This window comes from Phascolarctos cinereus, unplaced genomic scaffold, assembly GCF_003287225.1.
Source record: "Phascolarctos cinereus isolate Bilbo 61053 unplaced genomic scaffold, phaCin_HiC Scaffold_1;HRSCAF=81, whole genome shotgun sequence".
NCBI lineage: Eukaryota > Metazoa > Chordata > Mammalia > Diprotodontia > Phascolarctidae > Phascolarctos > Phascolarctos cinereus.
In genome coordinates this window covers 193556675-193627257 of record NW_027555514.1, presented here as the reverse complement: position 1 = coordinate 193627257, position 70583 = coordinate 193556675, and the positions used below count along the sequence as shown (strand labels likewise).

Genomic DNA, 70583 nt, shown 5'->3' with positions numbered 1-70583 from the left:
GTCTTCTTGATTCCAGGCTCAGCAATCTGTCCACTGTACCACTTAGCTGCCCCAATGAATTTTTTCAGCTCATTTTCCTTTTTAATTTTCATTGGGTTCAGAAAGGAAAAGGTCCAGCAGAGGTGGAGAACCTTCAGCCTGGAGGCCACATGTGCCCTTCTAGGTCCTTGTGTGTGGCCTTTTAACTGAGTCCAAGCGTTACCGAACAAATCCTTTTATTAAGGGGATTTGCTCTACGAAGTTTGGATTCAGTCAAAGAGCTGCACTTGAGAACCCAGAGTGCCACATGTGGCCTCAAGGCTGGTCCCGGGAGTATGATCTAAATACAGGAACTCTGAAACATCACTATTAATTATAAATGCTTCCTCTCCTTTATTAGCTCTGCTCTCAACCAGCCTGCCTGAGTTTTGCCTTCTTGTCAATCCCACTGCAAGCATTCATGGTCAGACAAAGTCACATTAGATGAGAGACAAACAGAGACTGAGAGACAGAGACAGAGACACAGAGAGAGACAGAGAAAGTGTGTGTTTTTAAATAACAGCTTCAAATAGCATAGAAACAAGAATAAGCAATTTAAAAAAACTCCTAACGTAGGTTGCTTTGCTTGCTACAGAGAAGGGACAAAGGGCTTTCTTCCCTCCATATACCTCCTTCTACCAAGTTGGAAGGAAACAAGAAGTAAATGGTTGAACAGGTAAAAGGGGATGGCCTTTTGCTGCTGTAGGAACAGAAGAGGAAAGAAGGTGTCCTGGGCCAGGTTTGTGTGCCTGCCCTAAGGTGTACTGGTTCTACCCATTCTCACTGGTACCCATCCTTCAAGGTCAAGGCCTAGGCCAGAAGGATTTGGGGTGCTCTGGATAATGCCTGTTCACCTGCCTAAGGGCAGACCCTTCCAACCCACCAAATCTACATGGTAATTACTTAGCTATGTGCTTGGAAACTAAAGCTAAACTACTTAATTGACCAGAAATATTTTGAGGCTTAATGAAAGAATGTATTTCAAAACTTTTTTAATATCTTAATGAACCGTATGAGGGAAATTAAACCACTACAATATTGAACAGGGTGGGCATGTTTTGCCCCAAGGGATGAACATGAATTTATGAGCTTTAAATGTTCTGTGTAGGGGGCAGCGAGGTGGCACAGTGGATAGTTCTCTGGCCTTGGGGTCAGGAGGACCTGAGTTCAAATGTGGCCTCAGACACATAACACTCACTTGCCGTGTGACCCTGGGCATCGCATAACCCCATTGCCCCATTAAAAAACAAACAAAAAAAATGTTCTGTGTTAATAGCTATATGTTGGATAAGCCTTGAGGGTCTTAGCCAAGGAATATAGTCACAAACATAATTTGAACCTTAGGTTCAAATTTATCCATCTCAGGTCTGTATATTTAACCATCCCCTTACACAAATACTACATGTGCAATGGTACATAGAGATGGAATGTCATGGGTGAAGAAATAGCAGGTAAGTTGGTTTGACTGGAATTGTAGGGATCGAAGGAGTTGAAGGTAGGCTGAAGCCAGACCAGGGGTGGGGAACCTCCAAACTTCCCAAAACAAATCTCTTTAATAAAAGGATTTGTTCTGTAAAACTTGGACTCAAAGGGCTGCACTTGAGGACCTAGAGGGACATGTGGCCTCAAGGCTTCAGGTTCCCCACCTCTGAGTCAGACTATTGAGCCAGGGCATCTGCTGAATGAATGACCTCAGAGAATTTTGTTTTGCACCTCCCTCATCCCTGAATATATGTTTACACATCATCGTCCTACTTAAGCTTCTAAGCTCCATGAGGGCAATAATGATGTTATTATTATTTTAATTAATATATCACAATAAATATATTAATACTACTATTTAACTTTTTTTTTTGCTTTCTCCAGCTTCTAATATGGTATTCTTGTAATTTTTTTGGGGGGGGGAAGCGTTGTAGGTGGACCTATGATTTCATTAGTAGAAGAAACTCCCTTAGAATTAGTTATATAAAGTCTCAATCTTCTGAGGTTAAGTGACTTGCAGACAGCTCTTCTTAATTCCAAAGATAATCTCTGTATATTAGCAACTAATATGTCTGCTGATAAGTTATTTGTAAGTTATATATTATATTGTATATTATTACATAATATTCTGCACATCCTGTGGAGTCAATAAACATTTACGAACTTAAAAAAAAAATCCTTTTCCCCCTTCACTTCCCTCTTCACTAAAACACAGAACATATTTTTGGTGTGTTTAAATCCTTTCTGCTTTTGGTGGTGGTGCTTGCATTAAGCCGGGAGGCCAGATCCTTTATGTTCTGAAAGTTGCACTCTATTGTACCCATTTAGTAGTAGCACGTAGGTCCGAAGGGACTGTTTGAGCTCTATTCCAGGTATTTTGGGAAAACTGATTTGGAGGCAGCTCTAGATAGATTGACCGGGGGGAGGGGGCATTCTTTCCTTTCCCGAAAACTATGTACCTGAGCATGTCAGCCACGAGCTCCTATATTCCCCTTACTTATTTATTTTCACTATGAAAGGAAGGAAGGAAGGAAGGGTAGAAGAGAGACAGAGACAGAGAAAGAAGGAAAGCTGCTCTGGGTGTATCTTTCCAAGCAGCACCAACTAGCTCCCGAGCCCGAGATAGAGAACAGGGAAGGGGCAGGAGGAGGACAGGACCAGCTCCCCGCCGGCTGCTCCCCTATCTCCATCATCCACATCCTTAGAGCCTGTTTCAAGCACAGCACAAAACGAACTGGCCAAAGGACGGGTTTTAAATGAGCTAGCGAAGGATCTAGACTCATCGAGAAGGATCTGGAAGAGTCCGTTTAAGCCCGGAGAAGCGCGGGGAGGGGGGGGATGGGAGACAGGGTGTCCAGGGAGAGGGCGTTGGGTCGAGTCCAGAAGACCGAGGGGGGGGGCGAATCGACCCTCCCTCGGATTAGGTTTGGGGGAGGTCTGGATAGATTAATGCATACTGCGTCGGCCGCAGGAGCCCAAACCGGCTCAGCGGACGCTGCCTCTGGAAACTTCTCCCCTTCGCCCAAGCTCCCTCTGCCCTCCCCCGGCTCCTCCCAGCCCCTCCCCCGGCGGCGGCGGCGGGGTGGGACCAACCTCTCCCAGCAGCCGCACCGTCCGCACTCGTAGCTGCGCTGCTCCAGCCGCCTGCTCTGTGGGCTCCGCTCAGCTCCGCGCCGCCTCGCGTCGCACCGGGCCTGGCCCTCGCCGCCTCTTCCTTTCCTTGGGAAAAGGGAGTTTCCAGAAAAAGCAAGTGAGCCGCGCGCTGCCCCGGCCCCAACCTCACTCCCACCGCCCTACGCCGTGCTCGCAGCCACCGGGCCCAGGCAGACGGGGAGCGGCTTGGCTCGGCTCCCGGGCCCCAGCTTCACGAGTAAAAAAAGGCTCTTTGAACGGCGATGACTGCGGAGGAGATGAAGGCGGCGGAGAGCAACGCGCAGTCGGCCCCGTTGCCCTTGGAGGGGGTGGACATTAGCCCCAAACAAGATGAAGGCGTGCTGAAGGTACCTGCGGGTTGCCTGGGGTGGCCGAAGGCAGCTTTAGGTCGGGTCCGGGCACGGGAAGCAGATGGGCCTGCCGCACATGTTCAGGCCTTTAGCGCGGGGCACGGGCTTCAGCCCATGCGGGCATTCCCCTGGACCCGGGACCTTGGGGGCGGGCTGCCACTGCAGCCTCCCGGCCGTACACCGTGCAGATCTTGCCCTGGAGGAGCCCGCATTCCCCTCCCACTCACAGACTGGGCCGATCAGGGGTGGGAAGGGGGCGCTACAAGCCGGGGTGGGGAGTGGGTTACTATTTCCCCACGGCGGGTGGACCGGTGCGCTCCTCTGAGGCTGGCCCGGCCCCCCCAGCGTGGATCTGGGAAAGGGGAGGTGGGGCCGGGATGGTGACGGAAACTCCGGAGTGCATGGTGGATGGAGAGAGGCGCAGCCCACGGGCTGCAAACTGGGGGCGCAAGGCTGCATCAAAGCCTGTGCACATGAAGCGCCTCCGGCAGGGTCTGGCTAGGGTCGAGACTTGACCTCCACTTGAACCCCATTTCCACGGAGGACGTTTCTGGAGCTTAGACGTTGGTAGCCCATTATTGGTTGATAAGGCAGCAGGAGCTTGCCAGGTCAGTTAAACATTAGCTGAGCTGTTGGGGCAGTTGAGGACAGCAGTTATCAGGTCCTGCTGCCTCTTGGGATTTAAGTGGACTGAACTGGAGATGAGGGTGGGTACGTCACAGCAAGATTCTCCACCTTAGAGCCCGGGATCCTGCTGCTGCTGACCCCTCCCCTCAGCAGTGTACGCCGGGATCAAGTTACCCTCCCTTTCCTCTGTCACCACTACCCCCCCACCCCACGAAGGGAAGGGCCAGGGAGGTGTGGATTCTGCTGTAGTTTACTGGATAAGGTGGAAGAACAAATAGTAATTGTGGGGACCAGTGTTCTAGTGGTTGAGCATCTTGACCTGGGTCGGAAGCAGCCCAAGGGTGATTCGGCACAGGCTTTAAGAGAGCATTGGCCCGCATCCAGAATAGCATGAAAAACAATCTTTAGTTTCCCTCTCCTTTTCTCCCCTCTCCTCCCCCCACCCAGGCTCCCCATTCTTTACCTGGTTTTCTCACCAGTCAACTAACAGTTTGAGCTAGTGTCCCAGAGTTGGGGACCTGACCTAAATTGTAGGATTTAGAGGTTCATAAACTGGACTTTGTTCGCTATCTCTTTCTGGGAGCCAAATGGAGGACACCCCCCCCCCACACACACACACACACACTGAGAGATAGGCCCTTTATCTTTCCTAAAAGGACCTTTTTAGGAAGGATTATTCTTCCTTGTTTCCCCATTTGTTCTCTCCCTTAAGTCTCCTATCTAAAGAAACTAAGATTAGTTCTGTTCAGGTCTGATTATTCTACAGGGTAGAGTAGAAAACCCCTGGAGAGAACAATTAGAGTATTTGCCTGTTGGCTCATAAGGAAGCCTATCTTTTTAGAAGTTCTGGAAAGGAAATAGCAGCGTCCTGAGTCCCTGGAAATAGTGCCCATTCTACAGCTTGGAGGTCACTCCCCCCAAGTTATTTAATCTTGTCTGGGTTTTGAGGTTCTACCTCTTCGTGGACAGATTGGCTCTCATCTTCCCTTCCAGTGTCCCAGAAATTGCTCAGACCTCTAAAACCTTTCCATTTCTGTATGTGAGCTGAGATAGAGGGAGATAGGATTCTTGGAATGAGCCCAGAGAGGTACCTGTTTATAATTAGTTGTTGGTGAGATTCCCAAAGATAGAGTGGCAAAATCTAAGACTTATACGTGGTCATTCAAAATTCAGAACAGCAGAAAGACATGGGCTGGGATAGAAATGCCCCAGAAAAAGTTGAGGGTCGTTGGCTCCAAGGCTATGTACGAGTTGTGTTTGGTGCTTGCATCACAGTTTCATTGGCAATTCCTCTGTTTCCCCTCTCTTTCCACAATCCAGAGTTTGGTTTTGTTTTTCCCCTTTCTGCTCTCTCTAGACCCTTGTCATTTTCACCTTAGGTTTGCCCCTCTCAGTTCTAGTTCCTATCCCCTTTTCCTTCCTTCCAAATCAGTCTTGTTTTTTTTTGACCAGAAGAGTTCATAAGAGGCAGTATGATGTAGTGGATAGATGCTGGGCCTAAAGACCGGGAGACTTGGGATTCTTACCAAGTGGATAAGAGAACACTGGTCCTGATCAAGAAGAGAACCAAGTTCAAATCCAGCTTCAGGCACTTAATCATCTTAGTGTGACCCTGGGCAAGTCATTTAACATATCAATTTCATCTATAAAATGGGGATAATCAGTAAACATTTATTAAGCACCTATCTTGTGCCAGGCACTGGGGATACAAAATAGTTAAAAGACAGTCCCTGCCTTATATGAGCATACAGTCTATCAGGGGAGCAACATGCAGACAAATGTATATCAAGGAAACTATATACAGGATAACTAGGAAATAATTAACAGAGAGAAGGCACTGGAATTGAGGGTTTGGGAAGGCTTCCTGTAAAAAGTGAGGTTTTGGTTGGGACTTAAAGGAAGCCAGGGAGGTCAGTAGTCAGAGCAGAGGAGGGGGGAGCATTTTGGGGATGCAGGACAGCCAGAGAAAATGCCAGGAGCAGAGTTGGAGTGTCTTGTTTGTGGAACCACTAAGAGGGCTGTGTCACTGAGTCGAAGAGTAGGTATCTGTCAGGGGGTAAGGTGTAAATAAATACTAGCATCCAACCTCCAGAGGTATTGTGGGGAACAAATGAGATAAACTTTATAAAGCACTTTGCAAACCTTAAAGTGCTACGTAAAGGCTGGTGGTTAATATTGTTATTGCTCTTAATGTTAATGTTATTGCCGTTGTTAGTGCTGGAACCAGCCGTAAAGATTATTTAGTTCATTTTATTTAGTATCATTTAATGTCATTTTATAGATAAAGAAACTGAGACCCAGGTAGATGATGTAATTTGTCCAAAGTCACACAAATAATAAGTAGGAAAGCTGAAATTTTAACCCAATCCTTTGGTTCTGGTTCTAGTATTCTTTCCATTATATTTTATCAGGGAAGGGGAGGTCTTACTATGCATACAACCTTGCCCCGTGAGGAGGAAGAGGTTAATTTGGGGCCTTAGTTAAGATGCTGATATTAGAGCCCTGGCTAGGAGCTTTCTTCTCCCCACAAGGGTATATGACTCATAGCCTCTAACGGGAGGGGTTGATGATGAAGATGTGGATGTACCTCAAATTCCCTAGGTGATCAAGCGAGAGGGGACAGGTACGGAAACTCCCATGATCGGCGACAAGGTCACCGTACACTATACCGGCTGGCTGCTGGATGGTACCAAATTTGACTCCAGCTTGGATCGAAAGGACAAGTTCTCCTTTGACTTGGGCAAAGGTAAACTTGATGGCTAAGGAGAGGCCTGTGGTGTGAGAGGGAGAGGGAGCTGTGGTGGGCAGCCTAGTGGTAACATTCCAGTGTCCCACTTAAAAGGCCTGGCTAGACACAGGACAGGATTGCTTGTTACAGACTAGAGGACAGAAGAGGACCTTTTTGTCCTCCTTGTATTTCCCTTTTTTTACTCTCCCCTTCTCCATCTTTCTCCACTGAATTCTTCCCTCCATTTATCCACATCTATAATTATTTCTACCTTAGTCTTCTGGCCTTTGGAGGCAGTAGAATATAGTTCTCCGTTGGCTATCTTCTTAGAAGATTGGGATAAATACAAGGGTAAAAAAGACAACAGCTTTTGCCCCATTTGGACATGTGGGAATTAATAACACTGGGGGGAGGGATGGGACCTCCCATTTTCCTGGTCCCGTCTTAAAGAGGGGGGGGTCTGGTTTTTGGTTTGTTAGGTACCTCTCAGGACAACCTCCCGACTTTTGGTGAAACCTCAGCTAAGGTGGCAGGGGAACCTAATGTATTTTGTGTCTACAGGGGAGGTAATCAAAGCCTGGGACATCGCTGTGGCCACCATGAAAATTGGAGAAGTCTGCCACATCACTTGCAAAGCAGAATATGCCTATGGTGCATCTGGCAGCCCTCCCATGATCCCCCCCAATGCTACCCTGGTGTTTGAGGTGAGCGGCAGGCCACAAAACAGAAAGAATTCGAGCCAGGCCTTATCTCAGTCTCACAGGCTGGCTGCCCTCCAGCCCCTCTGACTTGGAAACATTGTGGCTAAGGCTAAGGGCCTGGCCTAGTGGGAGGACACGGGGTGAGCTTCCTCTTCCAAGATGGGGAAGAATTCTAGCTGTGCTACCACCTTTATCAGCCTGGACATTATAGTGCTAACCCCTAGAAGTGAGGAGAGCGCTCAACACACAGGTTTCTGTGTCCTTTCCCTGCCTGCTCCAAATCAACCTGCTTCCTTGGGAACATCCTACCCCAAGCATGCAACAACTTGGAGAAAGAAAAGACCACTCCTTCCCTCCCTGCTGACACCTGGTGACTTAAAACATACACAGAGAAAAGGGAGAAATCATTCAAGGTAGCACATTTGAGCACAGTGTCCAGAAAGCCATTAGATAGATTCTGGTTGGGTAAGGGATTGATATGCAAATAAATAGATGATAGACATATACTCCTCATCACAGCGGAAGTGATCCTGCTCCTCAAATATGATGCTAATAGAGGACAAATCCTGCCATATTCAAGTATGAGCACAGTGATGGACCTCTTACCTTAAAGCTAGCGCTAAACTTGGACAGGTTCCTTACCAGGTTGGCTTTAGGGATGAATTTTTCAGCCATTGCATCCCACAAGGACCACTACCATTTGAAGGGTTGTAAAGGCATCACCCACCCTGTTGACGTCAGTGATCTTTAGATTAGATCGATGTTTTCTTCTTACAAACTAGATGGCCAGAGACCAATACTTGATGTTAACTGAAATAAGAGACAAACTTTCTTTTGCTTTTACTAAAAGCTAGATGGATACTGACCCAGGTTGAGGAAATAATGTATCCTCATGACCTCCCAAGTACACTTCCCATCTTCCCATGAGGAGCTGGCATGGAATTGCAGAGGCTTATTAGCCTTTTGCTAGACCAGAAGGAAAATGTTAGTGAGGAGTAAAGGGGTTACATGAGAAGGGGAGGAAAAAGGACAAATTAGAGGATCTGAGTTCAGATCTTGCCTCTGACACTGACTCCCTGGGCAAGTGACTGATCTCCCTAAGACTCAGGTTCCTAATCTATAAAATGGGAACATTGGACTAGAAGGCCTGGGGTACCTTCTTCCAACCCTAGACTTATGGCTGTGATCTCTCCTGTAGGTGGAACTATTTGATTTTAAGGGAGAAGATCTTACTGAGGAGGAGGATGGTGGAATCATCCGCAGGATACGGAGTCGAGGCGAGGGCTACTCCAGGCCGAATGAGGGTGCTAGAGTGGAAGGTGAGGCAAAGCAGCGTTGTGAAACAGAAGGAACAATAAACTTGGGGATACCTTTCCTGTCCCAGCCACTTACCCATGTCATTTGGGGCAAGTTTTATCTCTGAGAGGGTTTATGAAATGAAAGGACCAGACTACATGGTCTCTTAAGGTTATATCCAGTCATGAGAAGTAAAGGGCTAGAAGACAGAAGGAATCTTCCCTTCTGTGTTCTGTCTGCTGTAGCTCCTGATTCTGACTTCTCCCTCTCCCCTGCCTCCAAATATCTCCCTACAGAGAGGGCATCTTCCCATCAGCACTGGGGGAGGTAAGGGGTAGCAGGCTCTCTCCTCCACCACTCACTGCCTGTCTCCAATTACTCCAGTTGTGCTAGAGGGTCACCATAAAGGCCGGGTCTTTGACCAGCGAGAGTTAAGCTTTGAGATTGGAGAGGGTGAGAACTATGATCTTCCCCCTGGACTAGAAAAGGCGATTCAGCGAATGGAGAAGGGAGAGAACTCTATTGTCCACCTTAAGCCCAGGTGAGAGTGTGGCCAGAGGTAGGCAGAGTTGGGCACTCCAAGGGGGAGGGGAGAAAGATGAGCATTTGTGAGGCTTCTTATTCCCAGCTGTGTGCAGTGCTTTACAAATGTTATATCATTTGGGCACACAAACACACCACCTTTGAGCCCAGAGGTACCTGCCAACTTCGTTGGAGTCAGTGCCATTATTTGCCTCTCTCTCATAGCTATGGTTTTGGGAGTGCTGGGAAGGAGAAGTTTCAAATCCCAGGGGATGCTGAGCTACAGTATGAAGTGACACTCAAGAGCTTTGAAAAGGTAAGATTGGAGGGGGTACTTCTACCTTTCCTTGTCTAATGTTCCCTTGGGCCTCAGCCACTGAGCTTCCTCAGGGTCACTTGCTGAGAAAGCTAAAGGTACCCTTTCTTCCCTGGGGGTTGGGTAGGCCAAGGAGTCTTGGGAGATGAATGCAGAGGAGAAGCTTGAGCAGAGTGCCATAGTGAAAGAACGGGGTACAGTGTACTTCAAGGTAAGTCAAGAGCCCGTTGCCCTATAGGTGTTTTTCTTTTTCCCTACCTCCCGTTGTCTGTCTAGAGCCGTAATCTGTACCTCTTGACCTATCGAAAGTGGGCTAACTGGTTATGTGTCTGCCAGGAAGGGGAAAAAAAAAGTCTCCATATTGTTGGGTTGTTACAGAACTATGGCTTACCCATACCTTTGGATATGCTGTCTTGGATTTAATATTGCCTGTTTACCTGATGCTTCCTGGGTGCCCAGCAGTGAGTTGGGTGGCCTGGTATATTTTCCCAGCTTTATTGTTGGGTGTCTGGGAGAAAGACAACCTGATAACCCTGCCTCTCTCATTCCAGGAAGGCAAGTATAAGCAAGCCATGCTTCAGTACAAGAAGATTGTGTCCTGGCTAGAATACAAGCTGGACTTCTCTGAAGAGGAAGGACAGCAAGCCCAGGCTCGGGCACTGAGACTGGCTTCACACCTTAACTTGGCCATGTGTCACCTCAAACTGCAGTTGTTTTCTGCTGCCGTGGAGAGCTGCAATAAGGTTAGAGCTCACTAGAGGGTAAAGCACAGTGTCTGAAGCTGGAGAAACAGTAGGGATTTGGGGCTGCTGAGTCTCTTGAGCAGCATCTAGAGTTTGGTAGTAGGTCAAATAAGAGTATGGGGCCATCCAGGGCTCTTTTCCAAAATTTCCATCTCCTTCATTTTTTACTCGATTTTTTGGAAGGAGTTTTTTTTTTTTTAATCCAGTTCTGTTTGCGGGAAACCATTTAAATGGTTATATATCCAGTCTGAGATTTTGGAGCTGAGGACTCACTCCCAAATTTCTGATCCCTCTGCTACTCTCTAGGCCCTAGAGCTGGACGACAACAATGAGAAAGGCCTTTTTCGTCGGGGGGAGGCCTATCTGGCTATGAATGACTTTGAGCTGGCGAGGGATGATTTTCAGAAGGTCCTCAAACTCTACCCCAGCAACAAGGCTGCCAGAACCCAACTGACTGTCTGCCAACAGCGGATCCGTGAACAGCATGCCAGGGAGAAGAAGCTTTATGCTAACATGTTCCAGAGATTGGCTGAGAAAGAGAACAAGGTAAGGGCTGGAGAATCAGGAAAGTATCTTTGTAGTCTTAATGCCCCATGACTAGGTAGGACCAGAGGTACCCCTTTTCATTTCAGTAAAATGGGACAGCATCTACTTTCTCTGTTTCTGACCCTGGCCCACCTCCCTCCTGGCTCAACTGTGGTACTAAATTAGGTCCCTGTAGACAGGGCTTTTGATGTTGCAGGCTTCCCTCAATCTTTGCTCCCTCCTCTGCCTGGAATCTTATGCTTCTGGCCAGGCAGGTAAGCAGCCTGAGGGTGATGATGGGTCAGTTGGCCTCCCCTTGAGTAGTATTTGTGTAGGGGTTGGGATCAGTGTTTGTGGGTGTTGTGAATGGTGTTTTGCCCATGGGGTTTATGTGTGCAGAGGTTAGATAAATGCAGGTGTGTGTGGGTGGGTGTGTTGGATAGGAGCTGGCCTATGTGGGTGTCTGTTTCCTTATAGGTATATTTATGGTGGGGCTGGTGGCTTACAGAAAGGCTCTATGCCTGAAGAGTGGGTACCTTTGGTTTTGAGAAGAAATGGGATTATTGTGATCTATCTTTACTTGACTTTAGGGGTTTACTTTGTAGAAAGTTTTAATCCTTTTCATCTTCCTTCCTCTTTTAGCCTGAGGCAGAACCAGCTGGGGGAGACTTTCCATCTGATGCAGAGATGAAGGATGACCAGCAGAATGGTGTGGAAGTGAGCAAGTCTCAAGTGGAGGCAGAAGCATAGCCAGCCCTCCAACCCCACTCCCACGGCTGCCTACCTCCCATGCCCTAACCTTCCCTACTCCACCCTGTTAGTTTTGTAAAAAACAAACAAACAAACAAACAGAAAAAGACAAAAAAAACCTGAAGAATTTTGAGTGAATTAGACCTTTATTTTTCTATCTGGTTGAAAGGTGACTTTAGGGAAGAGGAAAGGAACAGGTTTGTTGGGGTTGGGTAGGGGATGTTTTTGGAAAGGTAATCCTTTCTACTCCCCCCCAAAAATGTTAATTTATTTTGCTCCTTCCACAGCCTGATCCATTTTTACATTGGGAGGGGATCTAGTCTTGAAGCTGGGGTGTAAAGGGAGAAATACAGAACACCCCCCCCTTCTCCTCTGGTGGTGCAGGGGAGTATAACAAAAACAAAACAAAAGCCACTGCTGTTTCCCTGGCTTCCATTTGTTCCTTTTCTAGTCCCAGACTTTGTGGCAGTTGGTCCTTTCTGGTATCATGGTGACCACGTTCATGTTTGCTCCCATTTTTTCTTAATGATAGCTATGTCTTCTCAAGCCCTTGCCTGTTCTGTGTTGTACCCATCCCTGTTCCTTTGGCCTATTACCTGCACGACATTGAAGATCCAGGCTCTCAAGTTCCATACTTGAGCAATAAAATGGAAACAACCAAAGTTTAGGAGTCAGGCTGTGTTTCCTGTCCTGCCCAAGAGGGAAGGGGTGGTGAGAAGACCTCTAGGTGGGAGCAGTCTAGTATAATAGGCAAAGGTTAGAAAGTACCTCTCTGAGACAAATAGCTTTATACTTTGACTTGTCCAGTGAGATTGGCCAATGTGTTCTTTGAACCGATTTAGCCAATTGGTGCAATTATAAGCAACAATTGAGGCCAAACCCATGGGAATATGTACCATCTACCAAAGGTATATAAGATGGTAGCTGATAACAGGATGCTGAGAAGAGCAACTCCCAAGTGATGATAGAACTGAGCAAGGAGAAACAGAGATGGATATACGAATGAAAAAAACTACAGATGAAGGTTGTAGCTAGGGCAGCATTCAATAGGATCCAGCCTAGGACCCTAATCACACTCTTAAAAGGGAGAGAATTGACCCTTCAAGGTCCCTTCACACTCTAGGTTAATAGAATTGACTTCAAGTAATGAGACTGTCATGGTGGCTCCTGGTTATCTTCTAATTTTTTTTAGGAGATTGTAAGCTCCTGGAGGGCAGGGACCATATCTGTTTTGAATTTGGTTTGTATGGCAATGCATAGCTTGGTGCTTAATAAAATACTGTTAAATGCTGAGAGCATTCCCCGATGCATATCTGAGTTGCAAATTCCCACTTCAAATGATGCAAGGTGAGATTGTACAATGCAAAAAACACCAGACTTGGTTCTAATTTTGGCTTTGAAACGTTATAGCCATGTAACTGAACCTTAGTTTCCTCATCTGTCAAAATAGGATACCTATGATACCTTCTAGGGGTATTAAGATGTAAGAGCTATGAGGGGCCTCTAGGTTGTGCAGTGGATAGAGCTATGGCTTTGGAATCAGGAGGATGTGACTTCAAATATGGCCTGAGACCCAGAACGCTAGCTGTGTGACCCTGGGAAGGTCACTTTGCCCCACTGCCTAACAAAAACAAAAGAAGAAATTAAACAAAATAAAGCTGGGGGGGGGGGGTGCAGCTTGGTGGTGCAGTGGGTAGAGCACTGGCCCTGGAGTCCAGAGGACCTGAGTTCGAATGCGGATTCAGACACATAACACTAGCTATGTGACTGGGCAAGTCACTTAACCCCATTGCCTAGCAAAATACGAAAAAAAGCTGTCTGCAACACTTTCTTAGGGCATTATTAAGCTTTGCCCCATAGAAAATTTGTCTCATGGAAGTTGGTGATTGAGTTTCATTATAGGGCAGGGAATTTGAGATTCACAGTACAGGTAACTAGAAGCCCTAGGTTGACTAACCATGTAGTCCTAGTCACCTGAAATCCTCAATTTCTTCTAAAAGGTATAAGACTATGAAGCTCAAATGAGATCAAGGATGTCTGCAAGAGCTTCTTAAGCTGTAAAGCACCGTATACGTATCATTCCAATTTACAATGAAAGGTTACTATGCTTCTCTGTTGTGGTTCCTTAAATTTAAACAAAAAAAAAACAGGGTTGTGACGAAAGCTCTTGGCAAACTAAAACCCTCACAGGTTAATTATTAACCATCATGACTAAAGCCAAGCATTTCTACAGTGAAAATAGACAAAAATCTTTGGCCTTCAGGTGACCAAGGACTTCATATTTGCTTTTAGGAATAATTTATGCCAACTCACCCTTAGGTCAGAAAGTGCTATCTCTTAGAAGTAAATAGAGAAGAGCACTCCAAGGTACACAACATGTCTGGCAAAGCCATAGTCAGAACCCAGGTGTGTCTCTGTTTCACATCCTACTGCTATTAACAAGCTAGAATTTTATCAACTGTCCTCACCATTGTTAATGTCATGGTAGAAGCATTTAGGTACCCAGTCTTTGGATATTCCTTAAACACTGGATGTTCCTTAAACTAACTTTGTTCTAGTTTATCCCCATTTTGTAGATGAAGAAACAGGCAAAGAGGTTAGGGGACTTTCCCAGGGTCACAGAGCAAGTGTCTGAGGTTGGATGTGAATTCAGGTTTTCCTGACGTCAGGTCAAGGGTCTGTCCATGTGTGGCTCGACCTCCCTGTCCACCATTTCCTTTGCACTGCCTTACTGACTTGGAAGTCTATCTTCTCAGGAGGTTTTGTCACTTTCCAGTTCAAATCATAGCCACCAGCACCTTATGGAAGACCTGCCCTGTCCAGTCTGTCCTTCCTCACCTCAAATCCTTATTCTTGCCCCCTTCTGTTAGTCATGACTGAAACTAAACAAGGTTGAGAAGACTTTGGCTCTATTAGCCACACTGGGCATGCTCAGTAGCCAAGAACAGGTTTGCGTTTTCACAGATGACCAGAATCCAGGTTAGAAATTTAGGGATATATAGGGATTCTTACTCACAAATTAAGTGGTGGTTATATGGTTTTCTCACATTCTATGGGACTGAAGAGGTCTAGGTATGATCACTCACACTTCCTTACTAATACTGGGTAGGCTGCAATGACCGGGACCTTGGAAGGGGCAGCTTCCTGGGTCACCAGTATCAAAACAATTCAATTTATAATCTTGACCAGGAGGTTCATCACCTGAGAGCCTTTTCAAAAATTCAGGTTCAAGAAGGAATTGATTTTTCTTCGGGTAAGGAGACACACATTACAGGTTATATATTTCTGTCTTAGGAATACAAGCTAACTGAGTCACTGAGCAGTACAATCTGCTTGAGACTCCAAATACATGAAAATTGCTGCACTGCTAAACACTTTGGAGTCTCACTATAATGCACTAACAGAATTCTATGTCAAAGTATGGAAGGAATTTTCCATATTTCTTAGTCCAGCAGTTCTCAAACTTTTTGGTCTCAGAACCCCTTTACAAACTTAAAAATTATTGAAGACCCCAATAAGCTTGTATTTGGGTTACATCTATAAATATTTTAAATTTCAGAAATGAAATGGATATTTTTTAAACATTTTAAAACAATAAATTACATATTAACATAATACATTTTAATGAAAATATGTATTCCAAAAACAAAAAGGTTTTTGAGAGAAAAGTGGCATTGTTTTACATGCTTTTACAAATCTGGCTTAAATCCGGTTTAAAGTCTGGCTTAAGAGAAGACAGGTCTCGTAGATGCTTCTACATATCACAATATGTTGTTGTGGTTGAAGTATACGAAGAGAATCCAACCTCCCAGAAAGGTGGATAGAAAGAAGGAATATTTCAATGGGTAAATAATGTCTAAGTATTATTATTTAAATAGTTTTAACCTCATGGACCCTCTAAAAAGATCTAAGGGGCCCGCAGAAGTCTACAGACCATAATCTGAGAAGCACAGATCTAGTCCATTCCCTTCATTTTACAGAAGAGGTAAAGTGACTTACCTAATGTGCAGCTAGCTATTAGTGGTGTTATAGAATCCAGATTTTCTGACTACGGTTTTCTTCCAACTTTGGCATACTGTCATGGGTTCTCTGGGCCTATGCTGTAACACTACTTCTTATTTCAGTAGGTCTTCTCATTAACTTTCTTGATCATTATTGTGTTTCGCATGAACTTCTAGGTTTTGCAGGAGTGGTCTGCAGAAGTTGGGCAGTCTGCCTCCAGTTTCTTAATATAACAATAGGTACTAGTACAGCAGGTAAGTTCTCTGTATGTTGTCCCTTAATCTCACTACATGACTGATCTAGATCCCTTTTTGGTTTGACATCTTTTTGATGGCATGTTTTTTGACACCTATTCTTTTGTCTGAAATTTAGTTTTTCATTATGAAATTAACAATCATCAATAAATACAAACATTGAAATAAAAAGAACAAAAAGTGGTATATATGAACCCAATAATATTTTAAATATATTGTTTGTTTTAAAATATATTTTAAATTCAATCAGGTAGTTAAAAACATATTCCTAACAAGCAAACAAAAAAAATATCCCTTCTGCTCTACTTTTTTTTCTTTTTTTAAATATTTTTTTTCTTTTTGGTAAATAGTATTTTATTTTTTCCAATTACATATATAGTTTTCAACATTCATTTTTTATAAGATTTTGAGTTTCAAATTTTTTTTCCCTCCTTTCCTCCCAGTATCTCTCCTGAAGATGGCAAGCAATATGATACAGGTTATGCATGTGCAATCATGTAAACATTTCCACACTAGTCATGTTGTGAAAGAAAAAACAGAATAGGGAAAAGTCACAAAAAAAGTGAAAACAGTATGCTTTGATCTGCATTTAGACGCCATAGTTCTTTCTCTGGATGTGGATAGTATTTTCCATCATAAGCCTTTTGGAATTGTCTTGGATCATTGTATTACTGAGAAGACCTAAGTCAATGATAGTTGATCAGTGCACAATGTTGCTGTTGCTATGTACAATGTTCTCCTGGTTCTGCTCACTTCACTCAGCATCAGTTCATGTAAGCCTTTCCAGGTTTTCTGAAATCTGCTTGTTCATCATTTCTTATAGCATAACAGTATTCCTAATATTCATATACCACAACTTGTTCTGCCATTCCCCAATTGATGGGCATTCCCTCAATTTCCAATTCTTTGCCACCACAAAAAGAGCTGCTATAAATATTTTTGTACATGTGGGTCCTTTTCCCATTTGTTTGATCTCTTTGGGATATAGCCCTAGAAGTGCTATTGCTGGATCAAAGGGCATGCACATTTTTACAGCCCTTTGGGCATAGTTACAAATTGCTCTTCAGAATGGTTGGATCAGTTTACATGCATTAGTGTCCCAATTTTCCCACATCTTCTCCAACATTTATCATTTTCCTTTCCCTGTCATATTAGTCAATCTGTTACATGTGAGGTGGCACCTCAGAATTGTTTTAATTTGCATTTTCATATGACTATAGATAGCTGTAATTTCTTCATCTGAAAACTCCCTGTTCATATTCTTTGACCATTTATCAATTGGGGAGTGACTTGTATTCTTATAAGTTTGACTCGGTTCCCTATATATTTTAGAAATGAGGCCTTTATCCGAAACACTGGCTGTAAAAGTTGTTTCCCATCTTTCTATTTTCCTTCTAATCTTAGTTGTGTTTTTGATGGCATATTTTACACCACTTACTGTGTTTCAGTCATCAGTAATAATATGCCTCACTCACTATGTCTCTATTGCCTTTTGAGTGACCCATCATTTTGATATTTTCAGAGACTGATATTCCATGATTCAAAGTCATATGCCGTATATGGAAAAATACATTATAAAAAAGGTAAGTTTTTGTTTGAGAGATGTTTGTCGCTATAAGATTTCCCAAATTCAATCCAGTCTAGCCCACTCCCTATATATTTCTTGATCCAGTTCACTGTCCATATGTAATGTCTGCCTAGATGTATGTACTATATGTATAACTGTTTTACCATCCAACTGTGTGTGCAATGCTTGGTTTTTCCTCTGTGGATTGTCAGGCTCAATTTTTAAGCAGAATTACTTCAGGAGAATCTGCAGTGTTTTGGGTCTTGATCAAATCAGCATGATGTCATCTGCAACAGGAGCATCTTCAGGACCTCATCATCTATATGGAATCACCCTATTTGGACTCTGATAGATATTTTCAATAACAGTGGCAAACACTTTTGATGTGTAACTGTTCCTATTCTATGCCCTGCTTAATATTAACGATCAGAGGATTGTCAAACATTTCCATTCTTGCCTCTAATAAGGAATGTTATGTAATTTTAACATGCATGGAAAACTCTTTGCTGGAAGTATTTAAAACTGCAATTTGATTTAATAAATCAAATTTTTTTTTATGGTCCACCAAAAACAAGCATAGCGGGGTCTTACATTCTCTGCACTGTTCAGAGTTCTGATCTGCCGTAGCCAGCTTGTTTCCTTGTGCTGTTTTCATCAAATATGCCTGTGATAACTGTGCAAATTATTCTCCGAGATTTTGTAAATACGAGCAAGCAAGCATATGAAATAATATTTTATATGCTCCTTTTTTTTTAAGTGATTCCATATGTAATTTCCCCCTAGTTATCTGGTATCTTTTCTTTTTTCACAATTTTACAAATCCTACATAGGGTACAAATCCCACCTAAGTCACAATAAAATAATTAAGTTTAATTGTATCTGAAAGTGATTATATCTGAATACATGACCTTACTCTATAGTGTGTTTGCTTAAATCCGTACCAACGTTGTACACTGAGATTTTTGTTGCACTTTCTTTAACAGCCAGACAAACAGGTTTTGGGATTTCAAATTGCATGCCTTATCTTCTCAGGTTTATCCTACTTTAATATTTTGATCCTCACCCTATGATCTCTAATTTCTATCATCTAACTGTAAACAATACTATTTAAGAGATGGCTTCCACATCAATCCTCAGACATTTCCTGTCCGTTAAGATAAGACCCAATTGCAAAAGTTAGTTTTGGACAGTTTTTGAGTTTAAGATGTCCATGGGAGTTTAATGAATGCTAGCAAACAAGAGTGATGGTGATGCACATTAAACACTTCAAAAACATTCCAGTGCTATATGAATGTCAATTACTGTTTGTTGGAAAGGGCCGTGGGAGGTGAGGTGACTAGTCCCGAGTCCCGCAGCCAATGAAGCCGAGGAGCCAGGCCTCAGACCAGCCTTGTGACTCCGATCCACAGCAAGCCAACTCCTCGCTGCAGCAGCCATAGAGCTGGGAGGCCCCGATTGCCTAGAGCTCCTCCTTCTCTTTGGTTGACGAAGACAGCGGAGGATGAGGGGATAACGTAATCACCCCCCCCGTGTTCCCCCCCACCCCGCCCCCCCACCTGACGACTTCCGCTCGGCTGGAAGGTGGAAGGAGAGTGCGAGGACTAGGAGGAGGATACCTAGAGCCCTCGGCCCCAGATAGCGCAATGCGATCGGTTAGTTACGTGCAGCGAGTAACCCTGGAGTTCAGCGGGAGCCTCTTTCCGCATGCGATTTGTCTCGGCGACGTTGACAACGATGCGGTACGTCATGGCGCGTGCGCGCACTGAAGGAAGCAGATGGACTTGTGACGTATGCAGTGGGGCAGAGCGGGAGGGGAAAAGGGAAGCCCGAGGCTTAGGAGCGAGCTAGAAAACTAGCTGTGCGCTTGCGCTTTGCCCCTGGCGGCTCATTACAGGCCGGAAGTGGCTGAATCGAGCGAGCAGCCACCCTCCCCCCACTTCCCAACTGCGTGTTTTTGTGGGGTGCTTTGGTAGGACCCTAACATATGTTCTTTACAAGTTCTCTAGACGAGATAGGGCATCCACTTCCAGGTGAGGAGAACAGTAAAATGATACACAATGTAATGACAGTACGTTAATATGTAATTATAATACGTATTATAATACGTAATATAGTACGTAAATAGATTATAACACGTAAATCTAATATGTAATACTTTATGTAAGATATGTAATACAAATACGTAAATACATAATATACAAATAATATAAACATAATAATAGGCAATAGAGCATGAAGCCAAGTGCACGTGACCTCTCAAGGAGTGTGGAGAATCCAAGGTTTTCTGGAAGAAGTAGCATTTAATTTGGGCTTTAAAGGATGGGTCGAAATTGAGCAGGTCCAGAGGAGGGTGGAGGCCTGAATAAGAGCCCTGGAACACCAGGTGATCAAATCCACTTAAAGATACTCCCTAGCTTTATGACCCGAGGCAAGTCACTTTTTAGCCTCAGTTTCCTTATTTGAAAAAATGAAGATAATAATAGCACCTGCCTCACAAGGTTATTGTAAGGATTTCAGTTCCATTCAGTAAACTTTTATTAAACACCTACTGTGTGCTAGGCACTCTGCTAAGTACTGGGGATACAAAAAGAGTGGAAAGACAGTCCCTGTCCTCAAGAAGCTTACAATCTAATGCAATAATATTATGAAGAGCTTTGTAAACCTTAAAGTAGGTAGATAGATAGACAGATACGCACATACATACATACAAGCTGTTATTATTCATTGCCTCATAGGATTTGGGAGGTATCTATTGTAGTGGAAGAAGTCCTGCGTTTAAATTCTGGCTCAGCTTCTTATTACCTGTGACATTAGGCAAGTCACTTCCCTGTGGCCCTCAGTTTTCTCATTTGTAAAATGAGGAAGAGATTGGACTCTAAGGTCCCATCCAGCCCCATCATTTTATAGATGAAGTGAAATGACTTGCACAAAGTAACTCAGCTAGTAAACAGCAGAATCAGGACTCAAACCCAGGTTCTCAGACACCAAATCTAGCATGCTGCGTTTCTATTACACTATACTAGGAGTGGCAGCTAGGTGGTATAGTGGATAGAGTGCCAGACCTAGAGTCAGGAAGAACTCATCTTTCTGAGTTCAAATCTGGCCTCAGACACTTACTAGCTGTTTGGCCCTGGGCAAGGCACTTAACTCTGTTTGCCTCACTTTCCTCATCTGTAAAATGAGCTGGAGAAGGAAATGGCAAACCATTCCAATATCTTTGGTAAGAAAACCCCAAATGGGGTCACAGAGTCAGACACAACTGAAAATGACTGAACAACTAGAAAAGGATGAATTATCCCTCTTCTCCCTCCCTTAGCCTGCTGGCTTCCTTCAAGACTCAGATGAAATCTTTCTTTCTACAAGAGGGCTTTCCAGTCCCTTCTCCCACTACCTGCCATTATTGCCTTTCCTTTGAAATTGCATCTATGCTATATTAAACTATACACACGTAGTTGTTTGCATGTTATCTTTCTATTTTAGAATATGAGCTTCTCAGGGGAGGGCAGATGTTTTTAACCTATCTTTGTGTCCTCACCTAAGAACATTGTCTGACGTATAGTAAGTAAGTGTTGAATAAATGTCTGTTGACTAACTGTGAGCAAAGAGAGAGGCACCCAGTTTGGGCTGGATCATAGAATATGCTAGGTGTTCAACCTTCCAGTTAGGAAGCCAGGAATAGGACTTTGTACTCTCTAGCTGGGTCTGCCCCCAAAAGCTATACAACATTGGAGAAGAGGAAAGCTTTGAAAACAGGGATGGGGAGGGGGAATCTCAAAAGGACCTCTTCAGTATTGCTAGTTTGTTTTCCTTTTGAGGTTACTTCAAGTGCTGTCGATTTTTAAAAATAATTCTTAATAAACCACAGCTTATGTTTATAGTAATACATTATTTTAAACTTATTTATATTTTGATAAATCATATTAAATTATATTAATATTAGAGTTGAATTCTTAGAGAAACTCACAGGTGTTGGGTACAGTTGTGTGAGGGGACAAATGATGAAGGCATTCATCTAAAGAAATCAGAAAAGACTTTGAACCCACTTTGCATTTGCCATCATCACTGGCACAAGAGACCAGTGAAAGGCTGCTTCCCGAGATTCACTGCGAATTTGGGCACAGCATAGGAAGATTAGTAGAGCGAACCACTTGGGAGCCTGTCACCACTTGAGGGCGCCAGACACACAACTCAGGGAATTAGAACACAAACTATGGCTTCTTCCCTGCATCCCTTCACCTACTGTCTGTACACACACACACACTCTCTCTCTCTCTCTCTCTCTCTCTCTCTCTCTCTCTGTCTCTCTCTCTCTCTCTCTCTAATGATCTATGTTGAAGCCATACTATGGATAGGCTTTATTTTTTTATTCTGAACTAAACAAACACCAAATCAAATGAGCATTCCATATATATGTTGCATAACAGGAGATAACTGCATATGAAACCATGAGTCTATTATGTAAAGCTTGCTTGCTTTTCTTTAAAAGTCTATAATAAATTCAATATGTAATTTTCAAACTTGTCCTACTAATATATGATTCCCTTAGACCTTTCTCATGTTCTTTTCTCATTTGGGGAAGGAGCACCTTTCTCCCTGTGACCTTCTCCCTTCCCCATAGTTGAGAAGAAAAATCCTTGTAAAGTAATCAAACAGAACCAATTCCCATGTTGCTCATATCCACAAATGTATATCTCATTCTGCTTTGTCTTACACCTTTCAAAGTTGTATGTTTTTACATTGTCATAGTTGTATAAATCGTTCCCCTGGTTCTGCTCACTTCATTTGTATCAGTTGCTTCAAGTCTTTCCCCCAGGTTTCTCTGAAACTTCGTCTTTTCTTACAGCATAGCAATAATATTCCATCATTTTCATGTGCCATAGTTTGTTCAGACATTCCCCAATTCATAGGCACTTCTTTAGTTTCCAATTTTTTGCCACCACAAAAAGAGCTGCTATAAACAATTTTAAGCATATAGGTCGTTTCCCTGTTTTAAAAAAAATCTCATTAATATATAGACCTTGTAGTGGTTTCAATGGGTCTAAGGATATGTATGCAGTTTAGTAACTTTTTGGACATAGTTTGAAAATGCTTTCCAGAATAGCTGAAACAAATCCAGCTCTAACAACAGAGCATTAATTTACATATCTGTTTTTCCATATTCCTTCCAACATTTCTCATTTTCCTTTTTTGTCATCTTTGCCAGTCTGATGGGCGTGAGATGGAACCTCAGAGTCACTTTAATTTGTATTTCACTGAATTATTAGTGATTTAAAACATTTTTAATATGGCCGATGATTCTCAGAACTACTTATCCAGTTTTAACCTTCAGACTCACAAGCTGTGTGAAAGCAGATGTCCCATAGTCATCTTATCCTCAATGTAACAAAAACTGAACTAATATAATTATCTTTCTCCCCAAACCCTTCCCTCTTGCTGTCTTTTCTATTACTGTGGAGGGCCCACCATCCTCTCAGTCACCCAGACTCACAACCTAGGAGTTACCCTCCACTCCTCACTCTCCTGTGACCAAATGTGGCCAAATCATGCAAATTTGACCTTTTGTAACATCTCCGGTAAATGTATGTATGGTTCCTCCCTCCATTCCCCCCTTCCTCCACCTCTCCTCTGACACTCCCTGGAACAGGCTGTGATTAACTCACGCCTGGACTTTGCAGTAACCTGCTGCTTGATCTCTCTTGTTTCAGGTCTCTCCCCATTCCCACTCAGCTGCCAAAGTGATTTTCCTAAAGCACATATTCAACCATATCATCCCCCGATTTGGTAAACTCCAGTGGCTTTCTATCACCTCCGGGATCAAATATAAAATCTCTTTGGTGGTCAAAGCCCTTCATAATACGCCCAGCCCCTTCTTACTTTTTCAGTCTTCTGACACCGTTCGTTGTCAGTCATTTTCAGTAGTGTCCATCTCTGTGTGATCCCTTTTGGATTGTTTTTGGTTTTGGGTTTTTTGTTGTTTTTTTTTGACAAAGATACTGCAATATTTTCCATTTCCACCTTCAGTTTATTTTACAGATGAGGAAACTGAAGCGAACAGGATTAAGTGACTTTCCCAGGGTCACAAAACTAGTAATTGCCTGAGGCCATACTTGAACTCAGGAAGATGAGTCTTCCTGACTCCAGGCCTGGCACTTTATCCACTGAGTCACCTACCTGCCGCATATTACACCTTATCCCCCACAAAGTACTTTGTAATCCATTGACACTGGCCTCCTGGCTGTTCCCCAAACAAGACTCTTCATATTCCAACTTTGGGTATTTTTACTCGCTGTCCCCCATACCTGAAATGCTCTCCCTTGTCTTTGCTTCCTGACTTTCCAGGCTTCCTTCGAGTGCCAGATAAAATCCCACCTTCTCCAAGAAGCTTTTCCCAACCCCCCTTAATACTAGTGCTTTCCTTCAATTTATTATCTCCAACTCATCCTACATAACTTTGTGCTTTTTTTTTTTTACATATTGTCTTCCCTATTAGACTGTGAGCTCCTTGAGGGTAAGAACTGTTTTGGGTTTTGTTTTGGTTTTCTTTGGGGGGGGGAGTGTTGGTCTTTCTTTGTATCCCCAGTGCTTAGCATAGTGCCTGGCATGTAGTAGCATTTAATTAATGCTTGTTGACTTGACCATTCAGGTTTTTTTCTTACACCTTCAAAATTTCTAATAGTGTCTCTTCCTTTCTGTGTCCCAGAGAGCCATTTGAATTGACTTTTTATAGTTAACTAATGTATCCATTTGTAGCTTATTGCATTATATGTTGTGAAGTGTTGCTGTAACCTTACTATCTGCTAGCCAGCTTTCCAGCTTTCCCAACAGTTTTTGTTGACTAAGAAGTATTTAACTCAGTAGCTGAGGTTTTTGGTTTTATAGAACACTAAGTTACTAGATTCATTTGTTTCTGTATATTATATACCTAAATATGTTCCACTGATTGACTTATCTGTGTTCACCAGAACTAAATCCCTTTGTTGATTGTGATTTTGTAGTATACTTTGAGATCTGGTATAACCAGTTCTCTTTTCTTACTTTTTTCATTATTCTCCTTGAGATTCTTTACCATTTATTTTGCCAGATACGTTTTGCTATTACTTTTTTTAATTTTAATTAAATAAACTTTTAATAGTTTGGTTGGCATGGCACTAAATAAGCAAATTAATTTGGGTAATATTGTCATTTTTATTGGCTCAACCTAACTATGAACAGTGGAGATTTCTTCAATTATTTAGTTCTGAGGTCTTTATTTCTGTGAAGTGTGTTTTGTAGACTTCCAAATATTACATACATTCTGCAATTATTTTGAATGAAATTTCTCTTTCCATTTATTCCTGCTAGGTTTTGTTTGTAATACAAATAATTTTTGATGATATATGTGGATTTATTTATATCTAGTTTTGCTAAAGTTATGGTTTCATTTAACTTTTAATTGACTCTGTAGAGTTCTCTAAGTTAAACATTACATCTGTGAAAGTTGATAATTTCTCTTTGCCTATTTTTAGTCCTTCAATTTTTTTCATGTCTTATTGCTATATTTATCATTTCTAGTACTATGTCAAGTAATAGTGCTAATAATAAATATCCTTGCTTTGACCCTGATCTTATTGGAAAGGCCTCTAGTATGTATTTTTATATAATATTGTCTTTTGGTTTTATATAGTTACTGTTTAACATATTAAGGGAAGGTCCACTTATTCCTGTTCTTTCCAGTGTTTTTAATAGAAACAGTTGTTGAATTTTGTCAAAAGGGTGTTTTTTGCACTTATTGATATATGATTTTTACTGTTCTTGTTATTAACAAAGTCAGTTATATTTATGGTTTTCTTAACATTAAACCAACCCTGAATTCTGGGTATAATAGCATGTAATCTTTATGACATATTGCTGCAGCTTCTTTGTTAATATTTTTATTTAAAATTTGTGTGTCAGTATTCATTATGCTCTATAGCAGGGGTCCACCGTGATTTCATAGATTTAAGGGCATCAGTGAATTTGATTTTGAAAATATATTACATATTTATTTTACTGGCCCCTAACTAAAGTTTAAAAATGCTTTCAGTTACAAGTTTAGGCAACAAATATTATTTTGTGAAGGGGTCCATAGACTTCATCAGACTGCCAAAGGAGTCCATGACACAAAAAAAGTTAAGAGCCCCTGTGATGGTTTTCTTTCTCTGTTTTCCTTGGTTTAGGTATCAAAACCATGTTTATATCATACAATGAATTTAATAGGATCCCTTCTGTTCCTGTCTTGGCAATAAAGTTATATAACATTGGAATTAATTATTCTTTGAACATTTGATAAAATTCACTTGTAAATCCATCAGGTCTTGGGATCTTTTTTTTGAGAAGTCATATATGACTTGTTTACTTTCTTTTCTTTTTTTCTGAAATTAGACTATTCAAGGTCTCTGTTTCTTGTTCTTTTAATCTGGGCATTTTATTATTATTATTATTATTTTGAATGTACTCATTTATTTCACTTAACTTGTCAGTTTTATTGGAATATAGTTGGGTAAAATATTTTAATAAGTTTTTTTATTTCTTCCCCATTTGTTGTGAACTTTTTTCATTTTTGATACTAGTAATGAAGGACAAACAACAACTTAGTTTTCCTCTTTATTATTTTTAATGCTTTTTACTTTTCCCCTGATTAGAATGTAAATACTTAATCCTTATATAGTCCTTTCTAATTGCTCTTTACCTTTTAATGTTTCTCTTGACTCATGTCTTTGCATTTCAGTACTCCTCTCTGGTCTTTTTTTATCACACATATTTGAAAACTCTCTAGTTCATTAAAGGTCCTTTTTCCCTCCATAGAATTAAACTCAGTTTTCCTGGGCAAGTTATTCTTTATTTTTGCCTATATTTTTTGCCTTTTGGAATATTGTATTCCAAATACTCCTTTGTTGTATAGAGATATCTGCCAGATCTCATGTAATCATACTTGTAGCTCCTCAGTACTTGAACTCTTTCTTTCTGGATGCTTTGTTATTTTTCCTTTGATCTCCTAAAGTTTGTCTTGTGACTGTGATGCTGCTGGAAGTTTTCATGTAGGAGTTTCTTTCAGTAAATGACCAGAGGAGTCTTACTATTTCACTTTGCTCTCTGATTTTACTAGGTCTAGAGAGTTTTAATTCATGATTTTTTGAAATCTAGGCTCTTTTTTGTTGTTTTTGGTCCAATTATTAGAAATATTTCTCTTCTTGACCTTTTTCAGGTCAGGTCTTTTTTATATGAGGTACCACATATTTGCTTTTTTTTTAACTCTTTTTAAAAAATATATTCTTTATTTCCAAATTCGTTCCCTCCATCCATCCATACCATATATTTTCTTATTTTTTTTAAGTCTCTCAGTTTTTAGTAGAGTCATTAACTTATGTTTGCTCCATTCTGATTTTCAGAATCTGTTACTAGGATAAAGTTTTGTACCTATTGTATTAAGCTATTAATTCTCCTTCCAAGTTTTTCCTGTCCTGCTCTCATTTCAGCTGGGTGGTGCTTGGATAGGTAGCTGGAACTGGCTTCAGGAAGACCTGAGTTCAAATTTGGCCTCAGAAACTTAATATCTGTGTGACCTTTGGCAAGTTGCTTAATCTGTGCCTCAATTTCCTTAATTGTAAAATGTGCATAATAATAACACCTACCTCTCAGGGTTGTTGTGAAGGTCAAATGAAATAATATTTGTAAAGCACTTAGCACAGTGCCTAGCAGATAGTAGATACTATATAAATCTTAGCTATTAATTATCTTTATCATTATTTCTTCTCCAATCTTTTCTTCTAGAACTCTTGTTTGGTTTATAATGTGATTTTTTTTAAACCTTTGCTTTTCTTCTAAGAATTCTAGTTGACATTGGGGGCAGCTAGGTAGCGCAGTGGATAGAGCACTGGCCCTGAGTTCAAATCCGGCCTCAGACCAAACACTTGACCCTTACTAGCTGTGTGACCCTGGGCAAGTCACTTAACCCCAATTGCCTAAAAAAGAAAAAGAAAAAAAAATTCCAGTTGACATTATGATGGAGAAGTATTTTTCTTTAAAAATTTGTAGATGTTATAGAATTATTCTCTTCTGAGTTTGTGTCTTGGGTATTCCCACAAGATAAATATTTATGTTTTTTGTTTGTTTTATTTGTTTACTCATTCTTCCAGCCTTATTTCCTGAATCCCGGCTTTATGTTAGGGTTGGGCTCTGCATAATTTAGGAGAAAATCTCAGGCCTTTTTTGGTCCAGGTCTATATTCTTGTTCTGCTGCTGCTTTTTCCAGCTATTTAGATTTATTTAAGTTCTTCAAGGAACTTAAGCCAGAGACCTATAAACTTTCAGCATTCCGTAAAGGTTGAGATCTAAGATGAAGTTTGATTACAGCCCTTCTGGTCTGAGCTTTGTCAGCTCCCAACCCTATTTTGGGTGCAGCTGCAGATTGTTGGAGCTCCAACAAATAGCAGCTAACCCTAGCCCCAGTCGGAGAGCTAGAAGGCTGTGCAGGTCCAAAGCCATGGAACCGCAGGGTCTCCCTATGTTGTTATTCATCTGTGGGCCCCAACCTGGGTCTGTGATTTGAATTCAAGATGCTGCTCTGAGGTCCAAGTGACAGTTGCTGTCTTGCTCCTGTGCTTCCTGCTTAGTATACAGCCTCAGGCTGGATTAGTAATCATGCCCCTAGCCCTGGTATACAGCTGCAGGCCACAGCTGTATCAGTCTTGTCCTGGATCAGTGACCTCATTTTGGAGTCAGAATGACACAGCTTACTTCTTGCCTCTGTTCCTGCTCTCCCCAACGTGAACTGCACGCCCTGTCTGCAGTGGATCCACATCTGCTTCTTGTCCTGACATATAGCAAGCATCCTCTCCATCCCAGTCTCCAGGCTTCAAGGCTGTGTACAGGCCTTGCTTGTTCGATCCCCTCCCAGCCTTCTGGCTGTCTTTCTGTGATAATCTGGGTTGGAAAAGTAACCCGTTGTGGTTTCTTTTTGGATTTCCTGGTGACTAATAAGTCTTATTGTTCTTCAATCTTTGCTGGAGTAGTTGTAGAAGAGAGCTAGCCTGTACTCCTTCCTTCCATTGTACTATCTTTGGTGGTCTCTAAATATTTGTTTCTGTTCTCTGCCCCCCTGATTGGATGTGAGTTCTGGGGCTAATCTCTCTAAAGCTTAATATCTAGAACTGAGGTTGAAAAACATATTCCTTGTTTATAGTGGAGTAACTGGAAAGAATTGGGGATGAAGCTAAGCAGTAAAAGAGAAGGAGCATTGAATCAGGACCTTAAATTGGAAGCGTCTGTCCCCATTTCTAACAATCTAATATAAACATTAAGAAAGTAAAGGAGGCTTTAGGAGACTCGAGTGGTTCCATTTCTTTAATGAACACCACATTCAACTAAGTGTTGTTCAACTAAGATGAATCAATCAGTCAACATTGATTAAATGCTTACTATGTGCCAGGCATTGTGCTAAGTATTGGGGATACAAAAAGAAGCAAAAGACAGTTCCTGCCCTCAAGGAGCTCACAATCTAATGGGGAAGACAACATATAAACAGAAACATAAGGAAGGCACTAGAATTAAGATTTCCTGTAAAAGACAGGATTTTGATACTTAAAGAAAACAAGAGAAGTCAGTAGGCAGAGTTGAGGAGGAAGAGCATTCCAGTCAGGAGGTAATGCCAGAGAAAATGCCTGGAACAGAGAAATGGGGTGTCTGGCCTCTGGAACAGCCAGGAAGGAGGTCAGTGTCACTGAATTGAAGAGTACCTTGGGGGGTAAGGTAGGAAGGAGCTAGGTAATGAAGGGCTTTGAATGTCAAACTGAGTGTTTTGTATTTGCATCTGAAGACAATAGGAAGCCACTGGAGTTTATTGTATAGGGAGCTGACCTGGTCTGACTTGTACTTTAGAAAAATCACTTTTGTAGCTGAATGAAGGTTGGATTGGAGTGGGGAAAGACTTGAGGCAGGCATACCCAGCAACAAGCTATGATGGTAATGAAAGATTAGGGTGTTTTTAAAAATTTAATTTAATTTATTTTTTTGTTACATTTTAAATTCTGAACTGTCTCCCTCCTCAACTCACATTAGTAAAGGTTACCATTTGACCTATGTGTGTGTGTGAATGTATATATAAATATATATAAATGCATATATATCTCTAAAACCATACTATACATAACTTCTGTTTATTAGTTCTTTTCTGTGAAGGTGGATAGCATCTTCCTTCATAGATCCTTTATAGTTGATTTGAGTATTTATAATACTTAAAATAATTTTGTCATTCATAGGTATTCTTCAAACAGTACCTCTGTTACTGTATACAATGTTGTCTTGATTCTGCTTGTTTCACTTTTCATTATTTCATGCAAATCTTTCTATGTTTTTCTAAAATCAACCTGCTCATCATTTCTTTCAGCACAGTAGCATTCCATCACAGTCATATACTACAACTTGTTTAGCCATACCCCCATTGATGGATATTCCGAGAACAAGGTTTAACAACATTCAGTAGGAATTCTAGGATTTCATTGGGGCTGAGTGCAGAGTGAAAAATTTGTAATGGTAATTATTCTCCATCCCCAGTGACATTTCTCTTTTTTCCCTGTCTGAAGTTGAATGAGCTGGTGGTGGGAGACACTGGTGGGAAGCTGTCAGTGTACAAGAATGATGACACCCGGCCATGGATCACCTGTTCCTGCCAGGGAATGGTCAGTATTTTCCTCTACGAGGTTCCAAGAGGGGTAAATTGTAACTTTTCTCTTTGATTTTTACAAAAGTTCTTGTATGAGAAACAGCAAGGAACCTGTTCAGGCTGAAACATAGATGACATGAGGGAGTTTAGTCTGTGACCAGTCTGGAAAGCCAGGGTGAAGCCATATTGCTAATAGCATTTAAAGACATACCAGACTCTTTGTCTGGAATATATTCCCAAGTCACCTCTGCCTCTTAGAATCCTTAGCCTCCTTCAGAGCCAGCCCAGGTCTTCCTACATGAAGATCTGCCAAGTTGTTGGTTGTCTCTCCCTCTTGAAATCACTTTGTATGTCTTTGTTTCTCTATGTGTTGTATTCCCCCACTAGACTGCAAGCTTCCTTAGGGCAAGGACTGTTTCCTTTTTGTCTGACTCTCTACCATCGAGCACAGTCTTCTTTATATAGGAAGCTTTTGATGTAGGGAGCACTTAAACTGTTGAATTGAGAGATATCAGCTCGTGTTACTGCAGTTCTTTTCAGCTTGTTTGTACGTATAGCCTGTAGCACAATAATGTGTTTGTGTATGCAGAATACATACATGGACAAGTTCTCAGCGAGTGATAAATATTAAAGCTTTTCCTCCTCCCTGATTCATCCCAGAAGGATCAAGGTAAATTGATATTTCTTTAACACTTTGTGACTCTCTGTGACCATCTTCTCTTTTATCTTGCAGCTTACTTGTGTTGGGGTAGGAGACATATGTAATAAGGGAAAGGTAAGCATTCTGATTTACCTCTGATAACTGAAGAAATTGTGGTTCTCATTCCTGCCAACCCCACTGAAAACAGTGACTCTGACCTGGCCCTCCTTTAGGACATAGTAGGTGGCTCTGTCCCTTCTTTTTTTTTTCTTTTAGGCAGTTGGGGTTAAGTGACTTGCCCAGGGTCACACAGCTAGTAAGTATTAAGTGTTTGGTCTGAGACTGGATTTGAACTCAGGTCCTCCTGACTTCAGGGCCAGTGCTCTATCCACTGCACCATCTAGCTGCCCCAGCTCTGTCCCTTCTTAAACATGACACAACCAGCCCTCTCTTATCTCTTTACTTTCCTCCACTCATCAGTGTTTCTCATATATCCTTGTTTCTCTCAGAACTTGGTTGTGGCAGTAAGTGCTGAGGGCTGGTTTCACCTGTTTGACCTGATGCCTGCCAAGACTCCAGATACCTCTGGGCACCATGAGGCACCAGCGGGCGAGGAGCATCGACCAGTGTTCAAGCAGCACATCCCTGCCAACACCAAAGTCATGCTGATCAGTGATATTGGTAGGCCTCAGTGGCTTTTCAGGCACCCATTGCGTAGAGCAAGAGTCAGGTGTCAGAGGAAGAGAAAGGGCAGAATAGTCAAAAAGAAGAGAGCCCTGGCCTTTTTCCCCTCTTAGGGGAATGAGCACTGTAAGATCATATATCATGAGGAGAACAGATCTCTATGAAGGTGCTATAACTCTTAGGCTAGGCAGTTATAGGGGAGTGCTTTCTAGGTAGCTATCCATAAATTGTTCATGGTGGAGAGAGAATTGAACTGGGCAGGTAGGGGAAGACAATAGCCTAGGAAAGAAGAACTAAAGGAGCAATGATAAAGTTGGATAAGAGGGTGCTTTGAGTACAGTGGTTTGAGTTTAACATTACTGTGGGTTGTGGATCATAGATTAGTAGATAGTAGATAGATAGATAACCACTGTATAGATAGTGTTTTAGTAGATAAGTTGGTAAAGGGTATCAAGGTGGATGTGTTGTAGAACAGATCATGATATAGACACCAGAAAGAGGATGGGAACAGTAGTGGGGAGAGCAAGTATGGTTAAGACCAATGGGCATAATTTGAGCTCTAGACCACCCCTTATCTCTATGTCCACAGATGGGGATGGGCGTTGCGAGCTGGTGGTGGGCTACACAGACCGTGTGGTGAGGGCATTCCGATGGGAGGATGCCAGTGATGGCATGGAACATGTGACTGGACAGCTGATTTCACTTAAGAAATGGCTACTGGAGGGACAGGTGAGCAGGGGGCATGGAGACCGTGAATCAAGGCAGAGAGGGGAAGGACAGCGTAGGGAAGGTTTGATAGGTTGACCAGTTGAAGGTTGAGGCAGGAGGGGATCTTGATAGGGAACATCAGAAGGATCCATTTTGGGATTGAGGTCTTGGGACAAATTACTGTGGGAAGCAAGGGCATTTAGGAAAAGTCAGCAAAGAGAGGATAGTCTAATATGGTTACTTTGGAAACTCCAGAATACATCCTGGTCTGTGCAGCATCCTTCTACGGCGCCCTTTCCTCCTACTACATGTAGAATACCATTTCTTTCCTTGCCAAACTTCTCATCTTCCCAAATCTACCTTAAATCACCTCTCCTTGATACAGGTAGACAATCTGTCAGTGACTCTGGGGCCTCAGGGAACCCCTGAACTGATGGTATCCCAGCCAGGCTGTGCTTATGCCATTCTACTGTGTACCTGGAACAAGGGGCCCCTCCCTGTCCCTGAGGAGAATAACAGGTAAGATCAGCTGGGGGCAGCAGTATATATGTTAGAGGAGTAAAGTTAGTGCAGAGAAGTAAGATGGACTCAAGGATAACAAGTCGTGGTGAGAAAGGTTTCTGAGGGCAGGAGTCCCTTAGGAAAGGGCTCAGCATGAGCTGAGCACAGCCCATGATACAAGCTTGGAGTTGGCAAAAGTTTCATCATCTGGGGCCCAGACCTAAACCTTTACTGCGTAGAATACATTCAAGGACTTGGGGAACTTTAGTTTCCATTTCTGCATTATCTAGAAGAGAGAGCAAAGCCCTCCTCATTTCCCTCATCTTTACTTACTGCTTTGGCCAATAAGTCAGCAAGGGGATGAATACATAGAATGTTCCATAATCCCAATGACAAGGATACTCTTTATGGAGACCTCAAGCTGGCTCAGGTTGTTTGGGAAATGCAGTTCCTTTGACTTTCTATTACTAACAATAATAGTTGGAAATTATTTGATTTTTGCACCAGCCCTGTGATGATACTTCAGGTATTATTTTTCCCATTTTGCAGATGAGGAAAGTGAGGGTCAGAGAGGTTAAGTGATTTACCCATCTTCACACAGACACTGTAAGTGTCTGAAGCAAGATCCTGGGGCTCTCCATACTCGTAAGTCCAGTTTTCTTTCCACTATACCATACTCTCTATCCACTAAGTCTTATATTCTTCTGCCCATAGAGAGACCCCTGCTGTTCGGGATGTCATCCTGCACCAGACGTCTGGCCGCATCCACAATAAGAATGTTTCCACCCACCTCATTGGCAACATTAGACATGGTAAGGAAGGCCAGTGGGAGAAGGAATTGTTCCTGGGAGTAAAAGAGATAAGAAAATCCTCCCACCTGGACCTTTTGCTGCACCCAAATGATGACCCTTCAATTCTGCATTTTCCCTCTGCTAGCTATACTTCCCCTCCCAGATCCAAGTCATCTACCTTAGCCTCATTCTCCTAGCTTTGTTCTTGCTCTCATCTTCCTTATGTACCTCACCGATTCCTTGATCCCCTTATCTTTTTATTTCTTGCAGGCCGAAGCAGTGAGAATAGTGGCTCAAGTCTCTTTGCCCTCTGCACCCTTGATGGTGAGTTGCCACACTGGCTTTCTCTGTGGTGGAGTAGAAGAAGCAGTTGTACACCCACTGGTATACAACTCAGAGTTTAACCCACCTGTGTTTTTTTTCCCTCTGCAGGAACTCTAAAACTCATGGAGGGAGCAGACAAGCTGCTGTGGTCAGTACAGGTGGATCATCAACTTTTCGCCCTAGAAAAACTGGACGTTACAGTGAGTGGAAGACTGGGTAGGGAAATGACATTTCTCCTTCCCTGTGGGCCAGTAGTAAATCGAACTTTTTTATACTGCAGCTGAATTTCTGCCATCCTCATTAAACATCGAAAGAAAATAGCATCATTCACTTAGAGTTCAGCCGAGCCATTTGGAAGTGAATTTAAACTGCCCTCCCATCCCAGCAATCTATATTTGCCTTAAATTTGTATCACTTTGATATTTTTCAAAATTAATAATGATGATATAGATCATAGGGCAAATAAGTGGCAGTGGAGACCTACCGACTTAGTGTAGGCCTAGCTCCAATATGTACTGGATTTTTTTTTTTGCATCAGCTGCTCTTCCCTGGATAGAGATATTTTCCCTAAGTTTAGGGAAGGGGGGAGCTTTGATTTCCTTCCTGGTGGTATTGTTTTCCATCTCCCACAATGTTTATTTTCTGAAAGCAATGGCCAAAACCCACTTCAGTTTTTTTTAACCCTCAAAGAGATCCCTTCCCATTCCCACATTCTTGTCATTCCCTGACTGCTTAGGGCAATGGAAGTGAGGAGGTAGTGGCATGTGCCTGGGATGGACAGACATACATCATTGATCACAACCGAACTGTGGCTCGCTTCCAGGTAGATGAGAATGTCCGTGCCTTTTGTGCAGGTAAGCTTCCCTGCCTTTCCTTTGATTATCTAACACTCCATACGTTTTCCTTCTTGCCTCTATGCAGGTTTTGGTAAACAAGCTATGCTTTACAAAATGTAATTAAGGTATAATAGAAAGAAAACTGGACTTATGGTGTTGTGTCACATTACTTTATTCAAGGGTAGTAGTCATTCTCCTTTTCCACTGAAGAATTATAATAAGAAGAAGCTAATGTGAAAACTCGATAACAAATGTCTGGTGAAGGTCACAAGACAGAAATGATTGATTAAGGAAGATCATGGAAATCTTCCCTGGACATCTTTAATAACAGGAGAGAGTCTTATCTATCTGGAATGGTTTAAGCTACTGTCCTGTCTGGACCTAGGGGAATGGAAATGAGTCTTCTAAATGAGAAATTGTTCTCTTTATTTCTAAGTTAAATACCTTGATGAGCAATAGGCCAGTTAAAGAACAATTAGTAAACTGAAGCAATAACTTAGGATAATATATACTCAGCATATACTCTAGAATACATAACTCTGGAGACCTGCAAGGCTTAAGATATCTTCCCAGGAAGGGGCTAAAACCGTAGAAGAACCTGGCTATGTAAGTGCAGACTGGGAGTTCCTGATTGTGTCTTCCAAGTCTGGTCACTCAGATGCTATCATCTCAGTGGGAAAAGTCTTCAAAAAGCACTTTTTGGGCAGTTGATCTTTTTGTTGCTGCCATATCTAGACAAGGAAATATCTGCACATCTGGTTCAAATGCTTTACAATAATCTGTTTTTAGTAGTAGCCCAGGAGTGATAGAAAGAAAATAGAGGGATAGCTTCATTTCTTTTGCTCAGTACTCAAGGAAGGATATAAGACTCTGCCAATTCTAATCCCAAGATCTTGTTACCAACCTTATCATTTGTAGGCATGAACCATTAAACTTTTCTTTGTCCTCTACCTTCAGGCCTGTATGCCTGCAAAGGAGGTCAAAACAGTCCCTGCTTAGTATATGTGACTTTCAACCAGAAGATTTACATATATTGGGATGTGCTGCTTGAGCGGATGGAGTCCACCAATCTGGTGAAGGTGTTGGAGGCTGAGCCAGAGTACCGGGGCCTACTACAAGAATTGGATGTGGGTGAGTCCTTCAGAAAGTAGAGAAGGGGAAGTCTGGCACTCTGGGTTTCCCAGGGATCCAGCAGTTTCCCATGGTTCCTTTCTTTGACCCTAGATCCTGATGACCTCATTGCTGTCCGAGCATTGCTCCATCAGACACTTTACTATCCAGATCAACCACAGTCAGATAATCCTTCAAGCAACCCAGATCCTTCTTAACTGGAGGTGCTTTCCCAAGGGATGAGGGACTTTCTTTCCCGGTGTGTAAATCACCAGAATTGAGTGATGTAGAAACTTAGTGGTAACAACACCATCATGATAGCCGCTCAACTTTAGCCTCCCCTTACTTCCTCACTATCAGTTTGATTGCTTGTATTTGTCAGGGCAGAGGGATGGGGGAGTGGGGTGATACAATCAGCTGTAGTCCCTTTTGTTGTATGTTTCTTGCTCCATTTACCCTCTTGGGGTCAAGGGAGGAAAGAGTACTCAGGTGCCCCACCCAATTTAGAATGTTACTTTTTATGTAGTGAATCTGGACACATTATCATTAATGGTAATTAGTAGGAATGCATCCTCTTTCTTCTTGCACTCTCAAAGAGTGAGATGTACTTTATTTACATTCATCTTTAGAGCATCTCTAACATTTTTCTCCCCAGGTTATCAAGAAAGAGAGTTGGAGCAGAGAAGGAAAGAGACAGCATGTTTGTGGCAGAAAGTTAAACTGAATGCAGAAAAAATAATTTGACCTGACTCCTTCCTAGAAGAGCCGTGTCCATAGGATCATAGAGGTGAAAAGGACCTCAGAGACTATCTAGTCCTACCCTCTCATTCTGCAAATGAGGAAACTAACCCCAGGGAGATTTTAAGTGACTTGCCCTAAGTCACATGTATTGTGAAAGTTTTTTTCTGGATCAGACTTCCCCTCCCCCTCTCAACTCTTAGAAGGGCTATTCACCTGGAAAATCACCATTTCAAACTTGATAGTAGCCTTTCTGTGTTCATTGTGTGGGAGTCAATTTGAATCATTTTTTAGGCCTGATCTGATCTGTTTGCTTTCTTGATTGTCCTTTTGGATTATACTGTCCCCATTAATAAGTCCTGTTTATATGAGTCAGATGGAATCCAAGTTCCATTCTTTCTCCTTCTGCCTGAGGAGAGACAAATAATAATAACAATATTGTCATCATTTATGTAGTGCTTTAAAGTTTGCACACTGTTTCATATGTATTACTTTAATTGTTGAGTTTCCTCTAGCAAGGATGGGGCTAATGGTAAGAGGAAGCCAGAAAGGACTTAGATTAGAGAAGCAGTGTTTATTCAGATGAAGAGGCATTTGGGCTGGGGCCTGCTGGAAATTTGCTAGAGGCAGACCTAGGAAAAGGAACAAGGAAGGACTATGAAAGTAGAGGACACAGGAAAATTAGATTGAGGGGAATGACAGACTTGTTGAGACCTAGGATAGGGCAAGATTATAATTTAATGAGCTATTGTCTTTTGTTTTAGAGGGACTGATGGATAGGGATCGAGAAAGGGGGTATCCCTCCACTTCAATAAGGCAAGAGAATAGACAGGGGGAAAAGGTTATCCTCAGAACCAGGAAGACCCAGTTCCTACCTAATCTAGCCCATAGGCCAGTGCCTTTGAGTCATATTTTGGGAGAAGGGAGACAACCAGCCAGAAAAGCACTCTGGGGCCCAATGTTTTGGCATCCAAATCTCTCCTAAAAATGAAAACAAGGGAGATTCTTTTCTCTTTGGGCTCAGCACCCAGCTGAAGGAAGCTACTAGGATTCAGGCAAGGTGAACTCCAAGTTTATGGAGGTAGACATGCAGAATGGAAAAGATAAAGAGGCCCATAGCAATTAGATGGGGCTCCAAAGTTAAAGCTAACAATGTCCACTCCCATATCTCACACTTAAGGAGAAAAATATTCCCTACAGAGTATGACCATGCAATCACTGAATTGTTCATACCCTTTGATCCTGTGATCTCACTACTAGGCATGCACACACACACACACACACACACACACACACACCCTCAAGGAAGTTAGTGACAGAAAGATCCTATAGATATTATACAAAATAATAGTAACATTCTGTGGTGACAAAAAACCAACAACAAAAAAATTGGAAAGAAAATGGTTGCCAATCAATTGGAATTGGAAAAGCTGAAGTTGTAGTATATGAATATAATGGAATGTTGTTGTGCTGTAAGAAATAGCCAATGTGAGACATTTGAAAAAAGTTGGAAGATTTGTATGAACTGATAAAGAGTCAAAAAATAAAACCAAGAGAATAACATACACAATGACTACAATAATGCAAATAAAACTTATACTGAAATGCAACCAAACATTAATTATAGCAACGAGTTTGGCTAATAACAAAATTCTTCCCTCCTCTCCGTGGAGGGTAAGGGACATAAGCTATTGAAGGGTCAATTTATTGGTTGGATTTTACCTAAAGGCTTTCTTTGTTTAAAGGGGAAATCTATGGTAGGCATTTAGGGGAGGACGGATGTTAAGAAATGACTGTAGTGTAAAGAACAAAAGTCACCAGTAAAAAAGCCAATAACGATCCTGTCTAATGCCAGACCAACTAATGGTTACAAAAACAGTTGAGGGATGAAAGGTAAACTACAAATGAGTTGATACTTAAGTAAAATCTAGGGACCAACATAAGATCGATATTGGGCATCAGGGGGTGGGGTTGGCATTCCAGAAAAAACAGCTATTAAAGAGCTGATATGCAGAGAGTTAGAAAGGTGGGTGTCAAAGGGATTGGTGAGTGACAGAGCATCCCCCATGGAGAAACTAAGAGATGTAGCACTTAGGTCATGGACATTAGGAACAAGAAGACCCAGATGGTGTGGCAGATGTTAAGATGTTAAGGAACAATATTGGGTATCAGTGATGGGGACCTGGCAGTCATCATGCAAGTCAACTCAAACAATACCAAACCTCAAGACTTGTGCCCCTGTAGCCTTACCACTTTCTGTGACATCCTTGCTCCAGGGCTCTGTCCTTTGTGAAAAGACAGAAAACTATTTGAGGAGTAGGGGTGGTTACGGAGGACAAGAAACCTCAGTTCAAGATTTTCCTTAGCATTCTGAGAACTATCTCCTGGAAAAGTGAGGCCATTTCTCCAATTATTATCGATTAGATATGGCTATTGAAAGCTTGAATTGCTTCCTTTGAGAACTGCGTATTCATATGCTTTGAGAATGGCTCTTGTTCTATATTTCATTCAATTCCTTATGTATCTTGTAATCAGACTTTTATTAGAGAAATTTGCTGAAAAGATTTTTTCTCAGTTAACCTTTTCCCTTCTAATTTTAAATGCGTTAATTTTATTTGTATAACAATTTTTCAGTTTATATAATCAAGATTGTCCATTTTATCTTCTGTGATTCTATCCTTTGGTCATGAATTCTTCCCCAATCCATAGTTGCTAAAAGTATTTACTTCTGTGCTCCTCCAATTTATTTAGGATGTAACCTTTTATATATAAGTTGGTGAAAAAGCAAAGAATACATGTGGGCAAACAAAACATATGAGCAAGGGTCAGGGTGATGGGCAGCACCTCCACTGCCTACGACTCTTCCCCTAAGGCCTTGTGTTTTCTCCTGGGGATAAATTGTGGTTGTTGTCACTGGCTAGGCTCCTGGTGGAAGGGCAGGAATGGTAGCCCTGGGCAGGGAGATCTCAGCCGTAGTATACCATGCTCCAGGTCAATACAGCACTATTGGGAAAGAGAATGGGAAGTTGAACCACCACATGGAAAAGCTACAGGGAGTGAGTCCTCCTCCTCATCCACAGACTTCTTCCCATAAAACAATTTCACCCAAACTTTCTGTGTCTACCTTTCCCCCACCCTTTTATCTTCTCTGTTCAGCCGAGATGATAATCACAGCCCCCACCCACTTCTTTCCAGCCTCTATTTTAGAAGGATTATCTCTTACTCTGAATTTCCATCTTGGGAGGGGGCTAGGTCCCACCTTCACACTTTACTTGGGAGAAAGCAGGCCAGGAAATAGTATAGTATCTGAGGAAGTGAAGCTTAGCTTTGAAACTAGAAATTCTGAGTCCTCATTCAGGGCTCCTCTTACCAACACCTCCCAAATCCCTATTTCTTCTTCCAGGGCATAAACTCATGCACCGGGTGCTACAGGGCAGGCCACCCTCTCCTATCTTACCTTGAGAGATATCAGTGTCTGCAGTCCCAGGCAAAATTCAGGACTCTCGTCATCTGTAGGAATGGAAGGGGCATAGAAAAAGCTGGCAGGTACCCCAAAGGTATCGCTACTTAACTCATCACCCAGATCTAGAAATGTTGTGAAAGAATGGGGACAGTAGGGCAGCTAGGTGGCACAGTGGATAGAGCACTGGCCCTGAAGTCAGGAGGACCTGAGTTCAAATCCAGCCTCAGACCAAATACTTGACACTTACTAGTGGTATGACCCTGGGCAAGTCACTTAACCCCAATTGCCTAAAAATTTAAAAAAAAAATTTTAATTAAAAAAAAAAGAATAAGAACAATGGGAACACCTATGCAGAGTGCCCTGCCTGTAGGGGATGGGAAGCATAATTCATGGGATTTTTTTTTTTTTGCCACAAAAAGAGAATGGAAGAAGAGATAGAGAAAGTGGAGAATCTGATAAAGTCCAAACTTACCAACCACCTGAGCAGAGCATGCCACCGTCTCTTGCCCTAACTGAAGCTCCAGCTGCTCCACATGGGTCAGGGGACCAGAAGCCTTTTTCCCACCTGGGGCTTTTAGGGCCCCCTCCCCTAGCCTGTAGTAGAGAAGCAATGGTTATGGCTAACCCAATTATTAGTCATCCCTCCCGCCAATCATTTGGTCTGCTGTCCATTTCCTGGAGTCCTACAGTATCTGAGGCTATGGCATGTCTACTATATACCCCCTCATACCTTCAGGGAATCATATTCTTACCCAAGACGACTGAGGCATCTAGCAGAGATTTGGTTGTGTTGAGTACCTGTATCCACTGCCACTCTTAATACCTGGTCCCGGCACTGGGAGAGAGGAATCCAAATGGACTGAATGAGTTGGGGTCAACTCCAGGAACTTCCCTTACCTCCATTCCTCTCTCCTCCTCCACCCCCTGCCAAATCAATGCTCTCGTTTTCAGAAGAGGGTGGAGGAATTTAATTGACTCCTCAATGAAAGAAAAAAAAGATTAAAATGGGAAAGCCAGGACTGGTACACATAAAAAGGTGGGATGAGAAGAGGAAAAGAAGCTGAATGCCATGCCATCACACATTTAGGAACTACTGAACCAGAAGATGGATATGGAATCAAAAGATGGGAAGATGGATATTTAGGGAACTGAAAGAAAGGTCTCTATTTGGGAAGAGGAATGAACTACTGGGAAAGAAACTTCATATTGGAAAGTCCTAAGGTCAGGTAGGGACACATCATTTGGAGATAGAGAGTGAGTTCAATCTCTTACATATATGTGCATCACACATATACACAGTGTACTTTCCTCACTTGCCACAGATAACTTCCTGATTTACCCACCATCAGCCATTTCTGTCTGTCATCATTACCTCTCCTCGTTTGACATTTACTCTATCTAAATTTATCATCCAATATAGATCTTGGTGGCTGTTACCTCCAAGATCCTTAGATTCTGTTTTTTCTCAAGTACTTCAATATCTGGCTCGCTGTCTTCCTCTCCACCCCAATTCCTCTTCAACATACATGTTATTGATGTTCCATTAAATACCCAGACTTCCCGTTTCCTGAATCTGCTCCCATAACTGACTCCTCTACTTCACCCAGCTAGACAGAGGATGGTCACACCCTTGATCTTGCCTTTACCCACTACAGTACCAACCAGGCCCTCAGTATAGGAAGGCAATCCTTTGACTTCTTAATGGATTCTCTATTCTATTTTCCAGAGAAGCTGTCACACACCTTCTCTTAAGCCTCCCATACCACCCTTGCCCTATTCTCACAAGTTTGCCTTACTTTTAGTTTATTGAAAAAAATGACTGTGTTGAGAACTCCCTTTTATCTCCTTTACATCTCACAACCCTTCACTTCAGCCCTGATAAAGAGGTGACTCTTCTTACCAAAGCTGTCCTCACTACAAGGCAGCTAAGTGATTCAATGTTTAGATCACTGGACCTGGAATCAAGAAGACTGGCCCCTGGATTTGAACTGAGCTACATAACTAACTATGTGAACCTACACAAGTCACTTAATGTCTTCCTGCCCCAATTTCCTCATCTGTAAAATGGCAATAATAATCCTTAACCAGGGTTATTAACTTAACCCCAATTGCCTTTAAAAAAAAAAAAAGGGCAATAATAACAGCATCTACCTCTCAAGTGTTGTTGTGAGGATAAAAAAAAGTGCTTTGCAAACCTTAAGTCACTTTATAAATATTAATAGTTATTATAAATCCTCATTTCATCTGCCCTCTTTACCAGAAGATCGTCCCAACAATCATCCCTCTTTCCCTAATATTCAGTCTCTCCCTATCTACTGGATCCTTGCCTGTTGCCTGCAGATTATCCCCACACATACACACCTTCTCAGGTAAATTAGAAAAGCTATCTACACTCTTATTCTCCTGTCACAAACTTCAGAAAGCTGGTTTCTAAACTCCATGCTCAATTGAAACTTCATTCCCCAGGGCTACTAGTGATCTCATAATTGCCATACCTGATGGCCTTTTCTCAATCCTCACCCTCCTTGACCTCTCTGAAACATTTGACACTTTTGACCATCCTTTCCTCCTGAATACTATCTTTTTTCTGAGTTTTAGTGACATTGCTCTGACGTGATTCTTCCCCTCTGCTGAGTGTTCTTTATCAGTCTTCCTTTAGGGTTCATCGTACATACCATCTTTTAACTGGGGGTGTGTTACCCCAAAGCTTTGTCCTTTGCTCTTCTTCTGTTGCTATGCTCCTTCTTGGTGACCTCATCAGCTCATATGGTTTTTATCAATGTTATGGGTGGTTTTTTAAATTACATGTAAAAACAATTTTAATACTAATTTTAAAAATTGTATTTAGTTCCAAATTTTCTCCCTTCATCCTTCCTTTAGAAGGCAAGCAATTTGATACAGATTATACATGGGCAGTCATGCAAAACATATTTCCGTATTAGCCATGTTGTCAAAGAAAACAGACAAAAAAAGTTTTAAAAAGTATGCTTTGATCTGATTCTGGAAGATTCTAGTTCTTTCTCTGGAAGTAGATAGCATTTTTCATCATGAGTCCTTTGGAATTATCTTGGATCATTATATGGCTGAGAGTACCCAAGTCATTCACAGTTGATCATCATACAAGATTGCTGTTACTGTGTACAGTGTTTTCCTGGTTCTGTTCACTTCATTTTGCATCTGTTCATATAAGTCCAGGTTTTTCTGAAATCATCCTGCTTGTCATTTCTTATAGCACAACACTATTCCATAATAATCATTATCAATATTATTTATGTTAATGACTCCCATATCTACATAGTAGCCATGGTCTTTCTCCTGAACTTCAGTTCCATATCACTAACTGTTTATTGGACATTTTAAATCAGATGTCCTATAGATATCTCAAATTAAACATGTCCAAAACAGAACTTGTCTTTTCTCCCAAAATCTCCCCTTTTCCAAATTTCTCAATTTTTGTTGAGAGCACAACTATCCTTCTTGTCATCCAAGTTTGTAACCTTAGTATTGGCTTTCAGACTCCTCATTCTCACCTCACATAACTAATCAGTAACCCAATCTCATCCTTTTCACCTGCACAACTTCTTTCATAGCTATCTATTTCTCTTCAACTCACACAGCTATCACTCTAACTCAGGACCTTAAACTCTCTCACCTGGACTATTTCAGTAACTTAACTGATCTGCCTGCCTCACAACCCTCTTCAACCCAATCCACCCTCCACAAAGTGGTCAAAACAATTTTTCCTAAAGAGCAGGTCTAACCTTGTTCTCTACTCCATAAGCTCCATTAGCTCCCTATTACTTATAGAGTCAAATATAAGTTCCTTTGTTTAACATTGGAAAGCCCTTTACAACCTAGTCCCAACCTCTCACAAACACTACAGATGCACTGGCCTTCCTACTTTTCCTCGCACACAATATTCCATTTCCTGTTCCTAGTTATAGTCTACCTTTCAGTAACCGTTCCCCCATGCCTGCAATGTGCTCCCTCCTTATCTTTACCACTTAGAATCACTAGTCTCCTTCCAGGCTCAGTTCAGGGACCACCTTATACATGAAACCATTTCAGATTCCCCCAGCGGCTAGTGCCTTTCCCCCAGAATTCCCTTGCATTTGTTGTTTTTGTTCAACAGCATAATGTATTACATCAAACTCTTCCATTGTAAACAGCTGTACCCAGTGCTGGCATACTGCTGAAGTCCTTAGTTTAAAAGGAACACACTAAAGGCAGCAGTTTTGCTTTAGGCTAGATCTTCTCATAATGAAATTTACTCTAGTGTCTGACTTGCAAAGACTGTCACGTCAGTAATATGTCATGCCACATTGTGAATACATGGCAAACATACAACTTTAATTTCTACCCTTCTGCTTTATTCCCTTATAGTAGACAAAAGCTTTAGTCAAAGAGAAGTAACTTCTCCACATCCAGGATCTTCTGAACCCTGGAAAGGATATTTGTCTGGTATTGTCTTATGCTTCCCAGGTTAGGAAGGTGCTAAATATTACTGTTTGACAGAAACAGGGGCATTTAAACAGTTTTCTACTAGACACCTCTTCAGGACTTAAGTGTAGACAGGAATGGAAAAAAAAATAAGGGGAAATCCAAGTATCCTTTCAAAAACCCTGCATCATAGCCAATCGTTAACAAATAAGGACAGAATTGGATGAATGGACATGCAGAGCTATATCTAACAGCTGTGAACAGAAAGTGTTCAAACATTAGTGATTTTGTCAGAAGGAATGAATCTGCTGCCCCACATTGTCCTTAATGCCACCCTTCCACTTAGAGGAATCACCACATGAGTTGTGCTGCCATTTTGTAGAGACATTTAGAGACAGCCTTCAGGAAAACTACATACGGTATAAGTGATCACATGAAGTCAGAATATCTCATGGCCATCCCCCTCTTGCTTGGCACCTGCACTATGAATAACATTTTGAAGAGCAGATTCAGTATGAGCTCCATCTTCATAATACTGCCCAGCCTCTTTGGATTCCCGTCAGATACTGGAAAATCTTACTCAGGAAGAGATCATTCCCTTAGCACAGGGGTTCTTAACCTGTTTTATGTCATGCCTTACTCCATTCCCCCACCCCCAACTTTTGGCAGTTTGGTAAAGCTTCAGAATAATGTTTTTAAATGCATAAGATAAAATACATAGAATTACAAAGGAAATTGATTATTCTGAAATTCAGTTAACAAAATATTAAGAAAAAACAAAGTCATGGACCACCTGTAATTTATCCATGGACCCTTGGGAATCTGTGGATTCCAGATTAAGAACCCTGCTAGCTAGTTAATGCTGATTTTTTTTTTTAGACCCTTGGGAATCTGTGGACTCCAGATTAAGAACCCTGCTAGCTAGTTAATGCTGATTTTTTTTTAGACCCTTGGGAATCTGTGGACTCCAGATTAAGAACCCTGCTAGCTAGTTAATGCTGATTTTTTTTTTAGACCCTTGGGAATCTGTGTACTCCAGATTAAGAACCCTGCTAGCTAGTTAATGCTGATTTTTTTTTGGACCCTTGGGAATCTGTGGACTGCAGATTAAGAACCCTGCTAGCTAGTTAATGCTGATTTTTTTTTTAGACCCTTGGGAATCTGTGGACTGCAGATTAAGAACCTTGCTAGCTAGTTAATCCTGGTTTTTTTTAACTCCTGGAAGGTATTTGGGGATTATGTCAGTTGTTTCTATTGCATGAGTCTTAATAGAGTGTCTGATCGAATTTCATGCCCAAGCTTGCTAATTGATAACCAGTTAGTTCAGCCTTTTCCTGACCCAATTCAATCAGAGTTTGATCCTTATCAAGGGAGCCAGATCCTCTAGAGTGGGATGGCTTTGAAGTTAATCTAGTTTGGATGCCAGCCTCTCCTTTTTAGTTTCTGCCTTTCTTTTCCTTCAGTTATAAGAAACCATTGTTATCGTTTATCCCACTTTGGCACCTACAACCAAAAAGAGCTCCTAGCGGCAGGCTGCCAGCGTTAGCCCCTGCCAGAACGCTACCCCACAAGGGCATCCTACTGGGCTTTGGCCCCAGCTGGGTGGCCTCCTGCTATCACCTCCTCAGTTGCCAAAGATGTGCAAGTGCTTTTCCCTTGTATCTGCTTTGAACATATCTGTTTTTATACATGTTGTCTCTCTAGACTAAATTGTAAGCTCCTAGAAGGCAGGGACTACAGTTTCACTTCTGTCTTTGTATCCCGAGAGCTTACCATAGTGCCCAGCACATGACTGGTAAATACTGATATGAACTTTGAATTATTTTTCTATAATAAGAGCCAATATTTATATAGTGCTTTGGTGTTGTATGTATATCACTCCTTTGATTCTCACAGTAATCCTTATCATCCCAATTTGGTTGGGACATCATGCTAATGTGATCACCTATACTGTATGTAGTTTTCCTGAAGGCTGTCTCTAAATGTCTCTACAAAATGGCAGCACAACTCATGTGGTGATGCCTCTAAGCAGAAGTTAAGTGACTTGTCTAGGATGACATAGCTAATAAGTGAGGTAGGATTCAAACTCAGGTCCTTCTGACTCCAAGTCCAGCATTCTGTCCATTCACTACGCCACCTGGAGAAGTGAAGAGTTTGTAATATATACCTGCCAAAAAAATTCTGCTAATATGTAGGTCTGAATTCCCTTAGTCAAAAACCTCTAGGGATTCCCCAGTGCTTACAAGATAAAATATAATTCTTTATTCTGGCATTTAAATTATGCCACAACCTTGTTCCAACACATCTTTCCCACCTGATTGCACAATATTCCCCTTCATATACTGCATATTCCATATATATATATACATATATATATATATATATATATATGTTCACAGTCATATGAGCCATTCCTTAATTTCATCTCCTATGCCTGCAGTGGATTCTTGTTAAAATCCTTTCCTTCCTTCTCAAGGGCCACTTCTTCTATGAAGCCTTCCTTATCCCTTCAGTTGGAAATTGGCCTTCCTTCTCTAAATGTTTCATGTTTCAGTCAGAAATGAGCCCTCCTTCTCTGAATTTTTCATGCCTCTCTTTGTTTCATCCTAAATTACACAATTTGTACAAGTCATAACTCCTCTATTAGATTGGAAGATCCTTGAAGACAGGAACTCTCTTCCTCGGTGACCTCATCAACTCACAAGGGGTTTAATTATTGTTATGCTCATGACTTCCAGATCTTTGTACAATATCTGGTCCTGCTCTGTCTCCTGAGCTCCAGTCCCACATCATCATTTTTCATCTTTGTATGCCCAGAGATGAGGATGGAGCTTTCTACAATTTGTTAAGCTCCAACTATCCACATATCTATCAGATTGACAAAATTGACAAAAAAGGAAAATAACAAATGTAGCAGAGGCTTTGCTTAAACTGGTTCATTAATGCACTTTTGGTAGGACTGTCAACTGGTCCAGCCATTCTGTAAAGCAATTTGGAACTTTGCCCAAAACATCACTAAACTGTTCATACCCTTTAACCCAATAATGCCATACTACTAGACCTATGCCCTAAAGAGTTAAAAAAAAAATGAAAAGGACCCATATGCATAAATATATTTGTAGCAGCTCTTTGTGTTATGGCAAAGAAGTAAGGAAGTGTTCATCAATTAGGAAAGAAATAACTGAACACATTATAGTATGTGAATGTAAAGGAATATTATTATGCTGTAAGAAATGATGGAAAGTACTGTTTCAGAGAAACCTGGAAAGACTTGTATAAACTGAACCAAGGTGAACAGGAGAACAACTTATTTAGTAACTTTGCAAAGACAAACAACTTTGAAAGACTTAAGAATTCTGTTCAGTGCAATGATCAATCACTACTCCAGAGGACTGATGATGAAGAGTGCTACCTCACCTCTGGTAGAGAAGTGACGGACTCAAAGGGGCAGAACAAAGCTTGTTTTTATACGGCCATTATGGGAATTTGCTTTGTTTGATGACACATTTAGTTATAAAGATTTTGTTTTTCTTTTTTTTCAATAGAAAGGGGAGTTGAAAGGAAGTGTTAATGAAAAAAAGTCAGAGGACAGATCTAATTATGTATATGTGTGTATCTGTGTGCATGAATACATACATACATACATATGCACATACATATGTATGTGTATAATGGAGCCTATATAGATATATAATCCTGCCCTCTGAAATGAATCCACACACAATCATGTATACACGTGTACACAATCCACAAATGAAAACCGGAGACTATTCACAATATGCATGCATGTATATTATATGTTTATACATAATATACCCATGTACACATGCATATGTGTGTATGCATACATGTGTACATATATACACCTACATACATACTCTATAGGTTTAATTAGGGCAAGGGGGAAACAGCAGGTGTGGGGGGCAGCAGGAGTGGTAGAGGCCGAGAAGAAAGAAAATCTTTCCATCTTCTGAGTCTAGACTAAGAGAAAAATCTGAGGAGAGCTTCTTACCCTCCTGGAGGCACAGAGGGAAAGAGGGTAGAGACATTCCCAGACAGTTGAACCCTTCGAGGGGTCGACTTCTAGTTAACATGATGATGGTCAGGGGCTCCCCTCACCTTGCAGTGAACAAGAAGACCTGGAGTCTCCTTTCTGTTGGTTTTCCGACTGCTCTTTGCTCCATGAACTTGGCCCCTAACCAAGGAGGACTCCCCAAGAAACTGGTCCAGGTTCCCCTCCATCAGGCGACGCTGGATCACGCTGTGTGGCTGCTGGCTCCAGCATGAGGCAATAGGGCAAGAGTTAAATGCAGGTGTCTGGGCCTCCCCATCCCTAACCCTACCCCATTCTGAAGGCTAGATGTGAAAAGGGGACAAATAGGAAAGAATAAGGAATGGAGAGTCACAGACAGGAAAGGGATGGAGTTTCCCTGGGATACACAAAAAACCCTGGTAACTGAGGTCAGTGAATCATAGGACCAAAACATATTCCCTCTCTACTCTGTCAAAACCAGGTAGAATGGGACTGGGAGAGAATGCAGTGAAGAAATGATGAAAAGTTAATCATCAATCATCTCAATGGTCAAACTGGCTAATTAGGCAAGGAGGTTTTCATTCCGGGGATCATCTCTGTCAGAGGCTTTGTCCCCAGCTTAGGGTTTCTGCAAGAATGAGGTTTCTCTGAATAGGTTTTGAACTTGGAAGACTCTCCTTCCCTCTTCATCTTCCCTTCTTACCCTCCCTTTGGGCTATTAGGGAATATTATGAAGGTAGGAGATATCAGTGGCTCTCTTCTCCCTCCCCTCACTCTTCCTCCCCTTCACCTGCTCTCCTAGCCCAGCTCCTGGGACTGTTTATTTCCCAAGGTTTAATGAGGCCCCTGAGGGCTGCTCCCTGACAGCTGGACTGATAGGAACACTAGCTCTGGGAAAAGGGCAAAGAGCTTTTGGGGGCTGGCATCAGAGCTATCCCTTTATGTCTCCCAGCCTTTCCCTCCCACCTTTCCCACGGATGCCTGGGCCCTTTTCCCATGGCTCACTGCGATTCAGTTCACCAACCAGGCTAGGTAGAGAGCTCAAATGCTATCTTTTTCTTCCCTCCCAACTCTTTCTCCAAAATACAGCCCCAGTACTCAAAGTCCTGAAACAATGAGGCATATTGGGAGTGAGGGGCTACAGGCCCCAGAGTTTCATCAGGTGGCTTGGCCAGTTCCCCTCTGTATTACTGTTGCCTGCAGGCTGTTAGCAGCATGACTGAATTCTATTATTTAAACGAATCTACCTATCCCAGTTGCCTATCTACAAGGGGAGAAGACGGTCCCTATCCAGAAACTCCCTAATTTTATGAAATCTCAGATCCAGACTAAAAAAAATGAATCAAAACCTGTCCCCGTCTTAGAGAATGGGATAGCTTCTGATGGGATAAATGAGTATCCTGCCCCAATCTCTGGGAGGGAACTAGTAAATATAAGTAGCTTTATCCCTTCCTTCTGGCTCCAACTTAAACCTCCCAAATACTTTGGCGATTTGAAATCTGAATCCTCTTACCTTTTTCCTTTGGTGACTAAAAGAGATTTGGAGGGGGAGGGCAAGGACCAGAAATTGAGTGGTACACAGAGGAGGTTGGTGAGTTGGCAACAGTTCTGGGCTAGGGTTCTTGGCTTACATTCTAGCAATAGGGAGCCAGGGCCTTCTGGCAAAGGCCCCTAGGGATTGAGCATGAAGGGCCATGAGAAACTCCCACTCCTTTCATCTCTGTAAGGAGGAAGTTGTAACAAGAGGGCCATAACTCACTAGAATACCTTTTAGGCATAGGTTCTCAACTTGGAATCTTGTTTTTAACATTTTACTAAATGTATTTCAATATAATTGGCTTCTTTTGTAATCCTATGTATTTTATTTATGCATTCAGAAACATTATTCTGAGAAGGGGTCAATAGGTCATGACTGCCAAAGGGGTCCCTGACACAAAGCATCCCTGTTTTTAGGTTACAGTAATTGTTCTGACAGTTCTCCTAGGTATTTGGTAATATCTCCAGGGCAATTGAGTAGGGGTATAGATAGGAACAGAGGGAGCAGCTAGGGGGCTGGCCCTCCCATGTATATGGTTCCATCATCCTCATCCTCTTCTAGCTCTTTTGACGTGACTTCTATTGCATTCCTTTATATTTTCTTGACATAAGCCTTCCTAGGTCTGAAGCCAGCCCTTCATTCCTTATCATCCAGTCCACATAGATTTCCCAGAGCTTCCCAAAGCTGACTTCTTCCTGGTTTATAAGGACAGCGGGAAAAGCAGAGAAACCCCTTACCCTCCCCCTTTCAGCTGCTTTCCCCCCTAAAATCAGCAGTTTCCTAAGATGCCTCTTCCAAGCGATGACTGTAAACAGAAAATAATACCTCTGAGCCTGGGGAGGAATGATTAGGACTAAGTAAGAACGGAAAAGCAAGGAGGCCAGTAACCTGAGCAAATGACAGCCCAAACTCTGATATCTAGGAGCATGGAAAGTAGAAAAGGCTGCTGAAGAGCCAGGGTGGTGGTCCTTAGGTAATTCAGGAGAGAGGAGAAATTACCTCCCTGAATTGGTCAGTCCCAGCCTTCTCCTTTGTATTCCTTCTTCCCCTTTACTGATCCCAAGCTTCCAGGCATCTCAAGGGGCATTCCACCTTAGAAGGGATTTTTTTTTTCTTCTTCAGGCCTCCCACACCTGCCCTAGCATCCCTCCCAGGCTTGCCTGGACTCTCCTTTCACTAGTTTGGAATTATTAGGATCAAAGGCAAGATGCTGAACCAGTAATAAGTCCTCACCACCCTCTCCCTCCCCAATAGAGGGGCTATCTCCAATGGACTCCTGATAAACAGGCAAAGTAAATACCCCAAAGTTGGTGGGATTGCCCCATCCTTACTTTAAGTAAGGGTTGAATCTCAGAGAGTAGGTCTGGTGGCCCCCACTCCTTATGAGATGGACCTGAGCACCTTCCTGGGACCGAGAAGCAAAGGACCCAATGGGGCAGGGGAAAGGTAGGGGCATGGGATGTCTCACCAGATCCTTGGAGGTGCCAAGCCTCTTGAGACTGTCCAATGGAAGTAGGTCAGCAGAGTCTTTGTGGATGAACTGGGTAGCCTGTTTGAGCCTCCGCTCCTGGCTCAGGTGGGCTCTGTCCCGCAGCTCAGTTTCTCGTTCCCTCCTGCCCACGTTGCCATCACTTCTTTCAGCCTTCTGTCTAGCAGCGCTCATGGCTCTGGGAGAGGGTGGCTGAGGTTGGGGGATGGAGGAGATGTGTGGAAATTTCTACGGCACTCCCCACCCCTTCTTCCAGTTACCCCCCTGCTCCGGGATTCTCCCACCTCTTCACGCACAATCTGTCTCTCCCCAACTCTCCTCCCCTACTGCAGGTTCCTCTCCGTTTTCCTCTCCCTGACTGCAGCGTTTCTTTCTCTGACTCAAAGGGGTCCGCTGGTACAGAAAAAAGGAAATAAATAAGCGAATAAACAAACAAATAAATAAATAAATAAATAGATGATGTGCAGGAGCAGCCGCGGTAGACAGTGGTGGTTTCCAGTGATTGCGGTAGAGAGAGTGAGGCTCCAGCTGGAAAAACCCAACCATAGAGAGAGGGAGGGCTGGTGGGCCCTGAAGACCGCAGCAGTCCAGCCAGCTTGTCTATTTCCTGGGCACTGGCCAGAGGGGCTTGGTTGGTATAACGATGGACCGGGGGCAGGGGTGCTGAAGGGCCGTGGGTGATTATGAAAACCTGTTGGGATGTTCTTGGCAGGTTTGTTGTAAGTGTGACCTCCCCTGTCTGCCTCTTTGCTAGGATGTATGTGCTGTGGGATGTGTGCCAGTGTATATCCCTAGTTCTGCCCTTTGCAATGACAGGGTGAGGGTGACTGATTTTCTTCCCAAGGGATGGACAGATGCTGCCTCTCTGTGGGGCTGTATTGCAGCTTGGTAACTCTGTAGGAACCTGGGAGTTGGAGAACGAGAGGATCTGTCCTAGATTCAGAAAATCACTAGCAACTAAGAAAGGGGGTGGATTTGAAGACACCCTTCCTCTTGTCTTCCTTCCCTCTACTCCCCTCCACCAAGCACAAGGGTATATGTCTGAAGAAGAAAGATTACTCCTTCATACTTCCGTTCTTTCATCGAAGCAGATGCCAATTCAATTCACCAAGTCTGTTTTAGGTTCCTACTACATGCAAGGCACTGTGCTAGGCCCTAGGGAGATAAAGCTGGCTGGGAGGGGGCAGGGACTAAGCACTGTGCTAAACACGTTACATGATCTTTACAATAACTCTGTGAGGTGAGTGCTTTTTTTTTATCTACATTTTACAGTTGAGAAAACTGAGACAGAGAGAGGTTAAGTGACTTGCCCAGGATTGCATAGCTAGTAAGCATCTGAGGCCAGATTTGAACTCTGAAGGCCAACGCGGGTGGGTAGAACATTCCAACCACTGGGGACAACCTGGGCTAAGATAAAATATCGTCCAAAGTTGGCTAGTTTGAAACACAGTATTAGGGTAATGTGAAATCGTCCTGGAGAGAAAGATGGAGCAAGATTGTTAATGGCTTTAAACGACAGGTAGAACAGTTTGTATTTTATCTCAGAGACAGTAGAGACCCACTGAATCTTCCAGAACAGGGAAGGGAGTGGCACAATTAGGGCTAGGAATATTAATTTGACAACTCTGTGGAGGTGCTGGAGAGGAGAAAGACTTGCCGCAAAGAAGACCATTTAGGGGGTTATTGCAGTAACCCAAGCAATGGGTGATCAGGGCTAGAATTAGGTAGGTTATGATGAGTGGGGGAGATAGTGTGGAGAGAGAAGCTACAGGATTTGGAAACTAAGTGAACGAAAGTGAGAAGCTGAAAATGGCTTCAAACCTGAGTGATGAGAAGGATGTTGGTGCCTTCGACAGAAAAGGGGAAGCTAGAGGTTAAATGAGTTCTGCTTTAGATAAGTTGAATTTTCAATGTCTCCAGAATTTTTTCAGATTAACTTCAAGACATCTCCCACTTCTACTTGTGAGGTTGATTTTCTTTAACCCAACAGTGAAATTTTATGTTTATCCAGGGGTGTGGTGGAGACAATTATTAATTAAGCTTTCATTGTGAATGTTTACATCTTGGAAATGGGCAAATCCTACAAATCAGGACTTGATTTATTGTTTCCTTGATTTTCTAGGCTTAAGAAAGTGATAGAAAAAGTGTTAATAATACAGATTATACTTAAAAGTGTTTCCTGCTTACAATTATCATCATTATCATTTGGAGACCTGGTTGTTAAACATTTACACTCATTTATCTCTATTTCATCCTATTCAGTTTGGTCCAATGTTCCAATATGTCAAGATCTTTTTGAAACATGACCCTATTATCCATTGTTTAGCTCTCTCCGAGTTCTGTGTCATCTGACAAATTGATATGTGTGCTTTTGCCTTTTTTCCACAGCATTGAGAAAATGTCAGACAGAACAGGGACAAACACAGGTCCCTGAGACGCACCACTGAAAATCTCTTTCTAAGTTGACTTTGAACCATTAATAACTACTTTCTGGGTCAGGCTTTTGAGTCATTTCCAGATCAGTCTGATTGTCCCACCTTTCTCTGTCTCTTCCACAAGAATGGCATGAGAGATTTTATTGAATGTTTTGCTAAAGTAGAGGTAAACTATACAACTTTGCCTGATCTTCCAGTTTGGCAACCCTGTCAAAAGCAGAAACAAAGTTAGTCTGGTAATGACCTGTTCTTACTCTTTGTAATCACCACTTCTTTTTTCTAAATGCTGACTATCCCTTTAATAATACCTTTTAGAATTTTGCCAAGAATGGAAGTAACCTGAAGTTTATGAATTCCATTGACTTCCTTTCTGTGAAAAAGTAGGATGACATTTGCCTGTCTCCAATCCTGTTTTACTTCTCATGATCCTAGTCTTCATGACTTTTTTTAAAGATACATATGTGTGTGTGTGTATATATATATATCTTTATATTGCTTTATATATTGCTTTTTTTGGTGAGGCAATTGGGGTTAAGTGACTTGCCCAGGGTCACACAGCTAGTAAGTGTCAAGTGTCTGAGGCCACATTTGAACTCAAGTCCTCCTGACTCCAAGGCTGGAGCTCTATCCACTGCGCCATCTAGCTGCCCCACCTTCCCGACCTTTTAAAAGTCAATGATAGTAGCTCAGCAGTCATACCTTCCCAAGGATCTAGTTCACCTAAGTCAGGTAACTTGAGCAGATCAAGATGAGGAAGCTAGGGGCTATTCTACTATTTCCTTTCAGATCTCTGATTTTTGGGATAATTATCCTGGGCAAGCTCACTTTCACATTACTTTTTCTATGTATTTACATGTGTCAATACTTCAAGATCAAGATTTGCGAGGTAGGGGTCTCATTCTCTACCCATGCACGTTGTAACCTCACCATAATTTAGTTGATGGTCTTTGAGAGTTGATGTGGACTAAAATTTGATCACCCTGTGACCAACCTGATAATGAGCCTCTCTAAAAATAGTTTCACTGTCCCTTGGATAACAGACTCACAATCCATCACCAGGCCAGTCTCTTGCTAGACCTGCTGGGCAGAATCTGCTAGAATTTATGTTCTGCTAGCTTAGCCTGCTATCTCCACCCTCACAGAAGTGGACTCATTTATATATAGTAATACAATGTGCCTAAGATGGGATGGAGAAGTGCCACCATTAGCTAGCCTAGTGAAATATTATATGGTTGTGTAGACAAGAGGTAGAAAAGGAAAAAGAGAGGCATCATGGTGCATGCAGTGGACAGAGAACCAATCTCATATTAAAGAAGACCTGTTTTGGGGGTGGGAAGGGAGGAAGGGAATGAATGTTAAATGAATGTTAAAATGAATGTTAAAATTGTTTTTATGTGTAACTGTGGAAAAAATAAAATAAAAAATAATAAAAATAATAAATAATAAAAAAAATAAGACCTGGTTTCAAGTCTTACCTCTGACACATAATAGCTATGTGATCCTGGGCAAATGACTTAACTTCTCCCCAAATACTGTAAGTTGCAGAACTATGAAGAGTCAGCATCTGCCTCTAACATTTACTATCTATGTGACCTTGGGCAAGTCAATTAACCTAAGCCTCAGTTCCCTCATCTATGAAATAACTTTAACTATGTTTTGTTAAAAGGAAGTGCTTTTATTTTTGTGGGGGAGAATTGTACGTTTATGTGGAGTAGTGGATAGTGATAGTGATGCAAAAAAGAAAATGAAGAAAAAAAGAAAAATGAAACTTTTTTTTTTGGTTTTTGCTAGGCAATGGGGTTAAGTGACTTGCCCAGGGTCACACAGCTAGGAAACTTTTTTTTTAAAACAGGAAGAGATCAGAAGGAAGCTCAGGACAAGGCACAGACAAGCAGGATACTGTTGATACTATCATGTTAAATTAAATATATGTATAACCCAGGTTTCCATTTAAACCTGAAACATTTTTCATGAGACTCTCTTAATTGGTGGAGAGAACGTTGATTCAAGAATGTAGGCATTAGGGGCAGTTGTTGAGTTTTGGAGAATTCTTCATTCCTTCTTCAAGAAAGGACAGGCATAGTTTCAGACTCTTAGGGACTAAATCCAGATGTATGGAGAAAGGGAGACTTTGGAAGGCAGACATGTAGGAGAAGCTAGCATCTTAACATGACACTGATTTTTCAATTGCTTTCCCCTAGAGCAAGGGTGGGGAACCTGAGGCCTTGAGGCCACATGTGGCCCACTAGTCCTCAGGTGCAGCCCTTTGACTTCTAGGTCCTCAAGTGCAGCCCTTTGACTGAAGATTCCATCAAAGGGCTGCACTTGAGGACCTAGAGGACCACATGTAGGTTCCCCACCCTTGCCCTAGAGACTTTAGGAAATTGTCCTTTGGGTCAGATCATAGTCTCTCTTGCGTTTGGGTTGAACAGCTTGTATCCATCAAAAGAATTCATTCATTTCGTGTATTTTCTGGCATATTCTAATCCATAGAACTCCAATTTCTCTCTGCTATTTACTTGGAAAAATGGATTCACTGGATTTCACTATTTGTAATGATCTTTTGTGTAACTAGCATTTAGTGGGAAGGAATCGAGCCTTAGGCTGTAAGCTTGAGAAACCCTCCCCATCTAAGAGATAGTATCCAGAAAAGCAGCTTTTTGAACCTAAAAAAAAAAAAGAATCATGTCCCTAGACCAGAAATGTCTTCTAAACATGATTCTAATCCAGTCCTCCCTCAGAGGAGAACACCTCATGGTCCCTTGGTCTGCTCTCCTCAAAGCAAGAATCAAAGTCTCTTTTAGAGAGGAGTGAAAAAGATCCTAAAGATAGCTATATATGTTACTTAAAACTGCTTGTTTATGTGTTTAGACATCTTATGTGGATATATAAATGCATATGGCCAGAACATATCCTACATATACTTTTTCAACAAACTATGTTATATAGTTCAGCATTTCATATGCAATTGTCTTTTATTATTCTTTGTCTAGGAATGGGGTGGGGTGAAGTGTTGTTAGACTTGGCTTAGGAGGAGAGCCTTCATGAGTCCTACTACTCCTTAAAAAAAATTTTTTTTTGTCTTTCTGAATTTCATAATCAACAATATGAACATTTCCATACATAAAGAATAGAAACTGAATCTATTACATACACACACACTTATTTTTTAAAGTATAGAATAAATTCAGTATGTTCTTTTCAAGCTATTCTACTTGTCTAACTACCTCTGAATGTATTACTACTTTCTTCTGTACATTTTTCACTCTGTTTTTGGTTTGTTTTCTTGAGACTAGGTCTCTTTTTCTCGCTCAGGTTGGAAGTGAGCAGCTGGCCACAGGGTTTGGTCCTGGGTCTTGTTTCTATATACTACTTCCCATGGATTTAATTAGCATTCCCGTGCTGACAATTCTCGAATATACCTATCCTGCCCTAAACTACAGTCAGGGCAACATCATCCTTTCATACCCTCAGACTCACAACCTAGGTGTTATTTCTTGACTCTCTCTCTCTCTGTTTCTTTCTCTCCCTCCCTCTCTCTCTCTCTCTGTCTCTGTCTCTGTTTCTGTCTCTCTCTTTTCTCTCTCTCTCTCTCTCTCTCTCTCTCTCTCTCTCTCTCTCTCTCTCACACACACACACACACACACATACACACATCCAATCTGTTAAGGCCTGTCTATTTCACCTGTGCAACATCTCTCAAATGTGCTTCCTTCTCTCCTCTGACACTACCACCACACTGGTACGGACCCTCGTCATTTTATGCCTGGACTATTTATTGGCCTGCTAATGGATCTTCCTGCCTCATCTCTTTCCACTCTAATCCATTCTCCATTCAGCCACCAAAGTGATTTTCTTAAACCACAGATCCAACCATGTCAACTCTTATTAAGTAAACTCCAATGGCTCCCTATTGCCTCCAGGATTAAATACAGAACAATTTGTTTGACATTTAAAGCCCTTCCTAACCTAGCCCATCCTACCTTTCCAGTCTTCTTATGCCTTACTCCCTATCATGTCCTCTTCAATCCAGCAAGGCCTCCTGACCGTTCCACAATCAAGACATTCCATCTCTCAGCTCCAGGCATTTTTTCTATCTGTTCTCTATGACTGGAATGCTCTCCCTTCTCATCTCCACCTTCCACCAGGCTCTCCTAGCTTCCTTCAAGTTCCAGCTAAATCCCAACTAAAATCTCATCAGTTACAGGAAGACTTTCCCATCCCCTCCTAATTCTACATCTTTTTACCTTTTATCTCTCTGGGGAGGTTTAGGAGCTTTTCTGACTCAGTCTTATACCCTGTTAGTTCAGGTTCAATGTTGGAATAAAAATGGGCCCTCTCACAGGTTATTCAACAGTTAACAAAAGGAAGTTTATTTAACCATAGAAAATTAAAAATATTCCCTCAACAAGGAAACTCCAGCACTTAGCTTGGCTAGACACAGACCCCCTTATCTCCATGTAAAACCTGTGTGGTCAGCAGGCAGGGCATGGGGTCTGGTCCAGTCTTGAGAGATCCCTGACTCTCTTTGGAGAGCCTTTGCTGGGGCTTTTTATGGGCATAAGTGACCTGAAAGATGCATCAATATGGTCAGAGGCAACCAGAAAGGTGCATCAAGGGAGGTGAAGCTTGAGCCTTAGCGTTCTGTGACAATCAAGTGTGGGATCGATCAGCTTTGTTACCTTTTAGGGAAAAATTAGCCCAACCCATGTTTCAGGATGAAGGAGGATCCCTGATAGATAATGGTCCAATCATAGGATTTTATAGGCCCAGTAGTGTTATCTCTGGGTCAACTTGTTCTTATATATTTTATTCAGTTCCCTTTATATCTTAGATATCACATCTTTATTGATATCCAAGTAAAATCCACCCAGAGATTTCCCCCCTAGTTACCTATTTCCCTTCTAATTTATACTGCATTGGTTTTATTTGTACAAAAGCTTTTCAATATTATAAAATAAGAAAGTGTTTACTTTATCTCCAGGGATCATTTCTATCCCTTGTTTGGCCAAGAGCTGGTTCCCTGTCCATAGCTGCGATAAGCATCTCCTCTCCACCTCTGATTTATTTGTGATGTGACCTTTTATATCTGAGCCCTGTATCCACTTGGAGCTTGTACTCTACAGTGATATGTTGGTCTAAACCCAATTTCTACCAAATTATTTTTTAATTTTCCAGCAGTTTTTGCTGAATTCAAAGCCCTGCAACACCTGATCTCCTCCTACCTTTACAATCTTCTTTTACCTTATTCCCCAACACATAACTCTTTGATGCAGTGATATGGGCCTCTCCTGGCTGTTCCATGAGCAAGATACTCCATCTCTTGGTTTAGGGCATTTTTTCTGGCTGTCCTTCATGCCTGGAATGCTCTACCTCTTCCACTCTGAATACTGACCTCTCTGGCTTCCTCTAAGTCCCAACTAAAATCCCAATTCCAACAGGAAGCCTTCCCCAATACCTCTTAATTTCAATGCTTAATTATTTATTATTTTTTATTTATCCTGTATTTAGCTTGCTTTATATTTATATTTGTTTGCATGCTGTCTTCCCCATTAGATTGTAAGTTCCTTGAGGGCAGGGACTGTCTTTTGACTCTTTTTTTGTATCTCCAGCACTTAACACCATGCCTGGCACTAGCAGTTGCTTAATAAATTGAATTGAATTGAATAGCAAATCCTCACCCCTTTCTTTGGTTTATCAAACACTATGTTACTATGTTTGCTTACATATACTATGTATCTAATCTATTTCACTGATCAATTTTCTGTATTTTTTTAATCTTCTACCAAATATTTGTGAGGATAGCTGCTTTGTAGTATATTTTAGATATGGTGCTGCTAGGCCCCTTTCCTTCACATATTTTTTTCATTTTGTTTTTCTATTTTCTACCTCACAGCCCTTAGCACTCTTCTCTTTCTCTCTTTCTAGTCTTAAACTTTCAAGAACCTCTCCAAATCCCACCTAGACCCCAAAATACATAACATTTACTCCATCTTCTCTTAGATGGGAGGAGAGGAGGGAAAAAGAGACGACTTGACTCTCTGTCACCCAAGACATTTCACATTTGCCTATGAGATTTCAGTACCAACCCTAGTAAACATAATCTAATTCATATGTGTGTGTATGCCTCTGGCTCAAACAAAATTGAGAAGGAAATAAAAGTTTTAATGAGGGATAAAGGCAAATAATCCGATTGTGGTAAATTAACGAACTATCATGGAATCATTTTCACATGTTAAACCTTAGATCTAGTTGGGAAAAATACAAGTAGGCACTGGGAGTCTGGGAGTGCTTATGATCACATGCTCAGAAATCTATGCAAGCAGCCCATATCTGCGTGTGAGAGGCCTGGTCTGGTGGTTTGGAGTGGGAGTGCCACCTGGTGGTATACGCAGTGATTACATACTGAGTAGTTATTCCAGACAACACCTATGCGAGGCATATACATGCATGTTGCCCACCAACTGTTCTTTACATATCTTGTGCCTGTGAGATGCAGGAGTTTCTGTAGAACATAAAACTACCTGTACCTGGCACTACTTACATCATCATGAAGTGTTTTCATAGCCATGGATCAGCTGGTCTTGGGTAGCACCAACTGTCTTTTCATAAATTGTATAGGATCCATGATAATCTAGTACAGTGCTATCAATAGCATGGTCATCTGTAAAGAGTTAAGTTGAAGCTCTCAAGGATCATGATCTTTTTTGGCCTTTATCAGTAAGACTTTTTTTTTTGTCTTATTAAAATATTTATTTATTTATTAGATTTTTTTCCCCCCAGTTACAAGCAAAAATAATTTTTAACATTCATTTTTAAAACTTTGAGTTCCAAATTCTCTCCTTCCCTCCCTCTCCCCCCACCCCTTCATTGAGAAGTCAAGCAGTTTGATATAGGTTATGCACATATCACTTAGACTTGAATTCAGTCAATACTCGGAGAAATTAATTCAGGCTATTCACTGGAAGGTCAAATACTGAAGCAGAAGCTTAAATACTTTGGTCCATAATGAGAAGCTAGGACTCATTGGAAAAGACACTGATGTTGGGAAAGATTGAAGGCAACAGGAAAGGGAGATGGCAAAAGATGAGATAGATAGATGGTATCATGGAAACTATGAATATGAACTTGGACAGACTTTGAGTGATAGTGGAGGACAGAAGGGGCTGATGTGCTATAGTCCATTGGAGTCAAAAATATTCAGACATGACTGAACAACTGAACGACAAAAATAGTCATTCATCCTGAAGTTTCTGTTAACATCTGTGGACAACCAGGGAAGAAGGAACTGATTCAGTGCAATAAGACTAGCTCTGATTGATGTCATATACCCCAAGGCAAGTCCAAGACTCTTAGCTATGAGTCTTATGTAAATGGACATGTTCCCTATAGTCACCATCACCCCATCCATAGTGATTGCCAAGGTTTGTGAAGCAAAGTTGTCTATGTGATAGGGCTTTTGTCACACTTTTGGTTTTCCCTGGCCAAACTCAACGTTGGTTAGCAGTACTATCCATCTCTGCTTGGTGGCATCCAACTTAAAAACTTGTCAGTGGATTATTATCTATTGATACTTAGAACTGACCTCCATGTACAGTCGCAGAGCTTACCAGTCACAGCCTTCATCACAGCTAATTTGTGGGTTTTGGGTCACCATTTAATTCCTAATATAAAATTGCTTCAAATCCTTGCAGACTAGCATACATGTAAAATGCAAAGGGTTTGCTTGGATCTGAAAGCAGATAACAAACCACATCCTTAAGTGCTTGCTCACATTTCTTTTCTCAGTAGTCTCCAAATAAGGCCAAAGGGTTCAGGCCAGATTGTTCCCTCTTGCCCTTCTATTTTTTTCCCTCCATAATATAATCATGGATGAAATCATTAACTTTGAGATGATGCCATAGTTTCTCATAAATTTCCAATGGTATTTTCCAATATATCCCAATAGGTATTTTCAGAGGGAGGGCATTAGAAGTTGAGGAGGAATGAGATCAGGTGGATTGCAAAAGACTTCTTGTAGAAGGTAGAATTCAAGCTAAGTCTTGAAGAATGCCAGGGGATATAGAAGGCTGAGGTGTTGAGAAAGAGCATTCCAGGCATGAGAGATAGATAGGGCAAAAACAGAGACAGAAGATGCAATGTCATATGTGAATATAGTGAAATATGTGAAATAGACCAGTGTATCTATATTATACAGCAAGGAGATCAGCTAAGTGGTACAGTAGATAGAGTGGCAGGCCTGAAGTCAGGAAGACTCCTCTTCATGAGTATAAATTCAGCCTCAGACACTTACTAGGTGTGTGACCCTGGGCAAGTCACTTAACCCTGTTCGCTTCAGTTCTTCAAATGTAAAAGGAGTTGGAGAAGGAAATGGCAAACTACTCCAGCATCCTTGCCAAGAAAATCCCAAATAGGGTCACAAAAAGTCAGATATGATTGAAAAATGATTCAATGACAATAAGAGGGGAGTTAAGTATAAGGTAAGAAGGGACCATGTTATGGAAGCCTTTAAATGCCATGCATGAGATTTTCTATTTGATCCTGGAAGTAACAGGGAACCACTGTAGAGTATTGGAAGAGTGAGGAGGAGATGTGATTAAGCTGCATTTCAGGAAAATCATTTTGGCAGTTGAGTTGAAGATGGATCAGAGTGGGGAGAGATCTAAGGAAGGGAGACCAACCAGATTATTGCAATAGTCTAAGCATCAGGTGATGAAAGCCTGAACTAGGGTGGTGGCTGTGTAAAGGGAAAGGAAATGTATTTGAGGGGTGTTGTGTAGGTAGAAATGACAAAGCTCAACAAGAGATTGTATTGGTAGAATGAGCGTGCGAGAGTTAAGGATGGCACCAAGGTTGTGAGTTTTGTTGACTAGAAAGATGCTGGTGCCCTCAACAGTAATAGTCAAGTTTAGAAGAGGGAAAGATCTGGTGAAAAGATAGTGCATTCTGTTTTAGACGCATTGAGTTGGAGATTTCCATAGGACATACAAGTTCAAAATATACAATAGGCTGTTGGTCAGGTGAGACCTGAGGCCAAGAGATAGAATAGGGCTGGATATACAAATATGTGAATCATCTGCATAAATATAATTCAATCCATGAAACCTGATAATATCACCAAGCAAGATAGTACAGAGGGAGAAAAGGGTCTTGGAAAGAACTTTGAGGAACACTCATAGTTAGTGAACATGACCCAGATGAAGATGCAACAGAGGTAGGAGGATAATTAAAAGAGAACAAACCTAGAGAGGAAAGGATATCCTGGGGAGAGGGTGATCAACAGTGTCAAATGCAGTAGAGGGGTCAAGAAGGAAGAAGATTGAGAAAAGGCCACTAGATTTGACAGTTTAGGGCACACTGATAACTTAGGAGAGAGCCATTTCATTTGAGTGATGAGGTCTCACTAAAGGTATTTGCAAACTATTGTATCATCTGTATATAGTCTCTTTTCCAATTATTATTTCTTTAATTTTTCCTTATCTTATTTCTATAGCTAGCATTTCTAGTACTATGTTAAATAATAGTGGAGAAAAGACATTTCCTTGCTTTATCCATGAACTCAGTGGGAAAATTTTCAATGTTTCTCTAGTATAAATGTAAAGGAGATTAGAGTTTTGTGCTAGCTGGAATACAATACATAAAAGATCAGTGCTTTTGTTGCTAGGAGATTTTCATAATAAAAAAAAATAGAATGTGAATTCTAGGGAGCCAAGCTAGCAGAGTACAGGCAGCAACCCAGCTGAACTCTCCCAACATTTTCCTCCAAACAACTTTAAAATAACTCTTTAAATCAAATTTTGGAGCAGCAGAGTCAAGAGTATGTCAGAGTGAGATATTTTTTCCAGCCTAAGCCTACTGACTTAGAAGGTCAGTAGGAGAGGTCCATGACACTGAGAGGGACATTGGCTTGGAGCATAGCACAAACAGCAGCAAACCAGAAGCAGGCCGTGGAGGTGGCTGCAACAACTGTAGCAACAGCAGCAGCTTCAGGAGCTCTGAGCTCAAAGACAGTAGAGGAGTCAGACAAATGGTCAGAAAGAGATTATTGGGGGCCGTTTCCTGGAACTGGATATATCTGATGCTTATAAGCAATTCTTATGATTGGTCACAAGGGAGCATGGGACCTGGTTACAGTTCTAGAGCCAGGAGGAGAACCAGTACTTGTGGTTGCAGAACAGGGGCCTTTCCCGGCTAAAAACCAGAGCGCAGACCATGAGAGCAGTGACCATGCCTCTCCCCAGATCACACCCTCTTGGAAGTACTGAAAACTTGCATGACCTCAGAACTACCTCTGAAAACAGCAGCATGAAAAAGCATGAAACTTGGTTCAATGCCTCCTCACCCGCAGGTGAGCAAAGCCAAACTTTAAGATAAAGTTCAGAGTAAAAAAAATAGACTAAGAAAATAAGCAAACAACAACAAAAAAAGAACTTGACCATAAAAAGTACTGTGATGGCAGAGAAGGCAAGACATAAACTCAGAAGAAGACAACAGTGTAAAAACAGCTACAAGAAAAGCCTGAAAAAAAATGCTCATTGGAACCAAGCCGAACAAGAATTCCTGGAAGCATTAATGAAAGAGATAAGAGTGGTAGAGAAAAAATTGGGAAAAGAAATTAGAGTGATGCAATAAAATTATGAAAAGAGAATTAACAACTTAGTGAAAGAGGCACAAAATAATATCGAAGAAAATAACACCTTAAAAAGCAGAATTGGCCTAATGGTAAAAGAGGCACAAAAATTCACTGAAGAAAAGAACTCCTCAAAAAGAAGAAATGGAAAATAATTCCTTGAAAATTATAATTGGGAAAGCCAAAGCTAATGACTCCATAAGACATTAAGAAACAATAAAACAAAGTCAAAAGAATGAAAAAATAAAAGAAAATGTGAAATCTTTCATCAGAAAAACAACTAACTTGGAAAATAGGTTGAGGAGAGATAATTTAAGAATTATTGAACTACCTGAAAGCCATGATCTGAAAAAGAACCTAGGCATCATATTTCAAGAAATTATAAAGAAAAACTTCCCTGATATCTTAGATCCAGAGGTTAAAATAGAAATTAAAAGAATTTTAAGTGATACTCAAATGAAAATTCCCAGGAATATTATAGTTAAATTCCAGAGCTCCTAGGTCAAAGAGAAAGTATTGCAAGCTGCCAGAAAGAAACAATTCAATATAATGGAGCCACAGTCAGGATTACACAAGATTTAGCATTTTCCACATTAAAGGAGCAGAGAGCTTGAAATATGATATTCTGGAAGGCAAAAGAGCTAGGATTACAACTAAGAATAACCTACCCAACAAAACTATAATCTTCAAGGATAAAAAAAATTGATATTTAATGAAATAAAGGGCTTTCAAGCATTCCTGAGGAAAAGACCATAGTAGAGTAGAAAATTTTACATTCAAACACAAGACTCAAGAGAAGCATAGAAAGGTAAACATGAAAGAATAATCCTAAGGGACTTAATAAAGTTAAATTATTTACATTCCTATGTGGAAGATGATACATGTAATTTAAGAACTGTATCAGAGAAACTTGCTATAAAATTTTTTGATATTGTTTCATTATCTATGGTACCTTTGAGCTAAATATAATTTCCTTGATTATCTCTTTTAATTAGGTTTCTTTTTGCTTTTGCTTTGTCTGAGATCATGGGAATTACTCAAGGCCCTGAAAAAAATTAAGCTGGGCCCCATCAAACAACAAATTCTCAGTCCTTCCAATCTAGTCTTTCAGTCTCGAGTTGCAATGACAGTGAGAAATGAAGATGTAGTGTGCTACTGTGCAGGATAGGGAATCACAGTCATTTTGGGAGAGACATTTGAAAAAGATGTTTCTGTAGCATATGCAAGGATTAAACCTCTGTGGCATGAGTGATAAGGGAAATTCACATTTCAACTATATCAGTGTGCCCTAAGGAAATTATGATTATCACCAAAAAGGTGAATCCTGTGTGTCTGCAGTGATTAGGACCAAGTTCAGTTTATTCAAAATAGCAAAATATTACAAGTAGAAATCAGGGACTCAATATGTTTATACTTTGACAATTTATGCTATGCAGAAACTTTACGGCGCAGTAGAGGCAAATGGTGACAGAGAATATCAAAAGAGTACTGACTCCACCATCTTGATTTTGGCTCTTGAGAAGTTCAGATATTTCTTTCTGCCTTTTCATTGTCTTTTGGATAAGAAACCAACCCTTTTGTTTGACACTTAAAGCCCTTTATCATTTGACTCCAGCCTCCTTTTTTCTTTTCTTTTTTTTTAGTCTTTAAAAAAACATTTTTTTGTTTCTGATAAAATTTTAAATTTTGATCATTTACATTTTAAAATTATTTTTGAATTCAATTTTATTTTATTTATAGTTTTGAACTCTCTTACTCCTCTCTCCCCCTTCCTCATCCATTGAGAAAGAAAAAAAATATATAAATCATTACAAATATGTGTAGTCAAGCAAAACAAATTCCCAAATCAGTCATGTCAAATATATACTCTTCAGTCTCTACCCTGAGTTCATTATCTCTCTATCTAGAGGTGGATAGCATGTTTCATCATAAGTTCTCTGGAACTATAGTTGATCATTTTGTTTATCAGAGTTCGTAAGTCTTTCAAAGATATTTGTCTTCACAATAGTATTGTTACCATACAAATTGTTCTCTTGGTTCTGTTCACTTCACTTTGCATCAGTTCATATAGGTCTTCCTAGGTTTCTCTGAAACCATCTCCTTTATTGTTTCTTCCAGTACAATAGTATTCCATCACATTCTTATACCATAACTTGTTTAGCTTTTCAGCAATTGAAAGGTACCTCCTTAGTTTCTAATTCTTTGCCATCATGAAAAGAGCTACTATAAATATTTTTGCATATATGAGTACTTTCCCTCTTTCTTAAATGTTTTTGGTGTATAGACCTTTAATTTCTTTTTGTCTTTTTGCTATATTTCTAGCACAATATTGAATAGTAATGGTGATAATGGAGATCCTTTTTTTTGTTGTTGTTGTTGTTTTCAGTTGTGTCTGAATCCCATTTGGGTTTTCTTGGAAAAAATACTGGAGCGGTTTACCATTTCCTTCTCCAGTTCATTTTACAGATGGGGAAACTGAGGTAAACAGGGTTAAGTGGCTTGCCCAGCAAGTGACAGCACAGAAGTGTCTGGGGCCAAATTTGAACTCAAGAAGAGGAGTCTTCCTGACTCCAGGCCCTGCTCTTTATCCACTGCACCATCTAGCTGCTCATCCTTGCCTTACCCTTGAGTTTACTGGAAAGGCTTCTAGTTTATCCCCATTATAGATAATTCTTGCTCTTAGTTTTAAGATATATGCTACTTATTATTTTTAAGGATAACTATTTATTCATATGCTTTTTAGCAGAAAAGGTTGTATCTTATCAAAAACATTTTCTGTATCTATTAATATAATTATAAGATTTTTGTTGTTTTTGTTATTAACATGGTTGATTGTGTTTTTAGTTTTCCTAACATTAAACCAACCCTGCATTTCTGGTATAACTCTAGTGTGGTTATAATGAATAATCTTTATGATATGTTGCTGTAGTCTTCTTGCTAATATTTTACTTAAAATTTTTGCATGAACATTCATTAGGGATATTGGTCTATAGTTTTTTTTGCTTTTTCTGTTTTAACTCTTCCTGGTTTAGGTATCAAGACCATATTTGTGCCATAGAAGGAATTTGTTCTCCAGTTTTTTCAAATAGTTCATATGGTATTGGAATTATATTTCTTTTAAATGTTTGGCAGAATCTGCTTGCAAATTCATCTGATCCTGGATTTTGTTTTTTGGGGGAGTATGTGGGAATTCACTTGTTGTTTATTCAATTTCTTTTTCTAAGATAGGGCTATTTGAATACTCTATTTTCTGTTCTATTAATCAGGATAATTTATAATTTTTAAATATTCTCCACTTCATTTTGATTGTCAGTGGCATGTAGTTGAGCAAAATAGCACCTAATAATTTCTTTTTTCCCCCATTTGTTGTGAATTCACCTTTTTTGTGTGTGATAAAGGTAATTTTGCTTTCCCCCTCTTTTTTTGATAAATCTTTTTTTTGTTTTTTGTTTTTTTCTAAAACAAAACTAACACAACAACCCCTACTTTCTTTTATTAATTCATTGGGTACTTGGGGGTCTTTTTGCTTTCGTTTTTGTTCATCTCTTATTTGATTTTTCAGGATTTCTATTTTGGTGTTTAATTGGAGGTTTCAAATGTGTTGGTGTTCTAAGTATTTTTTTGTTGTTTGTTTGTTTCATGTCCAATTCTTTGACCTGCTCTTCTCTTTTATTGATTAATGTGTTTAAATATATAAATTTCCCTCTAAGTACTGCTTTGACCGCATCCCAAAAATTTTGATATATTGTCTCATTGTTATCATTATCCTTAATGAAATTTTTGTTGCTATGATTTCTCTTTTTGACCCACCTATTCTTTAGGATGAGTTATTTAGTTTCCAACTAATTTTTAAGCTTTGTTTCTGAGTCCCTTTATTGAATATTACTTAAATTGCATTATGGGCTCTTTCTGGCTTTCACTCTTTCCTGCATTCTCCTTCTTGCTGTCTAGAGGATAAAAATTACAGTTGGAGTCAGTATTCTACATGGGATATTTCAGTCAGTCAATCTAGTAGGGAAGCCTGGAGAAGTCAGGGTGCCTGGTACTTAAGCCCTAAGGTGGGTTTTGGATTTGGAACTGGGATTGTGTACTTTATAGGAACTGAGCTAAACTATAAACTTAATCATCTTCCCTTCCCTATAGACTGAGATGGGACAAGGCGAACAGGGATTATGCCTCCCATGCGTTAGGAGTTTGTATATTTATATCTTTTGGAGTAAATATTTCTATATAAAAGCTTTAGAATTATATTATAGTCAGTAAAAGAATTGATGTTTCTGCCTTTCTACATTTTTAGCCACCACAAAAAGAGCTTCTATAATTTTTTTTTGTACATATAGGTCCATTTCCTCTTATCCTTTGATCTCTTCATGATATAGCCCTAGTAGTGGTATTTCTGGGTCAAAGTATATGAAAAGTTAAATAGCCTGTGGGGTATAGTTACAAATTGTTTTCCAGAATGATTGGACCAGTTTTCAGCTCCACCATTAGTGTGCTTATTTTCCCACATCCCTTCGGTATTTGTCATCTTCCTTTTCTGTCATCTTAGCCAATCTTGTGGGTATGAGATGATACCTCAGAGCTGTTTTAATCTGCATTTTTATAATTATTAGTGATTTAGAGGTTTTATCCTGTAGCTATTGGCAGCTTTGATTTCTTCCACTAAAAACTAACTTCATATATTTTTTTAATCAATTGGGAAGTGGTTCTTATTCTACTAAATTTGACTAAATTCCCTATACTTGAGAAATGAGACCTTTATCAGAGAAATTTGCTGCAAAGATTTTTTCCAAGATTCCCACTTTTCTTCTAATTTTAGCTACATTGGTTTGTTTGTGTAAAAAATCTTTTTAATTTTATATGATTAAAATTATCCATTCTTCTCATAAAGCTCTCTCTTTTACTTTTGGTTATGAACTCTTCTATGCATAGATCCGACAAGCAATTTCTTCCATAACCACTAAGTTGCTTATGATATCATCCTCAAAGCCTAAATCATACACCTATTTTGAGCTTATCTTAGTGTGTGGTGTTAGATCTTAGTCTATGTCTAGTTTCTGCCAGACTTCTTTCCAGTTTTCCCAACAATTTTTGTCAAATAATGAATTCTTGTCTCAAATAGCTTTGACTGTTTATCAAATACTAGGTTATTATGTTCATTTGCTTCTGTATATTGTTTACCTAATCTGTTTTGTGAAGGTGCCATGCACAGGTAAAAAATAAGTATATTCTTTTCTATTCTCGTCCAATATTCTCCAGGAGTCTGTCATATCTACTCTAAAATTTTATTCATCTCCTCAATTTCTTCTTTGTGTATGGTTAGTTTATCTAGATTTGAGGGGAATAAATTGAGGTTCCTCACTAGTATAGTTTTACTGTCTATTTCTTCTTGTAATAAATTTACCTTTTCCTTCGTGAATTTGAATGCTCTGCCATTTGGTGCATATATGTTCAGTATGGATAGTAATTAGTTGTACCTCTTAGGAAAATATGGTTTCCCTGTTTATCACTTTAATTAGTTCTATTTTTGCTTTTGCCTTGTCTGAGATCACGAATGCCATTCATGCCTTTTTTACTTCAGCTGAAGCATAATAGATTCTGCTCCTGTCCTCCCCCCCACCCTACCCTGCTTTTAAACTCTGTGTCTTTCTGTTTCAAGTGTCTTTCTAGTAAATAATGGATTGTTGAATTCTGGTTTCTAATCCATTCTACTATCCTCTTCCATTTTATGGGTGAGTTCATATAATTCACATTCACAATTATGATAGCTATGTATATTTCCCTCCATCCCATTTGCTTATGTTTTTCCTTCTCCTTTTTTCTCTGTTTACTCTTTAAGAATTTGTTTTGTATCTATAACTAATCCTCCCTTAGTCTACTTTTCTGATTCCCCCTCTCCCTTTCTCTTAATCGCTTCCTACTTCCTTGTTGAGTAAAATGAGTATCTGTGCCCAGCTGCAATGGGTATGTTTGTTCTTTCCTCCTTGAATAAGTTCTGATGAGGGTGAGGT

The 70583-nt window shown here is 41.0% G+C and overlaps 3 protein-coding genes and 1 pseudogene across 8 annotated transcripts; 2 read left to right on the top strand and 2 right to left on the bottom strand.

The window, feature by feature from the left end:
• The first annotated feature begins 3068 nt into the window (after nt 1–3068).
• FKBP4 (FKBP prolyl isomerase 4) lies at nt 3069–13004 on the top strand. Its single transcript, XM_021001611.2, has 10 exons — nt 3069–3500; nt 6732–6876; nt 7420–7562; nt 8758–8878; nt 9240–9396; nt 9603–9693; nt 9821–9904; nt 10245–10436; nt 10743–10982; nt 11604–13004. The coding sequence occupies exons 1-10, from the start codon at nt 3396–3398 to the stop codon at nt 11709–11711; spliced, it is 1386 nt and encodes a 461-aa protein (XP_020857270.1). The 5' UTR covers nt 3069–3395; the 3' UTR covers nt 11712–13004.
• A 6070-nt stretch (nt 13005–19074) lies between these two features.
• Nucleotides 19075–36916, top strand: ITFG2 (integrin alpha FG-GAP repeat containing 2). Of its 3 annotated transcripts, none has more exons than XM_021001659.2 (13): nt 19075–19273; nt 30134–30229; nt 30947–30988; nt 31363–31534; nt 32127–32266; nt 32631–32764; nt 33461–33558; nt 33808–33861; nt 33970–34061; nt 34598–34715; nt 35655–35828; nt 35922–36031; nt 36463–36916. In XM_021001659.2, the coding sequence occupies exons 1-12, from the start codon at nt 19178–19180 to the stop codon at nt 36023–36025; spliced, it is 1320 nt and encodes a 439-aa protein (XP_020857318.1). In that variant the 5' UTR covers nt 19075–19177; the 3' UTR covers nt 36026–36031; nt 36463–36916. The 3 variants fall into 3 exon arrangements, with proteins under 3 accessions (XP_020857318.1, XP_020857319.1, XP_020857320.1); XM_021001660.2 differs by having other exon boundaries at nt 19076–19273; nt 35922–36066; XM_021001661.2 differs by lacking the exon at nt 19075–19273 and adding an exon at nt 19360–19564.
• Nucleotides 36917–38047: 1131 nt separating this feature from the next.
• On the bottom strand, nt 38048–52220 carry NRIP2 (nuclear receptor interacting protein 2). Of its 4 annotated transcripts, XM_021001623.2 has the most exons (7): nt 51792–52186; nt 51487–51699; nt 48568–48720; nt 40761–40843; nt 40481–40602; nt 40003–40055; nt 38048–39548 (listed from the first exon to the last, which is right to left on the bottom strand). In XM_021001623.2, the coding sequence occupies exons 2-7, from the start codon at nt 51679–51681 to the stop codon at nt 39456–39458; spliced, it is 699 nt and encodes a 232-aa protein (XP_020857282.1). In that variant the 5' UTR covers nt 51682–51699; nt 51792–52186; the 3' UTR covers nt 38048–39455. The 4 variants fall into 4 exon arrangements, with proteins under 4 accessions (XP_020857282.1, XP_078012122.1, XP_078012124.1 ...); XM_078155996.1 differs by having other exon boundaries at nt 51487–52186; XM_021001624.2 differs by lacking the exon at nt 38048–39548 and adding an exon at nt 39560–39851 and having other exon boundaries at nt 51487–52220.
• On the bottom strand, nt 44720–48542 carry LOC110218663 (serine/threonine-protein phosphatase PGAM5, mitochondrial-like; annotated as a pseudogene).
• Nucleotides 52221–70583: the final 18363 nt, after the last annotated feature.

Excerpts from the sequence above, each read along its gene's own strand:
- FKBP4 (XM_021001611.2), top strand. The coding sequence starts at position 3,396 with ATGACTGCGGAGGAGATGAAGGCGGCGGAGAGCAACGCGCAGTCGGCC. Across the intron at positions 3,501-6,731 it reads AAGATGAAGGCGTGCTGAAG|GTGATCAAGCGAGAGGGGAC; the intron begins GTACCTGCGGGT and ends CAAATTCCCTAG. Across the intron at positions 9,905-10,244 it reads GGGGTACAGTGTACTTCAAG|GAAGGCAAGTATAAGCAAGC; the intron begins GTAAGTCAAGAG and ends CTCTCATTCCAG.
- ITFG2 (XM_021001659.2), top strand. The coding sequence starts at position 19,178 with ATGCGATCGGTTAGTTACGTGCAGCGAGTAACCCTGGAGTTCAGCGGG. Across the intron at positions 30,989-31,362 it reads ACATATGTAATAAGGGAAAG|AACTTGGTTGTGGCAGTAAG; the intron begins GTAAGCATTCTG and ends TGTTTCTCTCAG. Across the intron at positions 33,862-33,969 it reads TGCCCTCTGCACCCTTGATG|GAACTCTAAAACTCATGGAG; the intron begins GTGAGTTGCCAC and ends TTCCCTCTGCAG.
- NRIP2 (XM_078155996.1), bottom strand. The coding sequence starts at position 51,681 with ATGAGCGCTGCTAGACAGAAGGCTGAAAGAAGTGATGGCAACGTGGGC. Across the intron at positions 40,603-40,760 it reads AGATGCCTCAGTCGTCTTGG|GCTAGGGGAGGGGGCCCTAA; the intron begins GTAAGAATATGA and ends TCTCTACTACAG. Across the intron at positions 40,056-40,480 it reads ATGCTCTGCTCAGGTGGTTG|ATGACGAGAGTCCTGAATTT; the intron begins GTAAGTTTGGAC and ends CCATTCCTACAG.